General features: G+C 38.9%; 2 protein-coding genes and 2 non-coding genes across 4 annotated transcripts; 3 read left to right on the forward strand and 1 right to left on the reverse strand.

Annotated features, from left to right (window-relative positions):
• Positions 1–37,824: 37,824 nt before the first annotated feature.
• On the forward strand, positions 37,825–39,256 carry LOC18025483. The gene is made up of 7 exons (XM_006408688.2): positions 37,825–38,008; positions 38,127–38,166; positions 38,291–38,361; positions 38,440–38,534; positions 38,620–38,687; positions 38,771–38,881; positions 38,951–39,256. The coding sequence occupies exons 1-7, from the start codon at positions 37,837–37,839 to the stop codon at positions 39,078–39,080; spliced, it is 687 nt and encodes a 228-aa protein (XP_006408751.1). The 5' UTR covers positions 37,825–37,836; the 3' UTR covers positions 39,081–39,256.
• Positions 39,257–40,635: 1,379 nt separating this feature from the next.
• Positions 40,636–43,822, reverse strand: LOC18025510 (peroxisome biogenesis factor 10). Its single transcript, XM_006408689.2, has 11 exons — positions 43,411–43,822; positions 43,275–43,306; positions 43,106–43,195; positions 42,887–42,981; positions 42,594–42,789; positions 42,439–42,508; positions 42,277–42,355; positions 42,056–42,189; positions 41,707–41,804; positions 41,358–41,434; positions 40,636–41,103 (listed from the first exon to the last, which is right to left on the reverse strand). Exons 1-11 carry the CDS (start codon positions 43,583–43,585, stop codon positions 41,001–41,003), a joined length of 1,149 nt encoding a protein of 382 aa, XP_006408752.1. The 5' UTR covers positions 43,586–43,822; the 3' UTR covers positions 40,636–41,000.
• A 12,092-nt stretch (positions 43,823–55,914) lies between these two features.
• On the forward strand, positions 55,915–56,021 carry LOC112089497. The gene has a single exon (XR_002901135.1). It is a non-coding gene; the product is annotated as a small nucleolar RNA R71 (small nucleolar RNA).
• A 14,312-nt stretch (positions 56,022–70,333) lies between these two features.
• On the forward strand, positions 70,334–70,444 carry LOC112089525. Its single transcript, XR_002901163.1, has one exon. It is a non-coding gene; the product is annotated as a small nucleolar RNA R71 (small nucleolar RNA).
• Positions 70,445–72,089: the final 1,645 nt, after the last annotated feature.

Raw genomic sequence — 72,089 nt, forward strand, 5'->3', positions numbered from 1 at the left:
CTTGTGTACAGTGATGCCAAAACAATGTTTATGAGAACCTTTGTAAACTAAATCTATTAGCTCCTGCTTACAGCTAAACTCTGCACCAACTCTCAGTTTCAAACCGTCTGCCCATTCACGTTGAATACGTTGTTCTTTTACACAGTCTGGAGGATCAACAATATCAAGCATTCGATATGTTTGACTTATGTCATCTTGATCTCCACCGTTTTCCTCATTCTCACGAGATAGATTAACACCTTCGTCATATACCAGCTCCTCACTCATCACACACGTAAACCTAACCAAGCAAAGAGACTTCCCGAACACAGGATTCCCCATTACTGGCACATGTTGTTGTTCTGTTGAACCGTTTCCTGTGTACATAAAAATAGCACCATCATTAAACTCAGCATTGCCGACAAAAACGCCATCACTCGCTATATCATTAGCTGCGCTCACCTCCTTGACATTCACAACAACAGGACTTACCCTCTCTACACGTGAAACTTGCTCGGCCACCTCAGACACTCCATCTACATTGATGACCTCTACATACAAGACACTTCTGCGTCCCTCATTATCAAACGACGTCAGATAGATACCGAGATCATCGTCATCCAAAATATACCACTGTTTCTTCGTTTGCACTACTACTGGAATATAACTCAGTTTCAACTTTGTGGATGATTCTCCTATCCCAACCTTCTTGCATATCCTACCCACTAAATCGGAATAGCTTATTTCCTCTAAGCCTGATGTCTTAAACATTAAACCGTACATGGAACCTTCTCTTGAAATCCATTTATCATCGGTACATGAATAATGTCTTCCATAATCAAACAATATGTTTGTTATCATTGTGTAATGGAAAAAAATATATACGTAACTCATTAATACCAATTGTTCCGAGTTATACGAAAACTCCTACTATAACCAAATTGTCCCCCAGTTATCCTGAATCGGTGAATTTGGTGTACAAACTAAATCTCATTACGATTAAACCTCACCAGTCAATTAAAATAGCATATGCGACCCAATGTGAATAAAAAAATTAACTCTCCCCATTCTGAATTGCCCTATTTTGTAACTCGAAATTATATCCAAACCCAATTGTTCCTGGGCTTCCAATCATTTAGCGACTTCACAAGAAAATACAGACGCCGAGGATGAAGAAAAACTTACCTCGTCCTTCGGCGTTGGAATGGAAGAGTAAAAGCCCTGTCGAATTTCCCGAAGAGAGGAGATGTTGCATGCAAACGAAACGATGCAAACCCAGTTTTCAGCAAACCCAGGAAAGTAGAATAAGACCAAGATTGACCTGATTTCTAATTGGCTTAAAATTTGGTCCGAAATGTTTTAATTGGCTGAAACTTCCCTATTTCCTATTGGTCGACATTTCCTTCCTGCACTTTTGATTGGTTGAAATTAACACTTTTGGTTGGTTGAAATTATCATGAATCCCAATTATTCATTTTAGTTATTGCCCGACCAATATGGGGACTGGGCTTCTTGTTGGGCTTTTCCATTAATGGAATTGTCGAGAAAAAAGGGCAATATGGGGATAACAAGTTTCATTGAAATGTTTTTATTGGCTGAAATCTCGTTTTTTCTTATTGGTCGACAATTCCCACCAAGACTTATGATTGGCTGAACATTCTTAATTCTCATTGGTCGATTATTCATTTTCCTAATTCACAGTTAAGGGTAACATGGGGATAACACATTTCATTAAAAGGAAGGGGGACCACCGCTGGTATGAGAGAATAACTTGGGCAGGGTAGAAGAAATGGGTTGACGATCTATTTCCCCATGGTAACTATCATATAGCATCAGATCGACACCGAACTATGACCTCGTTCTATATGTCTATCAAATGAAAGTTTAAGATCTATATTCCCACGAAAGGATAGTTCGAATCCTTATTCCCCATGGGTGTTGGTTTTTAGGGTTTGTGACGGTTTATGATCTAAACCGAAGAATTAAACCAATATTCAGCAAACCTTAATAAAAAAAAACCGTCACGAACAAAAGAAAACCCGACCTCTCCAATATGGTCTGAAAATCCCCAAATCAAAAAATACATTAAGAACCCTAAAATCGATTCTGAAAAATCGATTGTTCTAATCTGTAATTTCTGAAACGAGGGTAAGTATACTGTCATGGGTTCATATTTGAGGGTAAATCATAGTCTATTTCTTCTATTTCGTGGTCCAAAATTTTTCTCGACTTCAGTTGCATCTCGATCGACTTCTTCTTCATCGAAATCGTCTTCGCCAAGCTGAGGATGAAGGACTAACACCAACGAAATCGTCTTCAACCTCTTCCTTCAGCTTTAATTTTCGAATTTAATTTCTAAGGTTCTACGATTTGGGGATTTTTCTAATTTGGGGATTTCAGTGTTAGGGTTGGGAACGGGTTTCGACTGTATTTGGGTTTACTAGGTTTTTTCGGTTTATTATTCCTAATCGGGTCATAATCCGGATCGTTATTGGTTTATCTAGCCTTATACATGGTTTAGGTTTGTTTCAAAAACAGTAAACCACCTAAAACCAAGCGTAATGGGGTTTTAGATTTCGAACTTTTGTAATGTGGGGAATAAGGATTCGAACTATCGTTTCGTGGCGATATAGATCTTAAACTTTCATTTGATGGACATATAGAACGAGGTCATAGTTCGATGTGGATCTGGTGCTATATGATAGTTACCATGGAGAAATAGATCGTCAACCCTAGAATAAATCAACACTACTTACTGGCAGACGAGAATTTCTTCCGACTGAGAGAAGAAGAGAGGTCGAGAATGAAAAAGAGAGAAGGAAAAGCAAGAGGGGGTTTTTTCAGAATATACCCCAATTTTTTTCCTGGGTTTGAGAGATCAATTTTTTCCCATAAAATTAATTAATTTGGTTCAATTTATTTTTTACTTAGGCGGGTAATGAAAAGTTGATTTGCTGTTAACCTTATTATGACGTTTATGTGCTATTATAGATGAATTGAAGAACGAAAAATTAAGTGCAAGCTCATTATTTTTTGCCGTCCAACATATTATAGCGTTTACCTTTTCAAAAATGTTATAAAAAAGTTGGTTATAAGTCAACAATAGCAGATACACATAAACCGCTATTCTGTAGTGCTATTAATACTGTTTTTTCTTGTAGTGAACAGGATGGGGAATCAAAGCAGGCGGTCGCCCTCTCTTTGGTTCATAGATGGTTGATGATGGGAGAGATGACACATAGGCGATCGTCCCCTTGTGTGGGATCAAGAGATGGTGTGTTGGTGGAATGAATACACAACACAGAGGGGAAATTACTCTTTGATACGGTGCAAGATCTCACACTTACTTGAATCACACAAGCAAACAATGAACAAGATAAGAAATCACTGCTCTTAAACATTGACAAAAGTTACGGTTTTATAAACTAGTTCTTTAGCTTGAACCTTCTATGGTCCAACTCAAGAGAAATAAAAGACACAAAAACCACATGACGTGTAAGCTAAAACTACACGAAGTCTAAGAAAAACGTCATCCTAGTCTAAAAACAAAGCTCATCGTTTCATTTAACACAAATAAGGAAAGTTTGATCGCAGCCAACAAAACTAAACTAATAATGTTGTTTTGTCTTGATACTTAGTCATTTGAGAAGATTGATTCACCTGCAATAACAATTATATAATTGGAAAGTTTACACTAGTGAGGAGGGATCCAAGACGATTCATGCATGGCCATTGAAGATGACTTTGATGCAGTTGTATTCTTGACTTGGATCATGTTGGTGAGGTCCTCTAGAAAGCCTTCAAGTCCGGAAGAGTCTTCATCTTCAAGCTCTAGCTCCTCTTTAACCTCCGTCCTTGCTTCTGGCCTCATTTGGTCTTTATCGAGTCCGATTTGAGAGTTGTGAAGCACCTCTATTTCTATATGCTCGAATGGCAAAGTTCCACGCTTGTCAGTGTTAAAATATGGACTTGGTTGAGAGATCTCACCTCTGTTGGTGATTTCGTTGTCGTTTTGCAGCTTGTCCAATGTTGCATGGTGTATCTCGGCCAAAACTTGCATGGCAGCTCCTGTCTCTAAACCTGCTCGGGATAACTCATTTCTGTCTTGACAGTTAGTCTTAAAAATGAAATTCAGGTTGAGAAATACCACTTCCTGGTTGAGAAATTCCATCATCTGGTCGGTCAAACTGTTGAAGTTTGTCTTGCTCGGTATAAACATCGGCCAAATTTTCTCGCGAATCCGTGATTTTTAGGCTATCTTCAATATCGTCCACTTCTATACTTGTAAAATCAATTATGCTCGAACTGATTAGCTTTAAAATCATAAACAGGTCGGTAGATGTCACTTCTTGTTCTCGAGTTTCGGTCATTAGGTTGGTCTTCCTCTGGTGTTAAAGAATTGGCTCCGATTTGGTTTAGGTCTGGTAATAACGGATTGTCTGGTTCCAGTTAGTTGATGAAGTTGTTTAATGTGATAACACCGTATTTGTTCCCAATTTCACCATTGATTTCAAATGCTTTTTCAAAAGTTTTAATCAGTTTCAAGAACTTTTATTATGATTTCTCTATATTTGTAGTTTCAAAGCTCTTTTCAGGAAACTTAGGGAAAAATATGGCAAAATGGAAGAAATCAACATTTTTAGCTAAGAGTCAGACCGTCAGAAGTTCAGCCTCAAATGAAGACTTTCCCACCGTCTGATCCAGCTAAAATTTGGAGACATTCAAGAGGAGACAACCAGCTTTCCATAGCACTTTACATCAGGAAGATCCAACAGTGAAATCAAAAGATACATGAAGACCAATTTGACCGAATTCACCAGTCTCAGAAGACTCTTACCCGCGGCAAACAAGTGTTTTACCTGCCCCGGAAGACTCTCACCCCCGGTGGACCTATGCCGAGCCACAAGGCCCAACATCAAAGCCAATTTTGCTATTCCTCTTCAGAGAAGCCCTAAATGAGACCTGGAAGACCTTAGGACCTATAAATATATTTCTTAGCAGCCCTAAACAAGTGTGTGCTCCTGTAATGAGATTTTGAGCCACCAAACTTTGTTTTTCTAGGGTTAGGCGTTGGAGAAGGGGATTCTTCCCTGGATCCATTGTTCTTTCTCCTTTTTATCTAATTAATTTTTCTGTTTCATCTTATGTATTCTTTCATGTATTTTATCATTCATTGCATCATGTTAGATTAGTCCCAGAGAGTTAAGTTTCTGAAGAGTCATCGATAGGAATACATGTTCGATTAGGATTTCTAAGTTTCTAAACCATATTCTAGATCTCAACTCTTCTAAGTTGTTCATATTATATGAGAGTATATTCATGACATATTCTCTGAGCTTAAGATCAATCAGAGCCACGAAAGTGCTGTATCAGATCATCCATACCTAGCTTCAGAAGAACATAGTCACTACAGGAGTCGAGAGCTACCTGTAGAGAAGATGTGAGCACACGAATTCAATAGTTAATGCATTATCTTATTTCTGGCATGAGAGCGAGAGTTAATTGTCAGATTTGAGTGATTAGTTGATTAAGATGGCGAGAGTTGGTTAATCATACATATGTCTATTCTAGTTCCATGCAGATCCCAGAAGATAGATGACGATAAATCTCTCAGAAGCTAATTGGAAATACTTTGAGATCGATTAGAGTAAACCGGAGAAGTCTAAATCGCCCACTATGAGTCTAGAGTCTATAGTTTGAGTCGAACACCCTTGAGATATTCTTTTAGCAACTCATTCGCATGGCATTTTATTTCCCATAAATATTAGATTAGGTTTAGTTTAGGATCCGTAACCGGAAACCCCAAACCCCCATGAGTTTATGACTTTGCTTACTCTCCCAGTTTGGTATTTCCTTGCAGATTAGACATCTTCCCTGTGGATCGACACCCTAAGTCCTACAACGTACATCTGTGCACTTTCAGACATTAAGGTTTTTATAAATTTAAAAAACTTCGGACCAACGGGCTTGCAAAAGACGAGCAACCCTGAGACCCATCAGAATGCCTTTTAGTATCTGTTTCTCATCTGTTTGATCTTGGATCGAGTCATGAATCCATCTTGGATCGTTGGCATTATCTCCAATAAGTCCTTTGGGTCGATGTTCACATCATTTTCATCCTCTTCAGAAGGTTTTGACCCCTAAACTTTTTCACCTGTGATAACACCGGATTTTTACCATTTTTTTGGATCACTTTTAATGTCTTATGCAGGTGTTTTCACTTATTTTTCAATGTTTAATAAAAAATTTCCATGTTTTAGAGTTCTAAAGAATTTTCAGGAAATTTGGACTTTTGGAGTGCATTTTAGAGAAAAAATACATTTTTGAATAAATACAAGCCATCCGAAGTTTAGCAACCAATGAAGACCTTCTCAACGTCTGATCATCCATAAATTTAGAGACATTATAGAGGAGACAATCATCTTTCCAATGCACTTAGAATAAATGTAATCCAATGGTTAGATCTCCAGATATCATAAATGCACTGAAGGCCGATCAACACAGTGTGGGAAGGTGAAGTAACTCTCACCCGCAGCCAAGGTACTCTACACTGCGGCTCAGCCACTTTCTACCGCGGTGGACCTAATTCCGACCCTCAGAAGCCCATCTAAGGGCCAAGTCACTTCCTGCACTCATTTTACAAATCCTAGACGCCTAGAGAAGGAGAAACACTATAAATACATTGTGTTTAGGTCTTTTGTAACTAAGCCTCTTTCATGTTTTAGAGAGAGTACTTTATTTTAGTTTTTGGTTTTACTTTTATTCATTTTAGAAAGCTTTTCTCGCCATACTTATATTCAATAAGAGAAGCTTGTCTTCATCTTCGTTCTTTTTACTTTACTGTTTTTCTATTTCAAAACCAATGATGATGTCAAGCTCAGCTATGTCAGAGTAGTTATCTTGTTAGGTAAAGGGGCCATCAAAAGGGACCCCATGATCGATGACATCTAGGTTTTTAGGTTATAGGATTTCAACTTTTACATGACTCTTTCATTCATCCCGTTCTTAATGCTATATGCTGGAGTAGCTAACCAGTATCCGATCTAAGGTTGAATCAGAGCCGCAAGAGTGATGTATCAGATTGCCTGAACTGGATCTTATGGACGTGGCCGTCATAGGAGACAAAAATAACCTACAAAGGGGACGTGAGCCGAGACAATTTCAATTATTAATGCATGACCGCTCTCGCGGCAAGAGACGAAAGCTACTTGTCGAGTTGGAGTGATTAGATAATTACGGTCACGAGAGTTGGCTAATCTTATAAGTTTCTATTCTAGTTCCAGAGTCCTATAAAATCCTTATCTAATTGGTCATAGATCATGAATCTTAGAGATAAACCCTAAGCCCAGCGCCGTTTTTTCTATTGTTTTCAAACCGATTTCTTTTCAAGTTTTTATTTTCTGCTTAGTTTATTTAGGATTAGTGACAACCAAAACCCCCTTTAAAATGATTAGGTCTAAAAATTTTCTTAGTATCAGTTAGGAGTCCTCAACACATAAATCTCGGTGCATTCAATGCCTAAGTATTACTACATTTGTTGTGCACTTGGAGCTTTGTTTAGGGTAAAACCTGTAGTTGCCCAATGCACCCACATCAATCTGTGCCAAATAAGATAAATCAGCCATAGATGTGTGAGAAATGTTATACTCACCTGGAAAGTCTAGACGCTAGACATTATCGTTGATCTGATACAGCATTCTCGTGGCTCTGATCGATCCTAGGCTCAGAGAATAGGTCATGAGTCTACTCTCATGCTTTATGAACAACTTAGAAGAGATGAGATCCAAAATATGGCTAAGAACAATAGAAATCCTAATCGATATATACATGCTTGTCGATATCTTCAAACAACTTGACTCTCTGGGACTAATCTACATGATGCAATGAATGATGAAAGACATAGAAGAATGCAAAAGAATGAAACAGAAAAGGTAATAAGATAAAAAGGAGAAAGAACAATTGATCTGGGGAAGAATTCCCATCTCCATCGCCTAACCCTAGAAAAACAGAGTTTGGTCGCTCAAAATCTCATTACAGGAGCACACCCCCGTTTAGGGCAGCAGATTTAACGAAGAATTGCAGGCTTTTCGAGTTGGAGAAACGTTAGTGTCGAGCGACACCACCATTAGTGTCGCGCGACACCTTGCGCAACAGAACACAGAGACTTCTCAAATTCGAAGCAGACTTCCTGAGATCAGTTCAGCTGCTGTATCTGCTACCAACCGTCCATGGTATGCTGATATTGCCAACTATCTTGCTGCAGAGGCCGAGCCTGAGAACTTTAAAGGCTATGCGAAGAAGAAGTTCCTGAGAGAGCTAAGGAGATATCACTGGGACGAGCCATATCTGTACAAGCACTGTTCTGATGGGATTTATAGAAGATGCATTGCAGAGTCAGAAGTTCCAAAGGTGCTGTTTCATTGTCATGGATCTGAATATGCTGGACACTTCACAACCTTTAAAACAGTATTTAAGGTTCTTTAAGCAGGCTTTTTGTGGCTTACAATATTTCGCGACGCGCATGCCTTTATCTCGCAGTGTGATGCTTGTCAGAGGAGAGGGAAGATCAGCAAGCGATATGAGATGCCGCAGAATTTCATCCTTGAGGTTGAAGTGTTCGATTGCTGGGGTATTGATTTCATGGGTCCTTTTCCCTCTTCCTATGGGAATAAGTACATCATGTTGCTGTTGATTATGTTTCTAAGTGGGTTGAAGCCATAGCCAGCCCCACCAATGATTCTTCTGTGGTTCTTAAGATGTTCATAACCAGCTTTATAATGCACTTGGTTTGGAGACAATCCAACGGTTAGATCTTCAGATACACCCGATGCAATAAAGACAGAAAATGTAGTTTCGGAAGATGACATTAGCCGGGACCACGACCAAAGCTCATTTCCCCGCGGGTAGAAGCACCGTGACTGCGGCCATTAGTCGTTCACTTCCCAGACGACCTAATTAAAGCCCAAGTCGATTCATTTCGTTATTTTTGAAGCCCTAAGTGTCCAGGACAACTCAAGAAGCTATAAATACCCTCTTTAGGTCATTCTAAAGGGGGGGGGGATCGATGGAAACACATACTTAGAGAGAGAGAGAGATTTTCGTGCTTCACAAACCCTAGGAGGCCGCCGCCTTTGAAGGAGGAGCCGTCGAGGAGAGCATCATCGCACCTCCATCTGCGATTCCGTTCTTCATTCTTCTTCCCTGTTTTCTTTAGTTTCCTGCAACTTTCAATACTCTATGATGCTTTGTTACAATATGTTTGAGTAGTTTCCCAGTTGGGTTTAAAGGGATTTTTCAAAGGGAATTTCGTGTGTCTTTGCTTATAAATCGATAGATTTATGATTTATAATCTTCTAGATGTTCTTCGTTTGCCTTTGATTTTACTGTGTGATTCTTTGCTGGCCACTTAGAAGCCAATCTGATATGATATGTTGCGAAAGTTTTCATTGATTGTCTGAACTAGGGTGAAACGAGCAATGATTCTATAGGAGTGGAAACCTACCTGTAGTTGAGTTGTGAATGTTGATGAGTCTTGTTCTGCTACTACATCTACTCCCTTCCAAGATCAGAGTGGAAACCTACTAATCAGGGTTGCGAGAGATAGTTGTTTAGTGCTGCGAAAGTAGGCTATTCATACTTCCGTGTCTCGAGTTCTAGAACATACGTAGTTGATTGCCTTTATCATTTGTTTAAAATCAACATAGCCTAGTCCATGAATCCCTGCGAAACCCCTTGAGCCCAATGTTTGTTTTTAATTGTTTACAACCTTTGCTTTTCATTCGATTTTTACTTGCTTCCATTCGCCTTTGATCTATTCAATTTTTACTTGCTTTTATTTGCTTTCATTTTCAATTGCTTTTATTTGCTTTGCTTTCTAGTTTAGATTTCGTGACTACCAAAACCCAAAACCAAAACCCAAACCTGTTTAGTTCTAGTCTGGTTTAAGCATTGCCGTGAATTCGTACTGAAACAACTAAGTCTTTGTGGATCGATACTCTAAGTACTACAGCGCACAACTGTGCACTTGCAGACATTTAGGGGTTATAAATTTAAAACCTGAAACTTAGTAAAACGACAACAACAAACCCCGTTTACAATCGCATCAGTAGAGAATGGATAAATCCACTCACAAAATCTTGTCTCCACATTCAAAGTGGTGTCACGTCTGCAGAAAACAACACCGAGAAATGCGGTCTTTGATGTGCGGTGTTGTCGTATTTCGTCGTTGTGGATTGTATCAAAATATTCGTCTTTATGAACTTTTCGTAACAATGATTTTGTCGAGATTTGTACTTTGGTGGCGAGAAATCATACTCCATTGTTTCCAAAAATTTCTTCCTCGACATCCGGGATATTATATTCTGATCCGCTTCCCGAGGTTTGTGAAATAAATTTTGAGATTGAAGGCATGAATTGTAAGGAGATTGCCTTAAATTCTTCTTCAGATTTAGCTGCTGCTAGCATTGATAACATTTTGGATTTTTGAGCCAAGAAAAAGGTTGTTTCCGGTGTTTGGTTTTTATTGGTATTTGGATAAGGGGGACGGAGGAGTTGGAATTTTGGATTTTTATCCATTCTAGAATGTTGGACGGATAAATGTTTGAGGGAATTTTAAATTTATCCCACCATTTTAGAATGATGGAATGAAGTTTGTTTTGAAGATTTGAAAAGACTTTTGAATGTTAAGCTTGAAAATTTCGGTAACATAACCAAAGTAGTTCCACCACGGAATAAACCAATAAGGAGATTTGGATAAATAAAAAGTGGTATAAAAAAAGATTAACCATGTGTGTTTACGTTTTGGAGATTGGATTAAAAAAGAATTGTACCAAGCCTGACAATAGTCCCAGTAGTTGAAAGAGACATTGAAACAAGAGAGATCTTTTAGAATTTCTGGAAAATTTAGATTTTCATTAAGATCGTATTCCCAATCGCTTGGAGCAATGACCTTATGAATTTTAAAAGTGGAATAAGCAGGATCAGTGTGGTTTTCATTGAGATAAAAATGTTTAAAGGACACTGATACTGTTATTTCCAAAATCGTTTGAAAGAATAACACACTTTTATCTGTATTATGAGGTTTGAAAAATCTGTTTTTCCCAAAATATTTTTTGATTGTTAAAAATGGGTCGTTGCTGACCAAAAATCATTTTTCAATATTTATAATGTTTTGGTAAATAGTTTTTTCAAAATTTTCAGAGGTTGAGTTTTGTGGAAAGTCCTTCAAAATAATTTATGAATTATTCAAAGGTTTTGAAATCATTTTAGAGGTCTGGTTTTCCTGTAAAATCATTTTTGAAGAGACCTCAGAGGATTTTAAAACATTTTTCGAAGAGAGTTTTTAGAAGAATCACTCTTCTCCTGTTTTGAAAAACTTAGCTCGAAAGCTTTTTGTAGCTGTAGAATTTGATCCATGATTTTCTCTAGAGTTTGAAGAGAGTCAGAATGTACTTCTTTTTTCACATTCTTTTTACAACGGAGATCCAAGGTTCTGTTTTTATCTGTGGAGATATGTTTGGGGGTAAGGTTTTTTCTGGGATTGGTTCCAGGGATATGCCTTTTCCTTTATCAATCTTCCTTGGAGGCATCGTACCTGTTTTGAAGAAATTCCCTTTTCAAGAAATTTGGAACAGAGTTTGAATCTCCTTTAATAGATTCTATATCAAAATCTTATCATCATCTTGGGGACGTTTAAAAGGAATCGCTTCAATTGGTTTTCCCAATAATTCAAGCTTGATTCCCTGTTGATTGGAACAGATAATTTTTCCATTGGCAAGGGTTTCCCATTCAGGGGTTTTATTGCGAGTGGTGATAGGATTCACAGTTTTAGAAAAAGGAAAATTGATACTATTTTTGAATGCATAGTATTCAAACCAACTGAAAAAATAAAATTTGTACTTTATGTTCATAGAGATATTTGTAGAACTCTTCTTGGGTTATTTTTCTATTCTTTAAAAAGTTTTTGAAAACCCAATGTCTTTTTGGGTGTTATTTTTAGAGTAAAATTCATCACGTAAAAACTTTTTATCGATTTAAAAATCTTTTTCTAAAACATTTAACTCATTTATCATATTATCTGTAACAGCTGAGAAAGTAGGACTTGTTGGCTCCGATTTTGGAGAAAAGTCATTATGTTGAAAACTACTTTCTGCTTTGTAAACAGGTTTTGAGATTCGTGTTCAAAAATCAACATTTCTTAAAACAGAATTTGGAATATCAGAAGTTGAAAACCGTGGTTGGAATTTTGGACAATTTTCCATTCGGGAAAAATCTTGTGCTAATTGGGAAACTCTTCCTAGATCTATAGTTTCTGGAAGAGAAGAAAATTCACATGTGTAATCATCTATGTTTTCATAATGATTTCTTATGAAATAAAGTTTTACCTTTCCATCATGAAATTGTTCAATATGTTTTAAACGTGTACTTAGCTCTAAAGGTTCATTAGGTTTTGTAGGTTTTGGTTGGACAACTCCTTCAAGGATCCATTCATCAGGAATATTTATTTCTTTCCATTGAATAGATCTTGGAGTTATGGATTTGGATCTCGAAAGATCTGTTTGTAGTAAGAGGGTTTCACCCTTTTTACTCGAAAATTTTACGTTTGAAGAGAAAGCACTCATCATGGCTTTATAATGAACACTAAAAATTATAGCAATTAGAATAAATCCTTCGATCATTTCATAATTGTGAGTTTTAACTTGTAAAACTAGAGATTTTGAGATATTTTTATCTTTTAAAGATACTGTAAAATTTGGATAACAATCAAATGAAATTGGACCAGTACACAAACTTGATTCAATAGAGCTTAATAATGGATCTTCAAATATTTTAAATATTTTATCTCGTAAAATAGCTAAAATAGAAGTGTTTAATCATTCTTTTGAAAGTGGTTTAACTCCAACTTGAACTAAACCAATATGTATATATTTGAAACCGTTTTCTCTATGTCTTTTTATAGCTTTTTTAGAAAACAAATGGATTGTTTTAAAAGGTTTTGTAAGTTGTATATCTCGTTCTTCAGTTTTAATTGAGTTTAATTTTGAGATTTAATTTTGAGATTTGATAAATTTGTTATTTATGAACTTTTGAAATTTCCCAATTATCAATTGAACCTTGAAATCATCTATAGTTGTTTCATGACTAGTGATGATGCCTTTTGAGTTTCTAAGAGACTTACTATCAGACCTAGAATAAGAGGTGGACTCGGACCTGTTTGATGTTGATCTTTTAAATAAACTCATTTTTAGTATATTAAGAAAAATGTTTTATGACTCCCTACAATCCTGTCTAGTAACAAATGAGACTTATAACCTTTTCTTAGACTGGCTAAAACACTCAGGAGACTAAAGTTTTTCCCAAAAACTAACAATGATATTTAATAAAAGATCATCAGAAAACGTAAACCTAAGGCTCTGATACCATAAGAAACGTAATATATATATATATATATATCAATAGTTTTCTGATGAAACGTAAAATTATAAATATAAAATAGAAACAAAATAAAAATGATAGAAACAAAATAAATAGAAATGATAAATATATATTTATTATATAGTAAATTGGGCGGTTAAACCAGCCACTTAAACATAAATCTAAATAGAATCATAAATATAAAAATAAACATAAACATAAATTATAATATAAACAAGAAAATTTAAAACTTTTTGAGGACCAGCAGGCTTGGTAAAAACCAACCCTAGGCCCGCAAGCCATCAAGTTTTTGGCGCCGTTGCCGGGAAGGATTTTAGTCTCTGGAGGTCTAAACCTAGGAGGTTGAAGCCGCAGAAGACGATAAATATGTCGAGTTTCTGCGAAAGCAACATAAGAAGTAAACCAAATTCATAAACACCCTAACTTTTTATTTTTCTGCTCATTATTTCTTCTATTTGCCCTAGTTTCAGAAACCTTTGAAGCATGGATCATTCAAGGAGAAAACCTAACCCCGAGCAAAGGTCTTGCGACCTGTGTGAAGCTCCCTGCACATGTGAATCACCCCCCAGGCGTGATTTTGATCATCATCTTCGGAACCCTAATCCGAACAACCACCATGGAGACTCGCGACCTCCACGCCACCGAGATGAGTCTTATTCACCACACCTGGTGAACAGTCGACCATCTCATCCTCTTCCTCATCAGATTCTGTACCAGAACTATGAGAACAATCAACTTAACATCCTGATTAATCGATTGGAAGCCAAGCTGAATCAGTTCCTTGCCTCCCAAGCCCTCATCGATGCTGCCCTGCGAACAAAGATAGATGATGTGACCATCGGACTCAACAAAAGGTTTGATGAACTCTCTGAGCATGTGAAGACACTGGAGTATCAGAAAACCAAAGCTAATGACGTGTTAGATCAGAGAATAGAGTTTGTCAGGGAAGAACAAGACAAAAACAAGTTCAGCATTCGGCAAAACGAAAGGGAGCTGCAAACCCTAACCTTCAAGATCGACGACTTGGATAAGGAGCTGAGTGAGAGCAAAAACCAGACCTACGACTACACATTGGAGCTGTGGCAAGGCATAGCAAAGGTTGAAAACAAGACAGAACAGCTTGATGCTACTTTAGACAAAGTTGTCTATGCTTTGGATGAAGTAGAAGAGAAGGTTGAAAAACTTTCTAAAGATCATAAGGCATATGATCTGAACTCTGGAATCAATGATTTGGATACCCAAGATGTGCCTGACAACCACTGGAAGCAAGAGAGCAACAATGGAAAAGAAGAGATTGAAGAAGCAAGCATATATGGAGAGCCGGAGGAAGCTTACCGCGGCTGTGAGCTCCTCACCCGCGGCCAGACTCACTTCCACCGTGGCTCCGAGCTCCTCACCCGCGGTGGAGCACGACTTCTCAGACTGGGAGAGCTTTCAACCTCTTTCTGAAGCCTGTTCATCAGAAAACCGACCTCATGTGACAAGACCTAGGTTGTTTGACCAAGCTGTCTTCTCAATCACTGCACAAGCAAAGGAAAAGGAAGAATCCAACACTTATGCATCTTGCAAAATGGTTTACACTTGTGACATTGAGCTTCAAGAGCAATTCTCAGAAGATGAAGAGTATGGTTTGTTTGTAAAAGATTCAAACCCTAGGGACGATTCATCTGATGACAACACCGAACCAATAACCAAGAGCATATCTAGAGAGAGACTGATCAAATTCACCAAGTTTATGAAGTCCATTCCTCTCTATCTCGGGTGACGTCTGGAAGCAAGGCTGCCTTCAATTCTTCTTCAGACACAGCAAGGAGACTAAGGAGAACATCTCTACATATTTCAGAAGATCCAGGTATCTATCTTTTCCCAGATCATCACCTGATGCAACTGTTTACAGGATCCATTTCAAAGGTCCCCAAGAAGCCAGTGATTACATAAACAAGATCAGCAAAGAAGCACTTGAAGAGTTCAACCAAGTAGTTTAGACCCTGCCAGAAGGAATTTCGTTTGCCAAAGCATGTAGAGACTACATGATAGGCCACTTCTTTTGTGACAGCAAAGAGTCAATCCAAGAGATGAAAGACTTGTTCACACACGCCCAAGAAGGTAGACCAGTTCGAACTCTGCACAAAGTTCAAGACAAAGGTCAATTTCTTATCTCTTGTGATATTAGAGGTGAAAGATTCCTCAATATTCTTTGTGATTCTTGAGCTTGCATTAACATGATGTCCAGACTTGGCATTAAGCACATCTCAAGTACCAGGACAAAGAGTAGCTTAGCAGATGATTCAAGTGCAACACAAAGAGGGATAGCCCGAGACATTCCTCTAAGGATTGGAGATTGCATTGCACCTGTCAATCTATACATAGTGAATACCAAAGATGACTCTTATCCAGTCATTCTTGGATGGCCTTTCTTAGCAACTGCTGGAGCCATCATGGATTGGCCCAACAGGAGAGTTTCTTTTGCCAATATCGACAAGGACATCTTCTATGAACCTACACCACTTAAGAGCAAAAGAAGAGAGCATAAAGCCCAGGCATTTGAACCAGAAGAACCCTGGAGTGATGAAGAACATGCAAGACAAAACATGAGGATTTCGAAGAGGATTTGTCTTAGGACAAGATCCTATTTGAACTAAGTTTTTTTCTTTGCAAAGTCTAGCTAAGGACTATAAACAAAAGCGCTTGATGGGAGGCAACCCATTTAGGTACTTATTTGTTTTTATTTAGCTTTCTTTTTTCTATTCTCTACACCTCCAGGGCATCGATCCACTTTGAGCAAGCTTCAGGGGATGTGCTGACCGGTGCATTTTGCTGCGCAGAAACTCTGAGCTACACATGGAGCAAATCTAGCTCGGAGTGAGCTCCATCTTCACAGGACCTCTCCACACCGAGCTGCACACCTAGAGGATCTAGCTCGGTGTAAACACTTCAAGACCCATCAAAGCCGAGTCAGCAACCAGTTTTTCCTGGTCTGACCCGGTCCAGACCTCCTTCTATAAATACTTTTTTGGCAGTAAACCCTAAACATCTTTTGATCATCTTTTCATTCTCTTTGTTTCTTTTCCGGACCGATTTGTATAAAACTGCTCAGGCCTGTTGTAATCTCCAAGTGTTATTCCACGAGCAGCTGCAGGTGCAGGTTCCCTCACATTCTGTTCTTCTGGAACATTCCTCTGATTTGGAACGATCACAGCATTACCACGCGGTGCAGGTGGCGGATTCTGGTCAACAACATTCACCGGTAAAGGTGCTTGTGGAATGATGTTACCATCTCCATCAAGTCTTTGGACTCTCTCATTGCACACATGACCATCTTGGTCTCTCCAGATACCAGCATCATCACGAACAAGTCCGTTTGCATTCTCCATCTCTACCAGTTTCTTTGCTTTATGATCGTTCTCTCTAACTCTGCTAGCTCCTCGTTGCTCAAATTCACTAGCGGGATGTCTTTGTTGCTTCTGGTTTCATGAGTATGCATAAACCTGAAGCAAAAAAGACAAAGAGAGAAAATGAAATAAGTAAATTAGGTTATAAAAACGAAAGGTGTCGCGCGACACTACTAGTGGTGTCGCTCGACACTATGAAAAACTTAGTCGAAACTCAAAAACTAAGGTTTACTGGCGAAATCAAGTCCCCGGCAACGGCACCAAAACTTGACCTGCTCAAAGTTTTAATCCCTAAGCTACTCTGCAAGAGCACAGACATACATTTGTAGTATTGCAGGGGTCGAACCACAGAGACAAGAGATCACTCAATAAACCTAATAGAATTCGAATTACACTAAGCAGAATTATAAGAAATAAATAGCGATGCAACAGAAAAAAACTAAGCAGCAGTAAAAAAGTTTGTAAGATTCAGATGGATGGATATTAGGCTTAGGGCGTTTCTCAGGAAATCAATGAATGCAGATCAATCGATTAGTTAGGGTTCAGGTTTAAGCACGGTTCTTGAACTTGAAACACAGAATTATAATTAACCAACTTCCGTTGTGAGAATTATCTAAGTTAAAATCCTAGAATTCTAAATTCCTTTGCAAATCCTACAGATCTAAACCAGTTTTAATGCACAAGTTCAATATGTTCACAAAGCATCTAAACCAAATTCCTTTGTGAATAGTTACTTTGCTCACCCTACGTTCTTTCCAGTTATTCAATTACACTTCCGTATCAATTAAGCAACCTAAGATCTAAGTTCTAGGTGACCAGTCCAGAATTAGCTTTAAGGACAACCTATGGTGAAGAACTAACAGATATGAACCCTAACTCAATCGATTAATCAGACATCCAAAGAAAACCTTAATGAGAACCCTAAACCTAACAAGCTAACTACTCAGACATGGATACTGAAACAATGAACTTGATTGAATAGATTGCAATAAGAAGATGAAATAAATAAATAAAGGGGTTTGAAATCTTCTCTCTAAACAAACAGAGTTCAGACTTGTCTCCCCAAGCTCTCAAAATCGCAAAAAGCCTAAAGCACAAAGATATCTTCTCTCGAAAATCTCAGGTAAGGTTCAAAAGAGACTAAAAACCCTATCTATATCTCTAAAACACGTATTGGGCTTCCTTGGAAACTTCTGGGCCCAACTCCTTCTTCAAACAGGAAACAAAATCGCGTTTTCCTTATTTCTTTGACAAGTGTCGAGCGTCACTCTCCATGGTGTCGAGCGACACCAATGCACATGATTTGTCCTTCGCGAATTTGATCCTGATTTAGCTCCAAAGTGCTCCAAAATCACCAGTTAAGCTCCAAACGTACCTATGACCTGTAAAGACTCCAAAAGATTCGAAAACACTAAAATGACTCTATAAATAAGACCTATACCATGGACAAAAGCCATAAAAACCATGATATATCACTCACTCCTCACATGCTCGTTATAATAGACCAACATTACACAAGTTCAACATTAAGTACATGAAACCATAAGTACACAATCCGCAGCACAAGCAACCATACGTACACAATCCAACTCCACCAACATTACACAAGTTCGACATTTAAAATAAAACCTAAGCTACTACACCAAACAACTGAAACAAAAAGTAGACATTAAAGAAATACAGAGTAGACATTAAAGAAACACAAAGTAGACATCAACTAAACACAAAGTATACATTAACTAAACACAAACTAGACATAAAACTAAAGCTTCTACTTCGACTGAAACACAAAATAGGCCTATTTTGACACATAGGTCTACACCAAGAACACATCTTCAAATTTTTACTAATTCATCAACAAGTCTGATATGCGCAACTTCTTTAGAGCTTCTTCGCACTCAGATAGTGGTTCCTTCTTCACAATGAGACTGTCCAGTAAAATCATCTTGGACAGTCTTTCTTTGATCGCTAAATCCTTTTTTTTACGGACCACATTTCCTGAAAATGCGAAAGAAAATTGGCCTCACCGGTAGACCTCTTTCTTTTGGATTATGCAGCCTTAATTCCAGGAGGACGTGAAGTGGTTTGAACTTCATCAGCAGTCTTTCCTTCCTCGGCTTGAGAGGCTGATGACTGGGTACCATCTTCACACCTACTCCTTTTGCAGCTTCCATCTGTTTTGGCAGCAGTTAGTTCACACCATTTCTGATCTTACCGCAGCTTCTTCCAGGCATGGTCCAGTGTAAACTTCTTCTTATGGTCATTATCGAAAATCTCATAAGCCATTTTTAGAAAATCATTGTCGTTCTGACCACTTGATTTCTCCCTCATTGCAGTCTCGTATGCACCACAGAACTTACATACGAGGTAATAGATCTTCTGCCACCACTACTTACACTGCGTCTCAACTGATAACATCATATTTTGACCACTTTTGTAGATCGATTTTCAATGCTTTTCAAATGTTTTTTATTTCTTTTAAGTGTTTTTACCATTATTTTCTAGTATTTGTAGTTCTAAGACTCTTTTCAAGTAATGAAGGCAAAATGTGTGCATTTTGGAGCAAAAGATCATTTTGGATAAATTCGGGCCGTCAGAAGTTTCACATCCAATGAAGACCTTTTCACTGTCAGATCATCCCCAAAATTGAAGATATTATAAAAGAGACAACTAGCTTTCAAAATCAATTTTTTTGGAGACAATCCAATGGTTAGATATCCGGATATCCTTGATGCACTGAAGACATGTTCTGCAGTCTCGTGAAGGAAGCAAGCGCAGAATGAAGATTCAACCTCACAAGCCAATCTCCGCGGGTCCAAGCTCCACGACTGCGGAAAACACACTCTCGGCCACGGTTGCGAGCCTCTGGCCGTGGGAAAACCCTAATTCACCACCGGTGGAAGCCTCGCGACCAGGGCCGACTAAAAGACAGGCCTATGACCCCGTTTCAAGCCCAATTCGTCTTCTCCTTATAGAAAACCCTAAGGACGACTGGAGAGAGTGGAAGACCTATAAATATGTATCTAAGCAGCCCTATTTTCGTGTGCCTCAGAATAATCCCTTTTGGGAGCCACCAAATTTTGTTTTCTAGGGTTTTTATGCTTTTGTGTTCTTAGTTCTTAGTTTAGGAAGATAGAGATTTCTCTTGAACCCTCTTCATATTCTACATTTACTTTAATTCGGTTTTTACTTTTATGCCTCTTTCAATTTCGTTTTTATCTTCTTCATATTAGATTAATTGTTTTAAAGGATTTGAAGAGAAGTTTTCTCCGAGCCCAGCTCTTAAAATCGAGATGCTTCCTTTTCTTCTCCTTGTCTGTTTTTCTCTACTTCTTTCTTCTTATTAATCTTTGCACGTCTCTTCTATTTACTTTATTCACGTTTTGGAATGATGAGGTATGAGTTTAAAGGCTCGATCGAAGGGAATTGACTATGTTCGGTAGGGATCTTCGCGAGATAAACCAAAGCCGAGTTCTAGAAATCTTTCTTCTGAATTTATACTTAAAGCATGGATCTAGCGTCGCGAACTAGAGACTGATCCAGGTCCTTGGTGATACGAAAGTATTCATCTGGGGCCAGATCTAGTTTAAGAGAGCAAAACAAACATAGGAGTGGAAACCTACCTATGGGCGATTTGTGAATGCTAACGAGTCTTAAGCATATTGCATATTTTCTCTTCCAGGGCCAGAGTGGAAACCTGCTGGTCAGGATTGAGAGAGATAGTTGTCTATGATCATGACAGTGGCGTATTCATACGTCCGTGACTCGAGTTCTAAGAATTTACTAGGATCGATATTAAGAGCTTTGTTCATCCTTTAGATTTATTATCGATTTATTCAATTCTAGTTTTTAAAACCCTTTTAAAAAACCCTTTTAAAAAACCCTTTTTTAAAAAAAACCCTTTTCAATCCCTTTTCAAATCTGTTTTTAAAATACTTTTTAGAAATCGTGACAACCTATCCCAAACCCCGTTTTTCGTCATAGACTTCGTTTACTAATTCTGGTTCTAAGGTTCTGAAGGTAAATCGTGGATTCTCTGTGGATCGACATCCTAAGTACTACAATGCACTGCTGTGCACTTGCTGATATCTAGGGTTATAAATTTAAAACATGAAGCCGCGAAGTCAACCCTAGTAGCATCAAGTTTTTGACGCCTTTGCCGGGGAATCCAATCGTCTTCACCTGCACAATCTCAGAGGTAAGTAAATCGACTATAAGACAACTTTTTCTTACTAATTTTCGGTCTTGTTTTTCTTAGTTTCAGATCTTTGAAAAAAAAAAAAGATGTACTGCCGCGGTAATGCCTGGTCGACCCGCGGTCGTGCCTGGTCAACCCGCGGTCATGCCTGGTCGACCCGCGGTCGTGCCTGGGCGACCCGCGGTCGTGCCTGGGCGACCCGCGGTCGTGTTTGGTTGACCCACGGTCGTACATGCGCGACCCGCGGCCATACCTGCGCGACCCATTGTCGTACCAGCTCGACCCAAAACGAATTTGTTTTGTCACAGATCAATGGTATGACGACTTCAATCCATTTTCTTTCCCACCTTCGACCTTCCACCACCCGTTTACCATCACCACACCACCATGCCATTCCAGAGACGTTCAGGTAAGTTTTCTCTTTCTTTATCTTTTCAATTCATTACATATTCTATTTCTCATCCTTACTCTGATTTATTTCACATCCTGGAGTGTGATTTAAGTCTGGGGGGGATTTCATCCCTTTCTAACCTTTCTTTTATGAGTATTTGCATTCTACATTTTTCTTTCAAAAAAAAAAGAGTTTTTTCAAAGTATAAATACGTTTTGAGGGAATTATGATAAAAATCTATTATGATTACCAACTTGTATGCTTCTACACTATGCATGACAGCTCTTTTTGTGGTTAGTACTAGACTAGGCGATAGCTAGAGTACTTGCAATACAAAATCCCACCAGAGGACTTCTATTCATGGAGATTCTCTCTGACAGGATATACTAGCTCATTTTATTTGGACTTAATATTAATATCTAATTTTCTCATCATTAAATTTTAGGCAGGTATCGTGTTATACATCTAGGACATATTTTTCTTTATTTTTACCACTTTTTGTTGTCCTAGATGGCCAGTTCATCTTCCGCTGGTACCATACCCTTAACCCAAACTTTTATTTTCGAACCTCATGCATCCTCTCTTTAGTTTATATCAGCAGATATGTGCAAAAACGCCAGAGAGGGAGGAACGACACAGTTTTCAATCACTCAAGAGAATGACTTAATGGAGTTAAGAAGGACGAGTATTACCAATCTTTAGCAGCCTCAGAAAGTTCATTCTTATGGTAATTTTCGTGCATCTCTAGGACACTATCTAAAGTTGTTTCATTTTCTTTAAAAAAAACAAAAAAAGTCGAAAAAAAGAGAGAAAAGAAGAGAAAGAAAAAGAATGAAAAGGAAAGGAAACAAAAGCCTAAAGAGCCTTAGATTGTCAAAAGTATTTGGAGCAAAAACAACTAGTATTCATCTATGGGAGATATAATAACCTAGAAAAAAATCTAAGTCTGGGAGAATTATAAGGAGAACGTGAAGACGAAAATCAGAGATCTTATGGCAAGAAGAACATGACTAAAAACTGTGGATATCAACTGCCTCATCATCTCTTGCTGTTTTGCATAATTTCATGCTTCTTTAGAAATTAAGGTAACCGAAAACACTTTACACCTCACCCCTAAAAAGCCCTTTGAATACCTAGACTTGATTGTCTTGTTTATTTTTCTTTTGATGAGAACCACTGAAACTTTTAATGAATGTTAAGGGCTAGTTGACTGGAAGTTAGATCTAAGTGTATAGATTTTTCGCATTACGGATCAACGGACTAGTTATGCTTGTATTTTGGTGAGTATTTTTTAGGCTACACCCGATTGATGCACTAGGATTGATTATGGTCTAGGAGTATGGTTCCTGAGATTTTTTTGTTCCGTATGATTTTTGTTAAAGGCTCTTTCTAAGCTTGGATCTTGCTTTGTTTGAGGACAAACAAAGATTTAAGTCTGGGGGAGTTGATAACACCATATTTTGACAACTTTTCTCGATCGATTTTCAATGCTTTTCAAATTTTTTTTTATTTTTTTTAAATGTTTTTACCATTATTTTCTAGTATTTGTAACTCCAAGACTCTTTTCAGGTAATTAAGGCAAAATGTGTGCATTTTGGAGCAGAAGATCATTTTGAATAAATTCGGGTCATCAGAAGTTTCACATCCGATGAAGACCTTCTCACCGTCAGATCATCCCCAAAATCGGACATATTATAAAAGAGACAACTAGATTTCAAAGCAATTGTTCTGGAGACAATCCAATGGTTAGATCTCTGGATATCCTTGATACACTGAAGACATGTTCTGCAGTCTCGCGAAGAAAGCAAGCACAGAATGAAGATTAAACCTCACAAGCCAATCTCTGCGGTTCCAGGCTCCACGACCGCGGAAAACACACTCTCGGCCACGGTTGCGAGTTTCTGGCCGTGTCAAAACCCTAATTCACCACCGGTGGAAGCCTTGCGACCAGGGCCGACTAAAAGACAGGCCTATGACCCCGTTTCAAGCCCAATTCGTCTTCTCCTTATAAAAAACCCTAAGGACGACTGGAGAGAGTTGAAGACCTATAAATATGTATCTAAGCATCCCTGTTTTCGTGTGCCTCAGAAGAATCCCTTTTGGGAGCCACCAAATTTTGTTTTCTAGGGTTTTTATGCTTTTATGTTCTTAGTTCTTAGTTTAGGGAGATAGAGATTTCTCTTGAACCCTCTTCATGTTCTACATTTACTTTAATTCGGTTTTTACTCTTATGCATCATTCAATTTCGTTTTTATCTTCCTCATATTAGATTAGTTGTTTTAAAGGATATGAAGAGAAGTTTTCTCCGAGCCCAGCTCTTAAAATCGAGATGCTTCTTTTTCTTCTCCTTGTCTGTTTTTCTCTACTTCTTTCTTCTTATTAATCTATGCACGTCTCTTCTATTTACTTTATGCACGTTTTGGAATGATGAGGTATGAGTTTAAAGGCTCGATCGAAGGGAATTGACTATGTTCGGTAGGGATCTTCGCGAGATAAACCAAAGCCGAGTTTTAGAAATCTTTCTTCTGAATTTATACTTAAAGCATGGATCTAGCGTCGCGAACTAGAGACTGATCCAGGTCCTTGGTGATACGAAAGTATTCATCCGGGGCCAGATCTAGTTTAAGAGAGCAAAACAAACATAGGAGTGGAAACCTACCTATGGGCGATTTGTGAATGCTAACGAGTCTTAAGCATATTGCATATTTTCTCTTCCAGGGCCAGAGTGGAAACCTACTGGTCAGGATTGAGAGAGATAGTTGTATATGATCATGACAGTGGCGTATTCATACGTCCGTGACTCGAGTTCTAAGAATTTACTAGGATCGATATTAAGAGCTTTGTTCATCCTTTAGATTTATTATCGATTTATTCACTTCTAGTTTTTAAAACCTTTTTTTAAAATTCTTTTTAAGAACAACCCTTTTTTTAAACTCTTTTTTTAAAACCTTTTTTTTAAACCCTTTTCAATCCCTTTTTATAATACATTTTAGAAATCGTGACAACCTATCCAAAACCCCGTTTTTCGTCCTAGACTTCGTTTACTAATTCTGGTTCTAAGGTTCTGCAGGTAAAGCGTGAATTCTCTGTGGATCGACATCCTAAATACTACAACGCACTGCTGTGCACTTATAGATATCTAGGGTTATAAATTTAAAACATGAAGCCACGAAGTCAACCCTAGTAGCATCATCTACGCACAAGTTAAAATCCGCAATAAAAGCTTGAGTACTGAAGATGGGGGTTTGTGATGAGCCAAGTGCAACATAAGAAAATGTCGAGACACTATCTTGTTGACTTGCCAGCAGGTCAACAAAATTAGATGTCTAACTACAGGGATACGTAGAAGAAATATCCAAAAATGGGTTTAAGAAGGAAAAAAACAAAGAGAAGATGGAGACGAGCAAGAGAGAAAGATAAGAAGAAAAGTGTTTAAGATAAAAAAAAAAGAGAAGATGGAGGTACTCGAAGATGAATAGAAAGTAAAGCCAAGCAAAAGCGTTTAATAGAATACCAAAAAAGCAAGAGAAGAAGCAAAGAAAGAGAAGCCATTCATCACAATCTCACAACTACACAGACTTGACAAACATTCATCACAACCCAGATTTCTATCTAACCACACACCATTAATTACCTTACACTACTCAAGTGTAACACTAATGCATTTATTACCACCTAATAGCTGTACCTAAGGTACTATGCAATATGGTTCCATGTTTAATTTCTTTTATTACAATCTATCACTAACCTGAACAGCTTCCTCTTCTCTGAGGTTTTCTACATCACAATCCGTTGGAAGAGGAAAGCATCACAACCTGCAACCATATCATAAAACAAAAACATCATAGCAGAAAACCAACAAACACATCATACGAATAAGAGACACATGATCATAATCCCCTATGAAAATTATAACATAACAATAAGTCTTACATACGAATACAAGACATAAGAACTACTACTACACTTCAAACCCCTTTAAAACAAATTGAAAATCAAAAGGGTATTAGCCGTTTGTTTAACATACAACTATGCTACTACCTTACTTCGCCAAGCTTACAAAAACACCAACGGAAATGATGACAACAACCAAGGCCACAGCCATCTTCAGCTCCTTTGCTTCCTTTTTCTTCGAACCACTCAACTCCTTCAACATCTTCACTTGATCTTCTCCTAGATGAACACATTAGGACTGGTAATGCTGATGCGAGCTAGGGTTGCTGTCGCAAAATAGTTTTAAATTTATAAACCCTAGTGTCTGCAAGTGCACAGTCGTGCGTTGTAATACTTAGGGTGTCGATCCACAGGGAGAGTTGTCTTTTCTACAGAAACTTCAAACTGGATTAGTACTCGAACTCAAAGACCAATAAAGTTTTTTTTTGTGGAGTTTTGGTGTCACGATTTCTACTAAGCTACACAGGAAATAAGAATAGATTAAAACAATGATGAAAAACGTGCTGGGCATTAGGGTTCATCTCTATGGTTCATGATCTATGACACAAGGAATCTAGGTAAGGATTTTCTATGATTCTGAAACTAATATAGACACTGGTAAGATTAGCCAACTCTCGTCACCCTAATCATCTAATCACAATGGCAATTAACTCTCGCTCTCATGCCAGAGCAAGATCATGCATTTCAGCTCGGAATCCATCTTGGCTTACGTATCCACCATAGGTAGCTTTCGTCTCCTACGATGGTGACGTCCATAAGATCCAGTTCAGGCAACACAGATACAACGCTCTCGTGGCTCGGATTTAACCTAGGATCAGACATTGGTTAGCTACTCCAGCGTTACCGCATTGAGATTTGGATGAATGGGAGAATCATTTAAAATCGAAATCCTTTAACCTAAAAAAACCTAGATGTCATCGGTCATGGGGTCCCTTTCGAGGGCCCTCTTCACCCAGCAAGGTGACTACTCAGATATGGCTGAGCTTGACAACATCATCATTGGTTTTGAAATAGAAAAGCAGTAAAGTAAAAGAGATTGCATAAACTGAATAGATAGATGAAAAGAAATAGCAAAGGTTCAAGAGAAGAATCTCTATCTCCCTAATCTAAACCTAAGAAACAAAAGTTGGGTGCCTCCCTATCAAGGGGAAAGGAGCACACACGAAATAGGGTTTCTAAAGTACATATTTATAGGTATCCAAGTGGTTCTGGTCGTCCTTAGGGCTTCTTTTGCAGAGAGAATGAGTTGGGCTTGAAAACTGGCTATTGGGCCGTTTATGGGCTTGTCGCAGAATTGGACTTCTCCATGTCTGGTAAATGATGTTCCACCGTGGGTGAAGGCTCTGAGGCGTGGCCAAGATGGTGTCCACCGCGGTCACGAGCTCCTGGGCCGCGGTGATTGGTCAATGATCTCCAAACTGCATTCCTTCTCTAGCTTCTTTTGCGTGACTACAAAACATATCTTCAGTAAATTGGAAATAACGTATGATCCAACCGTTAGATTGCTTTGATTCCCCTTGTATTAAAAATCTGGTTGTGTCCTCTATCTTGTGTCCAAATTTGAGCTTGATCAGAAGGTGAGAAGGTCTTCATCAGATGTGAAACTTCTGACGGTCCGAAATTGGCCAAAAGTGGTTTTTTTCCAATTTGCATTGTTTTTGCCTAAGTAACCTGAAAAGTCTTTCAAAACTCCAAAACATGGAAAACACTTATAAAACATTCAAAACTGATTGAATACACCTGCATAAGATACTGAAAGTGATCCATAAAAATGGTCAAATTCAGGTGTTATTAACTCCCCCAGACTTAAATCTTTGTTTGTCCTCAAACAAAACTAAAGATCTGAATCTAGAAAAGAGGTTTGAAAATCGCAAGAACTAACAAAATCTCAGAGACCATGCTTCTAAACCAAAGTTAGTCATTATGCTCAGATCAGGTTTAGTCTAGAAAATTCTCACCAAAATACAGGCATAACTAATCCGTTGATCCGTCATGCGAAAGTCTAGACACTTAAACCTATCTTTCAGTCAACTAGCTCTTAACATTCATTTAAAAGTTCAAGTGGATCTCATCAAAAGGACTTTAGTAAGGCAATCAAGGCTAGGTATTAGAAATGGCTGTTTAAGGGGTGAGGTTCGTAGTGTTTAGGGTTACCTTTTTCTGGAGAGACAACACATTACACAAAACAGCAAGAGAGGATGGAACTATTGATGCCCCCACAGTTTCCAGTCACATTCTTCTTGCCTTAAGATTCTTGATCTCCTTTCTTCAGGTTCTCCTCATGACTCCCTAAGACTTAGATTTAGACTCTTTAGGCTTTTGGTTTCCTTTCCTTTCATTATTTTTCGATTTTTTTCGATTTTTTTTTTCTTGGAAAGGGGAAACCGCCTTTTGACATAGAGTCTTAGGGAGCACGAAATTCACCTTTATGATTTGAGCTTTTTGAGGCACCATTGAGCTCCACTTTCCCAAATTTCTTCAGTCCTTCTCTTGAGTGACTGAAAACCATGTTGTTCCTCACTCTCCGGCGTTTTTGCACATATCTGCCAAAAGAACTAAAGAGAGAATGCATGAAGTTTGAAATGATGGTTTTGGCTAAAGGGTTTGGTACCAGCTAAAGATGAACTGGCCATCTAGAACAACAAAGAGTGGTAACAATGATGTAAAGATGTCCTAGATGTATATCATGATGCCTGCCTAAAACCAATGATGAGAAAATTAGATGTCAAGATTATGTTCAAGTAGAATGAGCTAGTATATTCTGTCAGAAAATATCTCCATGAATAGAACTACTCTGGTGGGAGTTCGTAGTGCAAGTACTCTAGCTACCGCCTAGTCTAGTACTAACCACAAAATAAACTAGCATGTAAAGTCTAGAAGCACATGTGTCTAATTCATCATAGTTTTGTTTTTGGTGTTCCTGTTTTTGAAATCAGTGTTCCTGTTTTTGAAAACCTTTTATGAAAAACAAACTCGAAACAAACCAAATTTTATTAGTAAAGGATGAACATCCTCCCCCAGACTTAAATCACACTGTCCCCAGTGTGAAAAAGTTTTTGAGAAGATGGTAAATAAAAACAAAAGAGTTTAAAATAAAAGAAAAGAAAATGATGTAGAACCGTGGGTATGATGGATGGGTGCCTGGTCTCATGGCTGCTGTCTATCTCTGTGGCAGAGGAATCATCATCATACTTGCGGTTCTTCACATGAGCTTCTTCAGCATAGTGCTCATGTGAAGTTCTCGAGAAAGTTCCATGACCTGCAAAACAGAATTCTCGAGACCAAGAATGAATGAGGCTGCATTTTGAATTGATTTTTATGAGCAAAGATGTTCATACAGCTATCTCAAACAAATTCAAATGACAAACAAACTGTTATTGTATCAAACATTGCAAAATCTGAGAGTTTCTGGTCAAGTTCGATATATTGATGTGGACACATGAGATTTCTGAATCAAGATGATGTTAATGCTCACTCATATATAATCTAATATGGTTTTCTATCAACAACGACCAAACAATCCTGACTTGCTAAGCTGAATCAAACAGTTCTTCAAATTTTGATTTTCTCAAGTGTTCAAATCTCAAATTTTGAAAATCACAAATCTATGGGGTCTAGGTGTTAAATCATGCAATTTAACTACCTGAAAGTTTAGTCTTGAGCTCAAAGACAATTTCCAATCATCCTAAGGTGAATTTCTACTCATTCTAAGAAAACCATAAATTTGAGTTTTTGAGGAAAAGTGAGAAATTTGGTACCATACCTTTGATGAAAGTGTTATGTGATGATAAATTTGGAATCTCCTTTGAAAAAGAGTAAGACAGGTTCGAAAATTGAAAGGAATTTGTCAAGTTTGAAATCTGGTCTTTTCTCAAAATCTCCAAGCTTGTTGGAGAAGATGAAGAGAAAGACCCTTTTGATCTTTTAAATCCTCTTTTTCTTTTAAAAAGTTGTTTTTCCTAAGAAAAATGTATTTTAAAAGTTTTTAAGGACTTACCTGGATGCAGATGAATTGTAGAATGGTTATGGAGTTGTTATGATGGAAATAAATTCTTGACAGAAGAGATGCATGATGGTTTGTGGATCTCCTTGAAGAGATCCAGTTCCAAACCACTTGCACCAAAACTTGCATAACTTCTTGCTCAGTGGTCTAGTACCTGATTTTCCAACTCCATGAGACTGGTGACTCAAGCAGATTTAACTTTGATGAAGAGTCCGACTGCATCTGCATCTGGGAAGATAAAGGCTTCCGTCTTGCCGGTTTTTTTATGCGCATCTGCTTGGTCCAACTGTGAGACAAGTTCATCTTCAAAAGGCCATAACTTTCAATTCACTGCTCCAAATCTCCTGATTCTAATTTTTCTGGAAATTTTACTTTCTCCTCTACAAACTTGATGAAGACACAAAAGTCTGTTTCTAAGTGTAAGGCCTCCGTCTCAGGCAATCTTTCAAACACGTCGCCAGGTGAAGGTGAGGCTGGCCGCGGATGGGAAGATGGGTTGGCCGCGGGTCAAGAGGTCGTGGCCGCGGGTCAAAAGGTCGTGGCCGTGGTACAGGTGAGGCTGGCCGCGGGTCAAATTCTCCGGGCCGCGGTAAAACACATTTTTTTTTCATTTTTTTGTGTTTTTGTGTTTTTTTTTTTTTGAAAACCTGAAACTGAGAAAAGGAAAACATTATTGGAAAAAGAAAGAAAAACTAAAAGAAAACATACGCTACAAAAGAGTTGTCTCCTCCAGGATCAAAGATTAGTCTTGGAACTTCTCTGGGATATGAGTCTTCAATGCGTTCTCCTTATGACAAGTCTTGAGGAAAGCGTTTTGAGGGCCATCTATGCTTCACTTTGGCTCCATTTGAGTCTTGATAACGTCCCATATGAGCAAAGATCAAGTGTGCATTAAAAGAAACTTTGTTGCACATTGAACTTCTTTGGTTGATGTTTTGATGAAGTGTGAAGGGCAGACCTTCTTCTAGGACGTTTTCAGGGACCTTTGTAGCTCCTCCAGGATCAAAGACTGGTTCTTCTCCACTGCTTATGGTCAGGCAAAGAGAGTTCTTTGCATCCTTTCTCATCTCCATAACATGGAAATCATTAAGAAGAAGACAATCTTCAACTTGAAGAGGCAAACTCCGTGTGAAACCTAATAGAGCTGCAGTAGAAAGATCTTTAACATGAATATAAACCATAGATGAATGAAATTTCGAAATACCTGTTCCCTTAGAGAGTTTTGGTATTTGAATCACATCGGATTTGATATCACAAAGAGAATCATGAACTTCTATTCCTTGCTCTTCTTCAGGAGCTTCAATCAGCGACTTCACCATTAGTGTATCATCTTTCATGAGATTTTTCTCACACTCAAAGTTGTGAGGAGTTGATGCCGAGGAAGGCTTTAGCTAATCAAGAACAGGAGGATTGTGATCCCCTTTATCTACTTCGAGGCACTCGAATGGTTTGGTAGTGATGAGGTCATTGCTGGGAACAAAAACAGGTTCTTCTCTTCCTTGGTAAAGGGATTCGATGATGGGAGAATTAGGATCCAAGAGATTTTCATTGGACATGGTATTCTTAACAAATTTGAAGGAGGTTTATCCATCTAATTCATAAGCTACCCAACATCCATCATCTCTAGACTCGAATTCATTGAGCTCTTGAAGCATATTTTCTATCTCTTCAGCATCTTGTTGATTCATCTCAGCAACAAGTCGACTAAGCTTGGGACTTAGCCAATTTTGTTGTGAACTAAATCGATGGGGATGAGATGGTTGATGACTTTCCATGGGAGAATACACTTCATCTCGGTAGTGATGGTTCTGATGAGAGTTCCAATCCATGTCGTACGATTCATTGTAGGCATATGAATGAGAATACTGAGAAACACACAGGTAGAAACACCCTCACCCAATGATCTCATATTGCTCCCAAGGTGAATACATGTTCCAGAAACCTGAAACAAAGAAAAACAAAAGAAATTTTAAAAGAAAAAGGTGTCTAAGATTCGGGTTTACTAACCTATGAAGTTTGGCAGAAGCAAGAGCGAATCTATCCCCGAAAACGGCGCCAAAAACTTGATGCGAGCTAGGGTTGCTGTCGCAAAATACTTTTAAATTTATAAACTCTAGTGTCTGCAAGTTCACAGCCGTGCATTATAGTACTTAGGGTGTCGATCCACAGGGAGAGTTGTCTTTTCTACAGAAACTTCAAACTGGATTAGTACTCAAACTCAAAGACCAATGGGGTTTTTTTTTGTGGAGTTTTGGTGTCACGATTTCTACTAAGCTAAACAGGAAATAAGAATAGATCAAAACAATGATGAAAAACGTGCTGGGCATTAGGGTTCATCTATATGGTTCATGATCTATGACACAAGGAATCTAGGTAAGGATTTTCTATGATTCTGAAACTAGGATAGACACTGGTAAGATTAGTCAACTCTCATCACCCTAATCATCTAATCACTTATTCATGGCAATTAACTCTCGCTCTCATTCCAGAACAAGATCATGCATTTCAGCTTGGAATCCATCTCGGCTTACGTATCCTCCGTAGGTAGCTTTCGTCTCCTACGACGGTGACGTCCATAAGATCCAGTTCAGGCAACCCAGATACAACACTCTCGTGGCTCGGATTCAACCTAGCATCGGACACTGGTTAGCAACTCCAGCGTTACCGCATTGAGATTTAGATGAATGGGAGAATCATTTAAAATTGAAATCCTTTAACCTAAAAAAATCTAGATGTCATCGATCATGGAGTCCCTTTCGATGGCCCTCTTCACCCAGCAAGGTGACAACTCAGACATGGCTGAGCTTGACAACATCATCATTGGTTTTGAAATAGAAAAGCAGTAAAGTAAAAGAGATTGCATAAACTGAATAGATAGATGAAAAGAAATAGCAAAGGTTCAAGAGAAAAATCTCTATCTCCCTAATCTAAACCTAAGAAACAAAAGTTGGGTGCCTCCCTATCAAGGGGAAAGGAGCACACACGAAATAGGGTTTCTAAAGTACATATTTATAGGTCTCCAAGTGGTTCTGGTCGTCCTTTGGGCTTCTTTTGCAGAGAGAATGAGTTGGGCTTGAAAACTGGCTATTGGGCCGTTTATGGGCTTGTCGCAGAATTTGGCTTCTCCAAATCTGGTAAATGATGTTCCACCGTGGGTGAAAGGCTCTGAGGCGTGGCCAGGATGGTGTTCACAGCGGTCACGAGCTCCTGGGCCGCGGTGATTGGTCTATGATCTCCAAACTTCATTCCTTCTCTAGCTTCTTTCGCGAGACTACAAAACATGTCTTCAGTACATTGGAAATAACTTATGATCCAACCGTTAGATTGCTTTGATTCCACTTGTATTGAAAATCTGGTTGTGTAATCTATCGTTTGTCCAAATTTGAGCTTGATCAGAAGTTAAGAGGTCTTCATCAGATGTGAAACTTCTGACGGTCCAAAATTGGCCAAAAGTGGATTTTTTTTCCAATTTGCATTGTTTTGCCTAAGTAACCTGAAAAAGTCTTTCAAAACTCCAAAACATGGAAAACACTTATAAAAAATTCAAAACTGATTGAATACACCTGCATAAGATACTGAAAGTGATCCATAAAAATGGTCAAAATCAGGTGTTATCAAATGCCCATCATGAAGCCTAGCCCCAAGAGACTTCAAATCACCCTTCAATTCCATCCGATCCTCAGTAATTGCTTCGTCCCACCAGATATGTCTATATTTTGCATCATTTAAGCTGCATTTTAGAGTCCAAATCATGTGTTTTCTCATTCATTTTAGGTCTTTAGGCATCAAATAGGCTTTAGGGTTTGCATTAGGTCCCAAAGAGTTTTGCATGGTTTGGAGTCTTTATCAGGTGCATTGGAGGCTATTTGAAGCTCAAGAGGTGCGATCAGGAGTTTAAATGGGGAAGAAGAAGTTTAAAAATGGTGAAAACCGCTTCGAGGAATTTCTCGGCGAAAACTCGTACCGGCTGAATCAGAATATCGGCTAAAAATGCTTTCGGGAAGTCTTTATCGGATAAAAATCATTACCGAGTGAAAATCCCATCGGGTGAAGTTTTATGCCGAGACGGGAAGTTTTTATCGGCTAAAAAGCTTACCGCGGTACACGTTTCTCAGACATGTTCCTTACCGCGGGAAGCATTTCTCGGCTAAAATCTATTTTCACCCATGTGCATCAAAGATTGCAAATCCGGGGAATCTTCTGGTCCGAATCAGTCAACGGGGTCTGCATCAAAGTTGGAGATAATCAATCCAAGATCCCAGAGCAGTTAGAATCACATAATTCGGAGCAGTGAGTAGAAAGATATCACCACCGGAAGACACGCCTGTATCGCATGCATTCAAGAGCCGATCCGACGGGTTTCAAAGATTACGTGTGACGATGATTTTCCAGCTCTAATCAGTCTACAACGACTTTATCAATATTTTAGGTCTCTGAGTGCTCTTTCCGTAACATCTGGGATCACCCAATTTGGAGCTGTGGTTTGGAAGATATCGTCTCCGGAATAGACGTCAGTCTAAAAGCTGTTTTTCCGGTCATTCCGATGCATCGCAAAGATGAGCAATCCGGGGAGCCTTCCACTTCCCAAGCTCCGATTGTTTCTTCACAAAATTTTGAGCTGAATGAGTTATCTTGATCGTGGGACTGGTTTCATGACATTTGGAGTCGTATGCTGAAAATTACTGCAACCAGAAGACGAGTTGGTCGATACAAGCCTAGAGAGTTGCGATACGTGCTAAGTGTTTATTCAAGCCTCGGCTTAATTACCTCAGCATTGCTTAGAACGAGGCTCGTCCCCTGAACCTCTTTGGAATAGACCTCGTGCTAACTCCTCGGTGTATCAAGATCGAGGCATGCATGCTGGAGAAGCAAAGCTGAAAACGACTAAGTGTTGGACGTGAACCTCAGTTTCAAGACCTCGGTATTGCATGTCGGACTTCTCTGCCTAAATCCCTCGACTACCAAGCCCCTCGGCATTGCATGCCGAGATCCCTTGTCACAAACCCAGATTCAAGAACAGGTTGACTCGGAGAATGCACGTGAAGATGGATTGAAGACTAGGGTTCATGCATGTTCTTGACGTGTACTTCATGAGATCTTCATTTTGATCTTTGCTCACGTGCACCCCTCGGCATCAAGACCTCGGCTTCACTCTCTCACACACCGAGGTGCTCACCTGACGACCCAAGAAGAACGTTCAGTACCCGGTTTGTTCCGGGCTGACCCGCAGCACTTACCCCTCACTATAAATAGATTTTAGGACCAAAAACCTAATCACCTTTTATCTTATCTTATTTCCTGCCTGTTTTAGCTGTAAGAACTTGCCTCTTTTGTGAAACTTGATTAATCTAACCCGATATCTCGTTTTCACGTGAAGATCTTGTTCTCTTTCATTTCTTTTATTCACCAGCATCAAAGCTTCTAATCATGACCAGCTACACGTCTTGCAAAGGATTTAGTGAGCTCGTTATGATTAGTGAGTAGTCCATTTAAGAGGTTTTAGATAGGTAGATTAGGGTGTTTCCATGATAGATTAACGAGTTCAGGGGTTTAGTTTGCATGTTTCATTTCTTAGCCGATCAGCTCTCTAAGCTGGATCCAAGCACATCACTTGCGGTCCAGATCTAAGACTTTCCTCGCATCAAAAGTGTTTGAGGAAATGTCTGAACCAATCGGTTAAGGGTTTAAGAGTCTTACATCGCGAGAGTGATAGTTTGTTCTTCTTAAACGACTTATTAATTGAACTGGATTTTAAAGCTGACTGATTCATGCTTCTCAAAAGGGAATTTGGTATGAAAGAGGATCAGTTTAGATATTTTGAGTTCATGTTAAATGAAAGTGCTTGATAATATTGATTCATTAACTCACTAGTTTAGCTTGGAAACACCGAGTCCTTTATCTTGTCTAAAGCCTCTGCCTTTATCATTTATTATCATCATCCGATCATTTGCTTGTTTGCTTGTTATCATTTGCATCTTCATCTAGTCTAAATATCATCGCTTGCTTTATTTTTGTCCTTTCTTGCATTTCAAGTAGATTAGTTATCAAACCTTGCTTGATCATCTTGACTTAAGATTACAAGTAACATAGATTAGTGCTTCTCCACAAGTTTGGTTTGATAACCCCTTGTACTACAAGACATGGGATTGATACCTCTATAAAGAGCCTCAAAAACTCTTAGTTATCACCACCATTTCCAAACATGGACTCCATCCTACAAACAAAATGTCTATTATCTCAACATCCTAATCTGAAACTACCACAAGCTTTAACAATCATTTTTGCCAACTCACTGAACTGTTCGAGCATGTGTAGAAGCGCCTTCCAGGATTAGTGGTTGTGTGAGAAGTAACAAGCACCACCGTAGCAGCTCCGCAAAAGCACCTCGATGGAATACCGTGAAAACCATGATGCCGAACCCTTGAGCTGATGCTTGAACTCGATGAATCATTATTCTGACTGAGTGTCATCTTCCCTGTTACAAAATCAGAACTTCATCAACCCAGATTATCAACCCACTATGATATGATATTGAAAAAGCTCATGAAGACATATCTGCCTTGTTCTACACTGATTGGGTCCAAGATCAACTCACACAGCTCAAAGACCACTTGGAATACATTCTCACCTCATCTGGAGCCCGTCTCGAAAAAGAATCAGTCCAATCCGAGTTCAGATGAAGAAGTTATTGAGTTTTCCAATCAGGTAAACTCGAGGTTATTCAATTTGGACCTACGCGCGTTCAATGGAGGATTCCGACCAATCCAAAATGAAATATTTTATGATCCGACTTGTTCTGGAATCTTGATTCATCACAGAAGCATGGAGAATTGGAATCACTTCCAAAAGACTTCAGACTTGGAAGATATGGATTTTACAACTCAGTGATCTGCTTCAGACCCAGTTCCGCGTCCGATCCAAAGTTTGAGGTCCAGAGCCCAACTCAGAAACGATCTCGACATGAAACCAATTGGAGAATCTTAACGGATCTGTTCTGGTTCCAACAAGCCCAAGATTAGAAGAAATTGCCATCGGATCTCAGAGATACACCTCATTTGCCTAAATGGGTCAACATGGTTCTATACTTGATGATTTCTAGGCCTGATTGGTTTGAGAGCTTGCAGGCTTACGTTTGGCATCCAGGAGGCTTTTATACTAAGCCCAATATGAAGAAATGACTCAGTCCATCTTGTTTCTGATCATCAAAATTCGTTCAAAGGAGTTAAAGATACAAGAAGCTCAAGGGTTATTCAAAGAACATCAAGAGTCATTCAACTATTAGTTAATGTTTGTCTTTAATTTTAGTCTAAGTAATAATTCTGAGATTGCCTTGTTTTCTTCACATTTCTACTCTACATAATCATGTAATCTCTAAGAGATATAATCAGACTATCTTTTTATCAAACTTCTTCTTTGAGAATGATTCTCACATTTTTGTTCCTTATGAACATTTTCTGATTATTTGGAGGTTATCCTTTGATCATCTCACGGTGAGTCATATCCGTGGTTCGATTGTTGGTGAGTCATATCCATCAATCATAACTCGATCTGTTAGGTGAGTCATATCCAGACGATCACAAACTTGGCTTGTTTTGGTGTGTCATATCCAAGGAGCCATTTCGGTAAATCAGAAGCCTTTCCGCAGCTACCTGTGTGACCATTCAGTCCACATCCTTTGTTCTTTGAAGCCTTTTGGTTCCTTAGAAGCAAAGCTTATCCATTGCGAACTTCAGAGTGCCGATTCCTTGGGAGGATCGTATCACACTACGAATCTCAAATAATGACTACTAACATTACCAATTCGAGGCATAACCTTAGCTAACTTTTCTCTGATTGAATTTTAACTAAACCAAAATAAGAGAACGGAGAAAATTAATTCGAGAAGGAGAGAATGAGACTAAATACCTGTTATAGAGAAAGACTTACGCGAGAGACGAGAAAGAGGAAGGCGAAAGCTTCAAAAGGAGATTGGAAGATGAAAGGAGAAGTGTTTGGCCGGAGAAGAGTTTGGTCGGAGAAGAGTTTGATGGGATGAGAGTGTGGTGATGAGTTTGATTGGAGAAGAAGAAGATTGGAGAAGAAGAAGTCGACAGAGAACAAGAACAGTCAGAGAGTTTTGTGAGGGAGAGAACGAGGTTTGGTTGATGAAGAAGAAATTTTTCTGCGCACAACCATCAACCCTATCACAACGTCACATGTCTGCAATAAGAACGGATCCTTAAATTTTTTAATTCAGAATCGGTTCTTATCATTTAATCTATTTTTCATTTATTTTTAACCCAAATAATTATAAGAAACCTAACAAGAACCCTGCAGTAAACGTGGCCTAATAATATTTGTGCCATCGGTCCTTTACAATACCCGAACCGAACCAGAAATTTTTCGTTTGGTTTAACTTCGGTTCCCCTTTTTCTCCATCTACCCGAACAGCTTAACCCAACAAATATATGCGCACCAGCCATAGTAATCTCTTTCCAATGATAAGATGCCTCTGGTGTTATCCCGAATGCTATCACTTAACGCTACTGTGAGCCTCCCACTTTCGAACCACCGCTTAAAGCTAACATGCGCAGCATTATCCCCTCCGGTATGGAAGCAGAGCCGCCGGCGATTGATCACCGTCTCTTTATTCCTCTCCCGCTTCCTCCTCCCTAATGGTGACATCTTTCTCTTCAAATTCACCGATTCGATTCTCAATTTCCTGAAATTCAATCGAAAAGTCAATGATTCGATTTTTGCTCTACTTGTCTTTGGTATTTGTATGTTGAAAATCAGATGCCATAGCAGGTAGTTTAATTGATAAGTACGTCAAAAGGTAAATCGTCTCCAAATATATGTTTTATCTGATAATCTGAAGTTAGATTTTGCAAATGTATTTTTACGAATTTTCAGTCCAATGCTTGGTGAAAATCTCTATAACTTAAACCAGTTTTGAATAGGAAGAAACTTGATCCACTTGAAGCATATGTACCACCAGTTTTTCTAGCTCAGCTACAGATCCAAGATCTTGGTAACTTTCTGTATTTATGCGCTCACATCTTCTTAAAACTGTGTAACTAACACTATATCTAATTTATAATGTTCGGAGAGAAATTTTTGAATGTGGAGAAACCTGAATTCGAGGCTTGTAGATCGTTACTGCGGTCTGGTCCTGCTAGCTCTTTGCGTGTAAACATTCGAGCCGTAAGTTTATATGCTCAAAAAACTTGTAAACATTGTTGTTTTGCTCCTGTTCGATGATAATGTATGGGATTTAACCTCTCTTCAGGTTGCTCAGTACGCTTCAGATGCTGGTTATTCCGAAACCGCGTCTGCTGATGTTGATCGATGTCTAAGGTATTAATAGTTCTCAGGAATGTTGAACTTTACGCAGCGAATGATGATTATTTTGTATATGTATATATGTTGCGTTTACACAGAGCATTGGAAGAAATGGATTCGCTGTTTCTACGTGCGTCGAGGAAGGATCCAAATGCAACTGTTGAATTGATGAAGTCACAGCTTGGAACAGCTTTAACCGCACTGGATAGGTAATCTGTATACACACAGCGCGCACACACAGCAGAAAATATTTGCTAACCGAAGAACACTTGCTACAGTCTTCTACAAACAGTTCCTTCTCCAGTGCTTGATAAAGGGAAAGCTATGGCGGAAGTCTACAGATCACCATCCGAACAAGACGATCTTTCAGAGTCCTCTGAAATACAGCAACTCCAGTCGATACTGTGAGTGAGGTCCCAACATGGACTTTTACTATCCGAAAATAGTTCTTGATCTTACAACATTGGTATCCAAAGCTTCTGATTCTGTGTATGATCATGTATTATTAACCTCAACTGGTGAAGGAAATATAACATTTGCTTATAATAAAACCTCAATAGAGTGACTTCTTACCATATTTGCATGTATTAAATCCAGTACCATTTAAGTTAATGTATAATTTTAACTCTAATACTGAGTCTGAACTGTGTCAAAAATGAGATTTTCTTGTCTTGCAATAGATCTCACATTATTACATGTTATATATAAGGGTAAAATGAAATAGGATGACGATCTATTTCCACACGAGAACTATCATTCAGATTCCCATTAAATTATGATCCCATTTCAAATCTATACAAAATCAAAGTTTAAGATCTAAATTCCACGATTTTAAACTTTGATATTTAATTCCCCACAAATGTCGGTTTTTATGATTTGTGATCTAAAACCAAGAGCTAACCGTTAAATTACAAAACCAAACCAAAAATACCTGACCCAAACAAAAAACGCATACCCTAAACTCGACCCATATATAATTTTTTTTGTCATCCCATATATCATCATTTTAAAATCCCCAATTTGGGATCCCTAATTTAGTCTGAAAATTTCCAAATCTAAAATTTGAATAAGAACCTTAAAATTGATTTTCGATTGAATCTTCATCAATCAACAAAAAACCATATTCTTTTGATAAATAAAAATGAGATCAACTCAAAGAACATTGGTGTACTATGGTAAAGAACAATATTTGGATTGTCGTCTCCAATTTTGATTTCTTATCCCAACAGCAAAAAAAAACCTTTTTCTATTTTATTGAATTAGCTAAGGGAGAAGCTCTCCTTCAGCCTTACAGGTATCCAACGTTTCAATGGCTCCTCGATGAGATTCTCATACACTTGTATTCCTTTGATTGGTGGAGTCTTGAACATGTATCTGCAGATTCTAATCATGTTGCTGCTGCAATCTCGAGATGGAATTTCTGGGTAACCGAAAGAATGAAGCCTAAGCTGTCTCAGTTGAACTTGGCTAATGGTGATTCACATGTTTATTAGACAGTACATAATTCAATTAAGCATCCACTAATTCTTGAAAATTGAGAACAGCATATAGCAAATTAAATTGAAGGAACCAAAGTTTCTTGTTGTCGTTTGCGTAACGTCACCACTCCGATTCGCAAGCCTTATCTTTTTTCAACAGAAAAAATCCAACAAAACCACATCGTAGAAAAGGATGGAGAAATCCTAGTTTGAATATGTGTTAGAGAGAGAGAGATGTGGAAGTAGAAGATGATTGAGAAATCGACGGGAAAAAGAAGAAAAAATTGGTTTAAATTTGGAAATTCTCGGTAATTGGGTTATAAACCGGTTTAGTACATGTTATACATGGTTTAAATTTGGTTAGAAAATAATAAACCAACTAAAACCATTGTTTATGGGATTTGAAGTTTCGAACTTTGATTTCGTGGAGAATTAAGTATCGAAGTTTTAAATCCCTTGATTTAAAATGAGTTCCTACCCTGGTAGAAATCTGATGCTATATGATAGTTCTGTGGAGAAATAGATCGTCAATCCAAATGAAATCTAACATCCAACTTTTTTTAAAGAGAAAAGTAACACTTCCTGTTTGATTTCTGCACAGAATTTAGAAAAGAAAAAAGAAAAAAGCTAATGACGTCCGAAATAGCAATTATTCCGCGTCTTCTCAGATGATCATACTCAAAATGTCCGAAGTCCAAACAGCTTCCGTTATCTTACCAGATGTTACTGTCCGAAGTTGTCACCAAAAAAAGCTTGTGTGGCTCCTTGGGCTTTGCTTCTTTCCTTTGCCTTTCATCGTCTTAGCTGCTTCGCCTTTCTGCAGTGCGATGTCCTTGCGATCGATTTGAGCTTAAAAATCAGAATGGTACAAACAAACCAAACTTGAATGTGTATTGGGCGTCCGACAAAGTGGGCATTCTTGCTTCTCATTGCACCATTCCATAATGCAGCTCCTGTACATGAAATATGACTATCAACACAAGCACAATGTTCAGTGTCCATTTTGGATCTTTGGTTCTGTCGTTCGAGTGAATGTTAGTTGTTAATACAAGGTTCACATCTTATCAAAGCAGTTTGAACAGATTAACATCTGGACACATTGATATTGCTCGGACTTTATTCAATAGGGTTTTGGAGGTAACAGATCGTTAAACCATTCGATACCAGCCCCAGGACAGAGATGCAATTTCAAAAGAAGATTTATTACCAACAAAATACATGACCGCAAGGAGTGGCAGTCGGGTGCTGACGGTTGCTTAAGCAGAGAGTGCATTTCCCTACTGCCTGTAACAGCAAGTACATAACAAGGTAAAGATCTAACATAGCAAGTGGTAGCTAACTGATTTCATAATATGAGAGATGCATAAACCCCCCTTCTACTGTATCAGATACTGTGGGACCAAACCACTATTTGCTTTTTTCTTAAATAACATTTAAACAAAATTAGAGTCGGGTGCCTCTCTCCCAAGTATTTCCTTTCTCCACAATGATCAGTATCTAATATATTAGCCATTTGAACGTAACAGAGGTTTCTAAGTTGTTTATAAATATTGTACCTCCAGAGTTGAAGTTGAATCGGACGTGGACCAGTTTCCCTTTTCAACTTCTTGAGTAATTAAATTCCCCTCTTCGTTTAAAACCGGTAACCCTCTCCCTGCAATAATAATACAAAAATTATTTTATTGGAAGGTGAAATTAATAATGCATATAACAAGCTGAATATTTTCAGCATAGGTTACCATTTTCTCTCACATTCCTTTGTAGATAACTTTTACTCTAGTACCATAATAAACCATAAATTATTGACGACATTCAAATGTCAAAATCCTCAACGAATATCCTTTACGTTGGGAAATTTGTTAAAGAATGTATTAACATTCATTATGAAGGACATGAAAGCCAGACCTCCTGGCGCTTGATAAGATCCTATAGACGCCTGCTGAATTGAATTTGTGATAGATGACAAATTACTCCGACGCAAGCCCTCAGCAGCAAGGATGCACAATTGGATTAACAGGAAAACCCCGAGAATTTGGTATCTGCTCATTAAGACTTATGAGAATTCAATTACTCCGTGACAATAAAAGCCAACAGTTTCAGGTGGGAGAAGACAGAAAAATCATTACCTGGGCCTATGATTCAGTTGCTTTCCTATGAAAACATAACGAACCCCCGATGCACGTTTGGATATATGATAATACAGACCTGAACGAAACGAAGACCACTAATAAACAACATAACAAAAGCCGTATGCACTAAATAGGTTATATATTTTTAAAACTACTCACCTTCGAAGTAGAAGAGCATCAAATTGGCACGGAGAATAAGTTGTAAGACTTCACGGGCAACAGGGAGAACCTGAAAGAAGACACCACTGAATAAACCATACCCTACGCCGAAAACAATAGAACCATGAGAACTAAACTCGAGTAGTATACATTACCATAGGCCATCTCCGAATAGCTTTGTGCCACAATCTCTTAACTCTATCTTTAAACCTAGATACAGCAGAACCTGAAGTTCCCAGGTGAGATGCAGACGGAAGATCAATCATCCTTGGTGACTGGATATGATTATCACCAAAAAAATCATCAGACTGAGACTCATCAAAGGCAACCGCTTGCGTAGCAGCTCTTGAGCTGTAAACAAAGTATATTACACCATTCAATTAGAGACATTTCACAGCAGATTTTAATTTTTCCATTGTAAAACAACAATAAGAAATGCGATGAGAACCTAATTCTCTCGGCGATATACGGAACCGCAGTCTGATATAATATGAACAAAGCCCGCCTAGCTGGTGTAGGAGAGAGTCCATAAGGTCCTGCAACCTAACATTAGATCGTTCTTCATCAGAAAAGGACCAATTTTTCAACTGAAAACGCACAATACCGAAAATATAGCCTCAGAAACGCAAAATGTGTATGTGTAAGAACATTGACTTAAGCATAAAACCTGTATAATATCACAATATTCCTCTCCTAAAGTTTGTTGCCCTGAACCTGTCGTCAGAACAAAGTAAAGCATTTGCCCAAGAAGCTTCATCTGCCCAAAAAACGAAAACATCAGAAAACTGTATAATCACAAACTCTCATGGAAGCTATACACACACAAACACTCGTACCTCTTTCTGGTAAGCTAGAGCGACTCTTGTACCTAACAGGAGAAGAGCCGAGAGTTGATCAAAATTAGAGCATAATTTTGGAGAAATTAATGAAATCTCGCGATAATGATGAAACAATTTTCGGAGATTTGTATACCGAAAAGGTGTCGGAAGGCATCGCGGCAGGCTTCGTGGATGAAAGAGGCGTACTGATCGTCTTTCTCGGCTGCTCTCATTATCTCCGGCTGAGCTGCGAGCGGGAATTGCCGGATTCCATCGTGAAATCCGATCGAACCAGGTTCATCCGAATTCACATCGCTCCCAAACCTCATCTTTGCCTGACCTTGGTGGGGGTTTAGTAGATTGAGGGAGTGCCGATGATGTTTATCGATGAGGTGATGTCAGCGAGTTGGAAGAACCAGTAAAACCCGTCGATAGTCCCAACTATATTAAATACCCGCATGCAGTATATTAAATATTAAATAATTAAAAAAAACTAAAATTCACCACCTGTTTTTTCGCTGATGATTCCCTATTAATGCGTCGAGCAACGGAAGGCAGAGTGTCACACTCTGAGTGTGTAGCAATGGTCAATATCTTGAAACGCTATGAAGCTACGTCGGATCAAATGAATCAATTTTGATAAATCATCAGTAACATTTGGTGAAAAAATTCAAGATGCAGTGAACTTACGGTGAAAGAGCGGCTGAGAATTGTCAATGAAAGAGGGGTGGGGAAGTATTTGGGTCTCTCTCAGTACTTTAGTGGCTCGAAAACAGAGATGTTGACATATGTTTAATAGTAAAAACTTGTAGGTTCAAACCCAATAATCTAAACTACTCATATCATTATAGTATTTGGGTATCAATCTAAATGAAGGTTTCTAGACATTAGAACTATGATGAATCAATTCTTAATCCAAATCTAATAAAGCAAGTTGTGATCAAACAAGAACAAACTATCAAAAATAAACAAGCAATGATGATAAACTAGATAAACAAGTAGACAAAGCAAACAAGTGAAGCAAACAAAGATTCAAATTCAAAATAAGAGTAAGCTAAGCCTCTAGATATGATCATGAATCAGGGTGCTTTCAATGCTAATCTATAATGCTAAGCAAATAATGCAACACTTTTAAAATTCTAAATCAGATTAATTCATTCTCATTACAAAAATTCTTTTGTTAATTACCTAATCAAGACTAATTCTCATTAGTGAATAGACAATTAGCAAGCATGATAACCAATGTCTAAAATGACCAAACAGCCTCTTTATGCATCTAATCTAGAGCTAAGTTAAACTGAATCCTACACAGAAAGACATAGCAAGCATCACATGATCTCTAAATCCAATTAACTTAGAACTCTAAACAAGACTAATACTCTCTCAAGGCATTAATCACAATCTTAATCAATATTCAAATCTAATTCTCACTAGTGTAATGATGATCAAGATGCATCAGATATCAGTTCTAACATGTCATTTATGCTCAAACAAACATTCTCATGGCATTCAAAACATAAACTCTTAAGTTAGTTCTTTCATGCATTTCATCGAACACCTTGTGGGTGGAGAAATGCCTAAGGTCTAGATCTGAGTGATTATCAAAGATCTAGCATTAAGAGCACCTAATTAAGGAAATGAAATGAGAATCAAAAGTCTAAACATCATAAATCAAACATCTAAGCACCCTAATTTACACACCTAGAAGCTTAAAAGAAGACTACTCACTAATCATGCTTAACACACCATTTCCTTTGCAAGAGGTGATGTTAATCATGATTAAGAAACTAAAAAAAATATAAGATGATAAGAAACAGTCTTGAATGATTAAAAACGAGGTATCTCTTAACACAAAGAACAAACTTTCACAAAAGAGGTAAAGAAACAAAGAGAAACAAAAGGCGATCAAAAGATAGTTTAGGGTTTTCTCCCCAAAAAGTATTTATACTAAGGGGTCTGAACCGGGTCAGCCAAAGACAAACTAGGTACTGATCCAGTTTGGTTGGGTAAAAGATTTCTTGCTCCGCCTTGTCTTGTCTTCTCTTCACTCGGAGCACAACTTGGAGCAAAGAAATTAGGGCTTGTGTTGCACATTGTTTCAGGTCCTTCTTACTCAGAGTAGCTGATGCAGACATCAGTACCTGGAGTCATGGAGAGGACAAGTGCAACGGACATGCGAGTCTAGCCAAAGGTAAAGGAGAGACGATCTCCCTTGTTGGGAAAGTCAATGACGAAGGGGAGACGACTGTCATTGATTTGCCTTCTCTAGACTCCTATCCCATCACTAAGAAGCCATCAAACCTTTCAGCTCACGTCCCAGCCGAACCAGACCAGAAAACATCAACCGACTTGACCCGACGCCGAGAAAACCTCTCAAAGTCAACCGACGTCAATTCTGATGAGTTAAACTACTCCAGCTTCAAGATTCATCAACCAAACACCTACAAGAAGACATTTTGTCGTGGAAGAATTCCCCTGGAGCGAGTTCATTTAGAAGTTGCCCGAGACCCTCCATTTAGAGCCTACCGAGAGCCGAGTCATGAGTTCAAGCTTTGTTTCTCTTTTTCAAGTGTTGCTGCGAATTCTCAAGTCACTGGAGATCATATTAGACGTACATGGAAGAGAAAAGAAAGCTCAGAATCTATTTGGAGCGTTCACACTAAAGAAAAGCCACCTAGACCAAGACTTGCCTTAAACGGAACCGTTCACACTTGTGTTCACACCAGGCGACTTCTACACTTAAAAACTCGTGGTCCCACTTTCAAGAGACGTCCTCCAAGGCTTCTAGAAGACATATTTTGGCCAGAACAAGTTTTCCTTTTGTGCCTTAGACATTAAAATGTCAAACGGCTCTTTTCCTCATTATTAGCAAATCTTTGTTTCCTTTTTTTTTTGTTTTGTGAACGTTGAGCAGACTCTTTGTAAGCTCTTCGTCTCTTTCTTTGTTGGACACACATCTCTATTCTAATAAACTTCAGTTTTTGTTTCAAAGCTTTGTGCCTTTGATTCTGTTCTTGTTTTATCGATTTCTCTTAAGTATTGTGTGTGGAATTCCCCTTGCTTAAGAATCGATTGATCCTGTTCTTTCTAGTGTGTGATTATCCCCAGGAAAGTCAGTATCAACCCTTGTTTGTCTCAGCAAAACCGCACCTGAGCCAAGCTTCCATCATTCACCATCGATCCACCCTTCCGCATAAGCCTTTTAGAGCCATGAGGCCTTTGGTTTAAAGACTTGATTTCGAGTCTTACATCATTGGTATCAGAGCTTCAAAAGCTCCTATCTATCAGGTTATTTCGTTCCTTTCATTAGTTTTTCATTAGTTTTCATATTTCTCATAAAAATCCTAAAAGGTATTGTTTATCGTTAGATCTGTTGTTTCAATTTTATAAAAATCATAAAAAAACCTAGAAAAATTTTCTTTTGCTATTTTAGTTTCTTAACCCCTTAAAAAAGCCAAAAAAAATTGTTACTAGAAATTTAGAAATCAATTTATTAGTTTTAATCCAAGCAAACTCAAACTAGAAATTTTCTGCAATTTTTCTGTTTTGTGATTTTGTTTTGATTTGAATAAAACATTGATTTCTTTTGAATCTTCTTGTGAGAGGTACCATGGGACATGTTGTTGAAGACCCTGTTGCTACCATGGCCCGAGCCTTCACAGCCTTTCAAGATGAAGTGAGAAACATGGGCTTAAGGCTAGAACAAAACATCGCCAACATAGGCGAGAGACTTGGCTGTGTTGAAGCACCACCCAACGGTGCAAACAGAGGCGCCCCACCACCCCAAGCTGACCAGCACGAAGATAACATGCCAGATCTTGAAGATGATTTGCCCCCTGATCGAAACAGAGCCCCGGATCCACAACTACGACAACCTCGCCGGAGAGATCCAATGAACCGAAACCGGATCCGTGAAGAGGTTCAAGGGCCGAACAATGACTTGAAGATGACTCCTCCAACCTTTGCTGGGAAGGTGGATCCAGATGCCTACCTTGATTGGGAGAGACGTATGGAGTATATCTATGAGTGCTACAACTACCCGGAGCCAAAGAAAGTCACCTTTGCGGCTGCTCAACTAACTGATCATGCCCTTGCCTGGTGGGATCGAGAGATGGCTGAGAGAAGACGCTACAGAGAAGGACCACTCAATTCTTGGGTGGAGATGAAAACCTTACTCAAGGAGATATGTCCCACCTCACTACCACCGCGATCTTCAAAGAAAATTCAGAAAACTGTACCAGGGTGAAAGGACAGTAGAAGAGTACTATGATGAGTTTGAGATCTTGAGGAACAGGCTGGAGCTAGAGGAATCAGAAGAGACACTCATGTCCCATTTCATTGAAGGTCTCAATGACCGGATCGCTAGAAAAGTGGAGAGACAACCATACCATCAACTTCACGAGCTGTTGCACCTAGCCATCCAAGTGGAGCAACAGATAAAGAAGAAGACATCTACTGATCAGAAAGCTAAGTCTAATCCACCAACATGGAGTGCACCAACACCTCAGCTCATTGACAAAGGAAAGTCCCTTGAAATTGAATCTCAATTCAAAAGTAAGGTGCATGAATCCTTAAGAGATGTGCGCCAAGAGCAAGGTAAGTCTTCTACTCCTTACCACACACGTGAAGTGACTTGTTACAGATGCAAAGGAAGAGGTCACATATCACGTGACTGCCCAAACCCAAGAGTGATGATCGTTTTACCATCCGGTGACTATGAATCGCAAGATGAAGAAGAACCTGAGAATGATAAGGAGACTGTCGAATATGCTGATGAAGGAGAATCTCTGGTTATACTAAGAGCTTTAAACGCTCAGGTTTTTGAAGAAGACAAAGCCCAAAGAGAGAATCTCTTTCACACTCATTGTACCGTGAAAGACAAGGTATGTCATCTCATTATAGATAGCGGTTCTTGTACTAACATTGCAAGTTGTTTGATGATTGAGAAGCTAGGTTTTACTACTACAAGTCACCCTAGACCTTACAAGCTTAAGTGGCTGAATGACAAAGAGGAGCTGAGCGTTTCCAAACAAGTGAAAGTTCCCTTTTCAATCGGCGACTACAAAGATGAAGTAGTGTGTGATGTTGCACCAATGGAAGCTGGCCATATCCTATTAGGACGACCATGGCAGTATGACAGAGAGGTATCACACAATGGGAGAACAAACCAATACTCTTTCAGTTTTAACGATCGGAGGATCACACTTGCCCCATTAGATCATTCGGAAGTCTGTGTGATGCAAGCTAGATCAAAAGAGAAAAGGCAACTCAAGGTAAGTCTTTTTCTACAAAAATCTGAACCTTTACCTTCCTTAGAGCCCATAACACACTTGTCTTTGCCAAAAGAGTCAAAAACAGGTTATGAGAAGCTTGCGGCCACAGAGTTCATCAAGAAATCAACAAAGGATGCACTCGATATTCACTCAACGTGGAAGGACAGCAAGGCAAGAATGAAAGAACATGGCTACCTCTACTCAATGCTGATCAGAGAAGCCCCACGAATATCAGACCAACCACCAAAACCGAACCAACACCAAGGTAAGCTTCTAAACCAATACTCGGGATACAAGTCTAACTTACTCTATTTTGGTGCAGGTCATATGGTTTCGAGGTCGAAACCTCTTCCAGAGAGAGGGTATGATGCAGACATCAGTACCTGGAGTCAGGGAGAGGACAAGTGCAACGGACATGCGAGTCTAGCCAAGGGTAAAGGAGAGACGATCTCCCTTGTTGGGCAAGTCAATGACGAAGGGGAGACGACTGTCATTGATTTGCCTTCTCTAGACTCCTATCCCATCACTAAGAATCCATCAAACCTCTCAGCTCACGTCCCAGCTGAACCAGACCAGAAAACATCAACCGACTTGACCCGACGCCGAGAAAACCTCTCAAAGTCAACCGACGTCAATTCTGATGAGTTAAACTACTCCAGCTTCAAGATTCATCAACCAAACACCTTCAAGAAGACATTTTGTCGTGGAAGAATTCCCCTGGAGCGAGTTCATTTAGAAGTTGCCCGAGACCCTCCATTTAGAGCCTACCGAGAGCCGAGTCATGAGTTCAAGCTTTGTTTCTCTTTTTCAAGTGTTGCTGCGAATTCTCAAGTCACTGGAGATCATATTAGACGTACATGGAAGAGAAAAGAAAGCTCAGAATCTATTTGGAGCGTTAACACTAAAGAAAAGCCACCTAGACCAAGACTTACCTTAAACGGAACCGTTCACACTTGTGTTCACACCAGGCGACTTCTACACTTAAAAACTCGTGGTCCCACTCTCAAGAGACGTCCTCCAAGGCTTCTAGAAGACATATTTTGGCCAGAACAAGTTTTCCTTTTGTGCCTTAGACATTAAAATGTCAAACGGCTCTTTTCCTCATTATTAGCAAATCTTTGTTTCCTTTTTTTTTGTTTTGTGAACGTTGAGCAGACTCTTTATAAGCTCTTCGTCTCTTTCTTTGTTGGACGCACATCTCTATTCTAATAAACTTCAGTTTTTGTTTCAAAGCTTTGTGCCTCTGATTCTGTTCTTGTTTTATCGATTTCTCTTAAGTATTGTGTGTGGAATTCCCCTTGCTTAAGAATCGATTGATCCTGTTCTTTCTAGTGCGTGGTTATCCCCAGGAAAGTCAGTATCAACCCTTGTTTGTCTCAGCAAAACCGCACCTGAGCCAAGCTTCCATCATTCACCATCGATCCACCCTTCCGCATAAGCCTTTTAGAGCCATGAGGCCTTTGGTTTAAAGATTTGATTTCGAGTCTTACATCAGCAGCCAACTCGGAGCACTCGCCAAATGATTTGGTCTCCAGAATTCCCTCTTTCTCCGGTTCAGCTCACTCACAGAATCATTTGCAGCATGGCTTCCCAGAATTAGTCACACATTCCTCCGGGTTAGTCCTACGTCGGAGCACAAGTCGGAGCATTTCAATTTTGGTCAGACCTATTCGTATTTTAGGCGCCATAACTCCCGAGATACTGATCTAAACGACTTGATTCAAACTCAAGATGGAAGAAAACTCAATTTCCTAGAACTTTTATGAAGAGTCCGAGTGCAACGGGAGAGAGAAAATGTTCCGGTATAGCGGTTCTTTGCATCGCATTAGGATGATCTGGATTCTTGCTGCGAGACATGTCTGTTTCCCGTTTGCGATATCTCCTTGCTCACAACTCCAAATGATCTGGTTTCAAACTTTCTGGAAAGTTGACTCAACTCTCCAAAATCTTGGTGAAGACACCAGAAACTGAATCGGAAGGGAAGAGCTTCGTCCTGGGTGATCATTGAGTTGTATCTGATCGGTCCGAAATGGCTGCGAGACAGGTTCATTTTCCGTCGGCCATATCCTGTAGCCCATTGCTCCAAATCCGTCGATTCCAAGTTTTCTAAAACGGTGACTCAATCCTCTTGAATTTATATGAAGACTTCGGAAGCTGAATCGGCATGTAAGGATTCTGGTACAGGTGATCTTTGAAGCATACATGATTTGGCCGATAAATGTGACCCACGATACGTGTTTCTCGCTGAGAAACGTGACCTGCGGTACACCAGATGGCCGATACATATTTTTAACCCATTTATTCATCTTTTACTACATTTTCTTCAATGGTCTCCATTCCTTTCCTCCTAAATGCCTCTAAATCACCTGATAAACACTCAAAATATACAAGACTCACTTGGACCTAATGCAAACTCCTAATAAAACCAAAAACAAAGATAGAACACTAAGAAATCTATCTAAAATGCAATTTTGGAATTGAACTAAAATACAAACTAAACATGGTAAATTATGCATATATCAACTCCCCCACATTTATCATTTGCTTGTCCTCAAAACAAACAAGAATAAATGAGAGAGAGAGGTTTAAGCTTAGGAGTTCATATTCCAAAGGGAAAAATGATCACTAAAAGATCTAAAAACTCATTGTCCAAGTTACTAGTTCTAAAATGCAATGCAAGCAATAACTCTGAATGCATCAAGTCTAAACCTTATTCTACACAGACCTTCTTATCCCTCAGCCCTTTAACATTTATTTATCTGATTTCATGTGGATCAAAATGATGCATGCTTAAACAAACAAGCTTGGCTAAGGGTGAGGTTATGAGATAAAAATGATCTCATTCATGCACATATGGGTTCAATTCAGCACAAGGGATCTCTCAATGAAGGAATGAACTTCAACAAAATGCTAAGGGTAAAAAGCAATCTATGCATACAAGAGTAAACTTCCATCTACCCAATGCCCAAATTGATATTACCCTAACTCTAAACCCATGAAGAACCCTCCTAAGCTACCCCTTTTCCAAGGCTCTCATTGCCTTCTTATCCCATTTTCTTTCTTCTCACTAGGGGATTTTCTTAGAACATTGGCTGGCACTCTTTCTTTTCACTTAGATTTTTTTACTTCACATTTCTTAACTAGCCTCTTATTTCATCAACTTTGATGCTTGGGCCTTTTTGGCTTCTTTTCTTTTTCTTTTAACACTTTGAGGCATATCTTTTCAACACTTGGAGCTATTTCATTTTAGACACCAACCACCATTACTTTGCTATCCTAGTTCTCATCCCAAATTTTATCTTTTCCCACCAAGATCTTTTCTTAATCATCTAATTGATCCCCAAGATCCCTTCCTAACTAGCCTAATCCTACTCTAGTCTCATGATGCAGAGCTAGATCTACATGAAAGCCTACTCTTGTCGCTCTTAACCCAACATTTTTTTTCAAGTTCATTCAAAACAAGGCCTCATATCACTCATTAGAGATTTTGGCTTCAAAGATGTCTTAGCTAAGGGCAGGGAGAACTGTCTCAATGATGGAGATCAGCTACTTGGACTAACAAGAGTGGTAAAAAGGGAAAGATAGTCCAAATATGTATGATGGTACCCGCAAGTTCATTTAAGCATGCACCACATGATAATTGCAATTCAAGTAAAGGTTCCACTTGCTAGGGCTGAGTTTAATTCACAATCTGCTTCAACTAGGTTCAAACAATGGTGCACATTTTATTTCTTGCATGCAGTAGAGAACTAATAACTTGGGCAATGAATCACACTCTTAAAGTGATGCTTTCTCTCAGAAATATCTATCATTACTCCCTATGCAAATGCTAATGCAACCTATATGAAATGCAATCTAGACTCAATCCCAAAATGTGAATGCAGCTACATGAACATAAATTTGTGAAAAAGTTCAAAATTTTTCGATTTTTTAGTTTTTCTATGCATTTAGATGCTATGCATGAATGAATGTGACTCAATATGCAAAATTCAAAATAAGAACATAAATAAACATGTTAGATAACACTAAACCCCTCCCCTACACTTGAGTTACACAGTCCTTGTGTAATAAAAGCATGAGAAAGAGGATAAGAAAATACAAAATGCAAAAGACAAAGGAATACTAATGTTAAATGCTATTTACAAGAGATGGAGTGGTACCTCTAAGGACTAAGTGTTGGAGAGGGAAGATTTGGCCCTATTTGGTTGAGGATAAGGCTCCTTTTTGGTCAGTGTGAGACACCTGGATGCAGCTGGACCTTTATTTTCCCTGAACCATCATATGGATCAGTAGACAAAGAGATGCGCCAAGGTCATATCGAGATGATTTTGGTCGGTATTCCTGGTCGATATATGCTCGGCGAGAATCGATTTATCTTCCGACCCACTTGTCAGAATGATTCGAAATCACCTTCATTGGATCACTGATTAAATTTTCTACAACCCCTATGAAGAGATTCGAGCTTTGTTATGAGTGTAAAGCCTCTTTACGACTGGTTCTTTGAGTCGCAATGTTTTGGTCTGAATTCCGGCTGAGAGGCAGGCTCGCGTTCAAATGAGTGTAACTTTCTGACCACTGATCCGACTTTCCTGCTTCAAAGTCCATTCTAAAGTTAACTCAATTCCCATCCAACATTTCTTAAGACGTCAAAAGTGAAATTGGTGTTTAAACCATCTTTTCCGATTAATCTTTGAGGCGCTGCTGAATGTGCTTAAAGTGAGGGTGATCAAGGAATGATTTGTGCAGCTCCACCTTTGCTCCGGCTGGTCTTCAGCAGCAGCATGACCCGGAGAAATCATTTCTGGGTTCATGTTCTTGGACAAAAATGCTTTGTTCTGGCTCCTCTCAGCAGCAGCATAACCCAGAGCAAGCAATTCTGGGTTCATGTTCTTGGAGAAACTGCTTTGCTCCGGCTGGTCTTCACCAGGAGCATCCTATCCGGAGCATTCACCGATAGATTTCGTCCTTGCATTTCTATCCTGCTCCTGATCACTCAAGTAGCAGCACTACCCGGAGCAAAGCTCCCAAAATCCTTTGCAGGTTGCTCCAGATCACTTCCAAGCCGGAGCACATTTCAGAGCAATCAGGTTTTGGTCAGACCTGCAAGTGCATCACCAGGTAAAGATACTTGTCTGTAACATGCACCAAGGCAAGGAATTTCTACTTGTGGTCAGCTCTATTTTGGTTTGAGGGCATTCTCTTTTGCTCCGGCTCCTTTCACCAGTAGCATGACCCGGCGCATCAACTTCTGGGCAGAGAGTCACTATGTTTTCTCTAACACTTAGCCCTCTTCTTGACCTTTTGGCACCTCTTAACCATATCTTCTTGTAAAAGTTGATCCCTGAACCAATTTGAACCTGAGAACATTCAACAAACACATCAAAAACATCCTAAAAAAACAAGAAAAGCATTAAAGAATATATACAAAGGATAACATGAGATTGTCTCTCAAGTGCACTTTGTTTTAAGTCACTAAGTTTGACTTTTCATACTCTTGTCTTATCCATAAACTCAAGCTTAATGACCTTGTTCATCAGCTCATGAATACCATCTGATCCTTTGTCCTTGAACTCTGGTGTGAGGATTGCTCTGACTTTGGCAAATGGTCTCGATCCTTCATTGCTTTGAACCTTGTAGTCCACAGCTCCACCATCAAACTTCCATGGAGTGAGAGTTAAGACTTAAGAAGAGGATCCAAGAGTGAATGGTTTGGTGCTTGTTGAGTTCTTGTCTTGGGATCCTGAACCATTGCCTTTGTTTCTTCCAATCTCTTTCTTACTAGGTGTAGGAGATATAGATTCCAAATAAGCTTCATCACTGAATAAATCCCCTTCAAACTCAAGATCAGGTCTTATTAGGGATTCTTTCTTCTTGTCAACAGCTGCAAGGGGTTGAGCTTCTTCTACAATTCCAATATTCCCCACATAATTCATCTCATAGTCCTTGAACTCATCAACATCTTCAGGTACAACTCCACAAAACCGAGCAAGAAGAGGATTAAAAGGATAAGAGACTTCATCATCTACCTTAGTGAGCACCACTCCTTGAGTATAAAAGTAAATTCTTGCTCCTGTGGTGTTTAGAAAAGAAGTTCCAAGCAAGAGAGAAAGCTCTTTGGTCTTCTTCATCTTCATTACCACAAAATCAGTTGGAAATATGCATTCCCAATCATCAGTGGGTAATCTTCAAGGATTCCATATGGCTTCCTTGAGGATGAATCTCCAAAGGTAATTGAGATGGGGTGATGCTTTAGAGTCTTGATCCCTATTCTCTCCACCATTTTTAAAAAGACATTACACTGATGCTTGATCCAGAATCACATAAAGCATTATCCACTTTCAAACTTCCAAGAGAGCATGAGATGGAGAACTTTCCTGGATTACCTAGAGACTCCATCAGCTGTCCTTGCTTGAACCCTTTTCTCCTTGATTTCAGAAATCTCAAGAGCATTTTTCTTCATAGCAGAACTACCTGCCTCCCCACCTTCCTTGTCAATGTCCTCATTGAGATCATAGAACAGGCTTTCAAACTCTTCTATTATGGCGTCCTCATCCTCATCAGTGAGGGTTTTCTCAGTTGAGACCTTGCCATGAAGAAGATTCTCAATTTCTTGGACAGCAGCATGATTCTCATCATTTGAGAGAATTGCATTGTAGTATTCTCTTGGATTTGCAACTGATGTGCCTGGTAAAGATCCTTGAGCTTGAGAAGTGGAGTGGCCCTTGTTGTTCTCTAGAGTCTTGAATGTGGAAGCCAAGGTTGCAGGCTGAGTAATAAGATCAGAATAAGAGCAATCCACCTTGTTGTGGGTCTGCCATTTTCTTGTTAAATTCCATGACACCACCTGCTTGACCTTGGAGGATTTGCTGGAGCAGGTTCTTCATTTCTTGATCATTTTTTCCTGAGTGTTGTTGGAGACTTTGCTGTTGGGGAGGGACAAAACCTTTTTGGTTAGTGTTTTGAGGGTAAAAGTTCTGAGTGAGGTGATTCTTGTAGTAGTTAAAACCTTTTTGGTAACCTTGTTGGCCACCTACAATGTTCATTTCAGCTGTGATGTCTTCCCCTTGAACATTGTCCTGAAACACATGATTCACATCTCCAATAAAGATGACTGACTGATGAGAAGCTAAGAGAAGTTTTTCTAGCTTCTCATTGAGAGACTTGATGTTATTCCTTGTCCTTTCCTCTTCAGCACTCACATATCTTCTTGGATTTCTGTCAAAATCTGACCCATAAAGCTCATCATCCTGAGCTAGATTCTCCACAAGGGTCATTGCTTGTGTTACTTTTCTGGCCATGAAATTACCATTTGATGCTGTGTCCAATAAGGTCTGACCTTTGGTAAAGCACTTCTGTATAAGGTACTTAACAGCTGTGAATCTGAGAATCCATGGCGAGGGCATTCCATGGTATATCCTCTAAATCTTTCCCAAACCTCACGAAAGGATTCATGGTTCTTCTAGATGAAACTTGAGATTTCATTTCTCAACCTTGTTATTCTTGATGAAGAGAAGAACTTGGTTAGAAAGGCTCTTTTGCATTGCTGCCATGTTGTGACAGATCCTTGATGTGAGACTTTTCCCACATATGAGCTTTATCTCCTAGAGAAAAAGGAAATAGTGTCAACTTGAAGCTATCCTCACTCACTCCATTCATTTTGTTAAGTCACAAACTCTATCAAATTTGTCAATATGATCCAATGAGTCTTCTAATGCTAGGCCATGAAATCTGTTTAACTGCACCATGTTGATTAAGCCAGACTTGATCTCAAAATCGTTTTCAGGTATTAGAGCTTGAATCCCATGTCTCTGAGCCTGAGCGTTGGCCTCATCACCAGCTCTTACAACTTTTATTGGACGTGGTGGTGGAGGCTCTTACTGATCCTGGTGGTTTCCATTACCACCATGAGCATGTTGCCCTTGATCCAGACCCAATCTCTCAATGTGCACAGCCCTTTCTCTTTCTCTTCTTGCTTGACTTCTGGTTTTCATGCACCAGAAGTCAAGCAAGAAGAGAAAGAGAAAGGGCTGTGCACATTGAGACAGAACTTGCAAGGACATCAGTAAAACAAATTAAAATTGACTTGATCTCAAGAAAATCCGAATATCTAATGCTATATTAAACTCTCCAATTGGAAACGGCGCCAAATTGATAGTAAAAACTTTTAGGTTCAAACTCGTCGTATTGGATAATAAATTTAAAATGACGTCGTTTTCGCCATTTTTTCCAGATTTTTAACCTTAAACGGCGTCGTATTGGTTTCATTCGAATAGAGCATCCATGGTGGTATCCAAGTTGGATTCCGTTTGCAAGTTAACATGTTTGACTAACAGACAGAAAGTCAATGTACTTATTGGCCACAAAAATATTGTTGAGGTATGTATTTACCGATTTTAATAAGTTCATGTACTGATTAACCTATCAAAATTGTTTGGGTATTTATTGGTACCAGATGATGGTGTTGAGGTACTAATCGGCCTTTTTCCCGTTCAAACTCAGTTACTCAAACTACTCATATAGTTGTAGTATTTTTGGTATCAATCCAAATTGAGGTTTCTAGACACTAGAACTATGATGAATCGATTCTTAATTCAAGTCTAATAGAGCAAGTTGTGATCAAACAAGAACAAACTATCAAAAATAAACAAGCAATGATGATAAACTAGATAAACAACTGATGTGCTCAGGTTTTAACCCTAGTTTTTTGCAAGCGCACAAATGTACGTTGTAGTACTTAGGGGTCGATCCACTGAAGACCAAGTAACTGCAATACGAGTTTACTTGAGATGAGAACTGAGCTAAGATGAAAATATGGGTGTTTGTTTGGGGGTTGTGAACAGTGACAAAAATAGCAAATAATAAACTTAAAAAAAAGTAAACAATAAGATCAAATCAATACGAGAGGGTGTTGGGCGTTAGGGAATTCGCCGGGAATCATAGACTAGCTAACAAGAGAATTAAACATAGAGTTTTCTATAGATATGTTCCTGAAATCAAACCCCGACAAACCTACTCATGTAGTATTAATCACAAGTCAATTCACTCAGATTTACTAAACTCCCATTCAGTTCTCTAAGTTTCTAGACAAATTAGTTTGATCATTTCACAAAACGCTTTAGATCGACTCACGCCGTCTAAGAGAAATTTGCTCATCTAAATAGGGTTAATCGATTTGACAACACTTTCGGTGAGTAAATCAACCTAATCCCAGTAGCTAGATGGTCGATCCAAGCCACATAAACGAAACGCAAATTTAGACAAAAAAACTCTAAAGATAAACCCTAATCTAACAAACCAGAAATCAATTCATGAATTCCCTTTGAAAAATCCCTTAAAACCCAACAAGGGAATTACTTAATCATAGTGTATAAGAACATCACAAAAGTATTATAGTTTGCTGGAAATTAAATAAGAGAAAGGTAAAGAATGAAGAACGAGGATGAAGATGGAGATCGATGATGGCTCCTTCGGCGACTCCTTCTTCTCCCGAAGACGGCAACTCCAAAGGTATGCAGCTCTTCTCTGCTTTCTCTCCACAACTTGGTCATTAGAATGACCTAAAACGAGTATATATAGCCTTCTAATTTCGTTGGAAACGTCTAGGGTTTGAAGAATAAGTAGTGGGTTGAACTTGGGCTTGAATTAGGTCATTTTCGAAGGACGTCAATGATGTCTGGCCGCGGTCGTGGCCTATGCTCTCCTTCAAGACTATATTTTCTATCTTTAGTGCATCGGGATATCTGATCTAACCGTTGGATTGTCTCCAAACCAATTGCATTAGAAACTGGTTGTCTCCTCTATGTCGTCTCAAATTTAAGGGATGATCAGACTGTGAGAAGGTCTTCATCGAGTGTCATACTTCTGACGGTCTGCATTTATCCAAAATTGCTCATTTGTTCCAAATTGCACATCTTTAGTCCAAATTTCCTGAAAAGTCTTTTAAAACTCTAAAACATAGAAATCACTTAAAAACCATTGAAAAAAGAGTTAAAACACATGCATAAGATATCAAAACGATTCATAAAAATGGTCAAAATCCAGTGTTATCAACTCCCCCAGACTTAAACCTTTGTTTGTACTTAAACAAAACATAGTTCAAGCCAGGAAAGAATTTTTAAAAATCCGCAGGAACTAAAAAATATCTCAGTGACCGTCCTTCTAAACCATAACCTATTGAAAAACATCTATCTGGATCTGGTCTAGAAAATTCTCACCAAAATATAAACATAATTAGTCCGTTGATCCGTCATGCGAAAATCTACACACTTAGATTTAACTTCCAGTAAACTAGCTCTTTACATTCATTAAGTGCATAGTGAATTCTCATTAAAGACATCATTCAGGGTAGGCGGCGTTTGGTAATTAAGGGATATTTAAGTGGTGGAGTTAAAGTGTTTCGGGTTACCTGAAGATCTAGAGGATGCAAGATATTATGCAAAACCGCAAGAGAGAGTGGACCTGTTGATGTCTGCAATTTTCAGTCACTTCTCCTTGCGAAATGTTGTTGCATAGTCTTTCCTCCTTTGTTGTAAACAGTTTTTCCCCCAGACTTAGATCTTTTCCGAGAATCAGAAAAATGATCTCCAAAACTCCATATAATCGAACTTTAGCTTGCCTCAAGGATAAAATCGATCCTCCTAGACTCTCATAAGGTTTTTATTTTATTTCCTTTCTTATTTTTTTTTTCTTTTCTTTAATTCTATTTTCGATTTTTTTTTTTTGAAAGGGGAAACAACCTGTTATAGAGAGAGAGTCTAAGGGACGAAAATATACCAATGTTTTCAGTTTTTCTGAGGCAAACCAAGTGTTCTTCTCTGTTGAATTGTTCGGTAAAATCGCAGGTCTCCGTCTTCAGTGATTGAAAACCGCGTTGATCCTCTTTCTCTCCGATGATTTTGCACATATCTGTGTATAGGACAATGAAAAAGAAGAGTGCATGTGGTTTGAAAGTGGCTGGGTTACGGTGGGGAACTAGCTAAAGGTGAACTAACCATTCAGGATCAACAAAGAGTGGTAAAAGGGTAAAGGAGTCCTGAATATATGATTTGTTTCTCTGATCTAATGCTTTAATGAGAAAGTTAAGTCAAGATTAAGTCCAAATAAAATGAGCTAGTATATCCTGTCAGAAAAAATCTCCATGAATAGAAGTCCTCTGGTGGGAGTTCGTAGTGTAAGTACTCTAACTACCGCCTAATCTAGGCCTAAATCACAAAAGAGCAAAAAACGAGGAAATAGCGTAGAAGCACACTGGTCTAAATCATCATAGTATTGTTTATTTATGTTCCTGGTTTGAAAACGTTTTGAAAAAAAATTTTGAAAAAAATTTCGAAAAACTTTTTGAATAATTTTTTATGTCCAAAAAAAATCAAATTTCGTTAGTAACGGATGAACATCCTCCCCCATACTTATTTCACACTGTCCTCAGTGTGATAATATCTAAGAAAGGATGGATAAGGAAATAGAAATTTGAATTGTTTAGATGTACTTATCTTGCCGGAAGAATGAGTCGCGGTTGGAATGATGGCACCGTTGGTCGAAGTTTCAACGGGGCCGGAGTGATGGCCGTTTTCTGGTTTATGATTTCTTCTCGTCTTTTATTCGTTCTTCTTTGCAAAAACCTGAAATTAAATGAAACAAAAACAAAGCAACAAAATAGAAAATGAAGATCAAAGGAAAATAAGTAAAATACCGAGTGGGTAGCCTCCCACTAAGCGCTTGTTTTAAGTCGTTAGCTTGACTTGGTCGTCTTTTAGGCATCAGGCGCATCCGTTAATGAGATCGGATCTTCCTTTTCTTCTTGAACGTCTGCAATATATGGTTTAAGACGTTGTCCATTGACAGTGAAATCACCTCATTGACGGTTCCATAGAACCACAGCACCATATGGTAAAACTTCTTTGATCTTGAAAGGCCCATACCATCGTGATTTAAGCTTTCCAGGAAACAATTTTAGACGTGAGTTATAAAGTAGAACATGGTCATTAGGTGAGAACGTCTTAAGAACTATTTTCCTGTCATGAAACGCCTTAGTCTTCTCTTTGTAGATCTTAGAGTTCTCATAGCCATTAAGGCGAATCTCGTCTAACTCACTTAACTGAATCAAACGTTTTGCACATGCCATCTGGATATCGTAATTCAGCTTTCTTATTGCCCATTATGCCCTGAGCTCTAACTCCCATGGAAGATGACAAGCCTTACCATAAACAAGATGAAAAGGTGTAGTGCCCAATGGGGTTTTGAACGCAGTTCTATATGCCCAAAGAGCATCATCAAGCTTTGTTGACCAATCTTTTCTTGTTGGTACTATTGTCTTTTCCAGAATTCTTTTGAGTTCTCTGTTTGATACCTCCACTTGGCCACTCGTCTGTGGGTGATAAGGTGTAGCTACCTTATGTTTCACTCCATTTTTCTTCAAGAGATTCTCAAACACTTTGTTGATGAAGTGAGAACCACCATCACTGATGACAATTCGCGGAACACCAAATCTTGGAAATATGATCGACTTGAACATCTTCATTACTACTTTTGCGTCATTTGTGGGGCTGGATATGGCTTCTACCCACTTAGACACATAGTCAACAGCAACAAGGATGTCCTTGTTTCCAAAAGACGAAGGAAAAAGACCCATAAAGTCGATTCCCCAAACATCAAAAACTTTGACTTCTTGAATGAAGTTTTGTGGCATCTCATGTCGTTTGCTGATGTTCCCTTGTCTTTGGCAAGCATCACACTTAGATATGAATTTATGGGCGTCTTTGAACATGGTAGGCCACCAATAACCAGCTTGTGCTACAGTCTTATCAGTAGCAAAGTGTCCAGCATAGTTAGATCCGTGACAATGAAAAAGGATTTCTGGAACTTCTTCTTTGGAGATGCACCTTCGAAACAAGTTATCTGAACACTGCTTATAAATATATGGTTCATCCCAAAAGTACCTTCTAACATCATGCAAGAACTTATTTTTGTTGTAGCCGAAGAATCGTGGCGGTTTGACCTCTGCTGGTAGGGAATTCACGATATGCATAAACCAAGGAAGTTCAGAAGGTTTTGCTTTTGGAGGTGGGATTGGACGTGTCTCTGGGGTGACTACTTTAGCATTACCATCTTTCTCCATGTTTCTAATAAGGTTTTGAGAAGTCAATGTCGAGCTTGCATCAGGTGAGATATTTTTTCCCTTAGATTTCTTTGATTTGCCCTTAGATTTTCTCGCCTTGTGCTTTGATTTTCTCGATTCGACAACTCCCTTAGGCTCGACTGAAAGGGCTTGTATAGAAACGTGTTGGTACCTTTCCTTGTTATTTCCAGGGTCTAAAATAAACTTCTCTTCCTTGTAGATTGTTATACAGTAAGAGCTTCCACCATTACAGACTGCAGGATAGAAGATTCTCTTTTTGACTTTATAAAAACAAACTCTTCGGTTGGGATAATCAACAACTGCCCCCATTGTTGCAAGGAATGAACTTCCAAATATTAACATCTGGGGAGAGTTATTTTCTATCTCAAGAATGTGAAAATCAACAGGAACAAGACACCCTCCTACTTGCACTATCAAATCTGTTACGAAACCGTATGGAATCGTGCTTGAATTGTCTCCAAACTTAACAGAACCGTGAGGAGGTTTGATATCACACATCCCCAGCTCGGTTGCAATTTCTTTAGACATCACATTCACATTTGCTCCTGTGTCACATAGAGAGTCAGAAAATTCCACACCTTTAATTATGCAGGGGAAGACAAACTTCACCGAATCATTTATCTTATGAAGCTTCCTTTGGTGTGGAACTTTGCATATTGCATCATAATCCTCTGGAAATTCAACTTCAGTGTCCTGATTTCTAGGAATAGGCGTGACTTCTCTCTCACCATCAGTGTCTATGACATTGCAACGCCACATTGGATTGTCTACAGTTTTTCCTGGAAGATGACCATCTTGTCTCTTCACACTTTCTCCAATTTGTCCGATTTGTTTCTCGAGCATCTCGACATGAGTAGAGAGGTTAGTGAACTTCTCAAATGACTCCTCATTGTTCTTGTTGAGTGATAATACCGTATTTTGACCACTTTTATGGATCGTTTTGAAATACTTTTTCTATGTTTTTAATTGCTTTTAAGTACTTTTATTATGTTTTTCTAGTATTTGTAGTTCCAAGACTCTTTTCAGGTAACTTAGGGAAAAGCTTAACAAAATGGATAGAAAACCAGATTTCAGCTCAGAGTCAAACCGTCAGAAGTTCACCCATGATTGAAGGCCTTCTCACCGTCTGATCCAGCTCAAATTTGGAGACCTTAAAGATGGAAGTATCAGCTTTCCAGTGCACTTTACAGCTTGGCAATCCAACGGTTCAATCAAAAGATACGCGAAGAGCAAGATGTCCCGTAAACCAGCCGGCAAGCACTTCCACCAGCGGCCAATAAGCATTTTCCCGCGGTCAGGAGCATCCCGACCGCGGCAAACCACTCATCCACCGCGGTCACACTTGTCCCGACCGCGGCCATTAACCTCCAAGCCGAAAAGCCCATTTCTGAAGCCCACAATGATTCCCTCATTTGGAGAAACCCTAAGTGACGTCCAGAGAGGTCTTGAGCACTATAAATACATGTCTTAGGAACCCTAATCGATCATCTTCTATCTTTCTTATTGTTTTAGAATACTTTTTTGCTTTAGCTTTTAGGGAGAGAGAGATTTGTTCTCTTGAACCCTTGTTCTTTCTTTTTCAATTTTGGTTTCTATTCTACTTCTTAATACTATGTCTTTGATTTCGTTCATTATATCTGAGTAGTTTTATTGTTGGGATTAAGGGATTTTCGATGGGGATTTATATGTTCGATGAGGATTCCATGAGCTTTTGAGCCGAATCTTAGAACTTTTTCTTCTGAATTCGTTTTTACTTCATGAGAGTAGCGTCATGAACTACAATCTGATCCAGATGCTTGGTGACACGAAAGTGTTCATCAGGTATCAGATCTAGTTTGGGAGAGCAAAACAAACATAGGAGTGGAAACCTACCTATGGGCGATTTGTGAATTAGGACGAGTCTTAAACATAATGCATCTCTTCTCTTACAGGGCCAGAGTGGAAACCTACTGGTCAGGGTTGAGAGAGATAGTTGTCTATGATCACGACAGTGGCGTATTCATACATCCGTGACTCCAGTTCGAAAAGTTTAAGCTAAGATCTTACCAAATTTCCTCTCTAGCAATGTTTTGAATCGTTCGTACCCCTGAGAAAACTTCCCTAAACCCCAACGCTTTCTTTTCCATTGTTTTACACCGATTTTCTTTAAGCTATAGTTCAATATTGTCTTTCCTTTTTAGTAGATTTTCATTTAAGCATTAGAATATCCGTTTTTCGCATTTTTAGTCATTTTCATTAAGTTTAGTTATTACGTCATTTAATTTCCGTATTCTCTTTTAATATTTCGCTTTTAGATTTTAAACACACTACCAAACCCCCACTAAACCGTTTTTGTTCTAGACTTCCTTACTTTAACTTATTTCAAAGGCTTTTTGCAGCAAAAGATCCTCCTTCCCTGTGGATTCGATCCCTAAGTACTACAATTGATCAGCTGTGCACTTACGGCTATTGATTTCAATTAGGGTAAAACTTGACAACCCTCGACACATCAAGTCATACACCATCAAGTTTTTGGCGCCGTTGCCGGGGAAAGCACGCGTTTTCTTTTCTGCAAAACCCCGAGAAAGGTTAGTAAATCGACTCTAGAACCCCCTTTTCTGCAACTTTCCATTTTTCGGTTATTTTGTTTCCATTTCAGAAGATATGGATCCTATAAATCGAAATATACACTATGAGGAAGGTTTCTATAACACTCCTCAAGCCACAAGACGCAGAGAAGAATACCAAGGCCGAAATCTTAGCTACATGGATCGATACAGCCACCCAAACCACCCTTACCACCGGCGCAGAGAGACTGTTCGACGCCGGGAAGATCCTTATGGCCCTCCTCCGACCTACTTCGAGCCACACGCCTATAATCCTCCACTTCAGAACCCTAGTCAGCAAGAGGACAACTTGAGGATCAGCAGACGTTTGGGACGCCTCGAAGGAATGATAAACCAGTTCCTTGATCAGCATATTCTCACCGAAAACACCCTGCTCAAGAAAATTGATTCAATCTCTGAAGAGTTCAACAAAAAATTCGATGATATGGCCAATCATGTTCGAGTTTTGGAAGAGCAAACCCACAAGGACTCACAAACACTAGCTGGGATGATCCGCCAAGTCGCAACAGAGCAGACAAGACAAGGGTATGACATCATACAAAACTCAAGTGATATTGTCGAATCAAAACAGGAGATTAAAGAAGTCAGAGAATCCGCCTCCTGGTATAGAGAGAAGACAGATGAAGAGTTGCAAGAGATCGAGCACAGGCTGAACAAACTCGAGCTCAAAGCACGGGAGATTGATGCAAGAATGGAGCAGATGCTTAACATTGAGCAATTTGAGAGGTTTTCTAAGAAATCTCCCAAAGATCCTGATGAAGATGCACATCAACGCCCTGGTATGAGTTCATATGATGCTAGTCTACCTAATAAAGATGCAGGAGAGGTTCGTATCAAATACAAGAAGGAAGAGACGGACTACGAGCAGTTTACATCCGGGGCCGCGGGTCCAAGCGTTCCGACCACGGCCAATGCCTTGTTTCCCGCGGTCGCGACTCCTCTGACCGCGGGAGTTGGTCGTTCAGATGTTCCTCCGGGTTTTGAGAGGAAAATAATACACCTTCTGTCACAACTTCAGCCTCCAGCACCTAAAAAAGCAACTCAGGAAGAAGAAAACCAAGTTTCAGATGAAGAACCAGATTAGCATGAATCATTACCTTGTATGATGGCAAAGGAATGTGTTGAAGATTCAGCTGACTCTTCAATCCAAGAAGACCAGACGTGCAGCGAGATAAAGATCCCATACATCGATTCAATCATTGAATATGACGCTGCAGCTTTCTTTTGTGAATCCTATTCTGCGTTTGAGACACCAGCCAACACCTAAAGAGAAAGGCAAGTTCGAATTCTCCATAAGGTCAAGACTACAGGTCAGTTTCTTATCTCTTGTTCTATTAGAGGAGAAATGTTTAAAAACGTGCTATGTGATTCTGGAGCTTGTCTTAACATGATGTCCAAGGCAATTGCTTTGAGACTTGGTATTAGACACCTGCGCAGGACTAGAGCAAAGATTAGCTTAGCTGATGATTCTAATGCAACACCTCAAGGAATAGCTCATGAAATTCCTTTGAGAATAGGAGATTGCATAGTGCCTGTCGACTTCAACATTGTCGAGACGAGAGATGCAACATATCCAGTGATTCTGGGATGGTCTTTTCTAGCAACTTCCGGAGCTATAATGGACTGGCCAAACCGGAGGATTTCATTTGCTAATATCGACAAAGATGTCTTCACAGAAGTTGTTCCATACAACAGCAAAGCAGGAAATTGTTCTGCAGCAGAAGAGTTTGAAGAAGAACTTTGGAGTGACGAAGAACCTGCTAAGCAAAGCAAGGAGATGTCGAAAAAGACTTGTCTTAGGACAAGGTCTTCTTCATTGGAATAAGTCACGTCCAACACTAAAAGTCGAGCTAAAAGACTTAAAACAAAAGCGCTTAATGGGAGGCAATCCATTTAGGTATTGTTTTCTTTAGGATTTTTCTTTCTTTTTCTTTTGATCTTTTTCTTTCTCTTAGTTTCAGGTGTTTCTTATAAAACAAAAAAGCAAAAAAAATCAAAAAACCCGAAAAGACCAAAAAGAAGGATGGTACCTGACTGCTCGGCCCAGGAGGAACCAAGGAGAAGCAAGAAGAGGCCGCGATATAAGCCCCCGCGGTCGCAAGTGTTCGGACCGCGGGAAACCTACCGTCGGCCGCGGTCGCGTGATCCTGACCGCGGCCAAGTGCTTGTTTGCCGCAGTCGTGCAGCCCCTGACCGCGGCATCTGGTCGTTGACATCAAACCCGACCCCAAACCACCCTTTCACCTCATTTCACCTCACCAATCACCCTCCACCTCATTCATCACCCTCCACCACCTTCATCACCACCTAATCACCTTCCCAAACCCCTTCGAATGAATCCGGTTCATCTCCACCAGCATCCCGGATCCAGGTAAGTTCTCTTTGTCGTTACCAATTCGATTATTTATGCATTTTTCTCATCCAATCTCGACCTGTTTCACACTGAGGAAAGTGTGATTTAAGTCTGGGGGAGAATTTCATCCCTTTCTAACCACCTTTCTTTCATGAGTCTTGCATTATCTACATTTTTTTTCAAAGTTTTTCAAAATCGGTTTTCAAAACAAAATACGTTTTAAAGGGAATGGTGAACATGAATCAATGATAGTTGACTGTGCTTTAGACTGTTCCTAGTGACATGCTCATTCATGATTTAGGACTAGACTAGGCGGTAGCTAAGCACATTTGAAACGAAGTACCTCAGAGGAATTTGAATGATTTCGATTTAGATGAAGGGATACACTATCTCTGTTTTATTTGGACTTAATTTTCTCATTGAAGCATTAGACCAGGGAAACGAATCATACATTCAGGAATCCTTTATCCTTTTACCACTCTCTGTTGATCCTGAATGGCTAGTTCATCTTTAGCTAGTTCCCCACCTTAACCAATCCTCTTTCAAACCACATGCACTCTTGTTTTCTATTGTTTTATATGCAGATAAGTGCAAAAACGTTGGAGAGAAAGAGGAACGACGCAGTTTTCAGTCACCAAGGACAGAGACCTGCGATTTGCCGGAAAAGTTCCCGGAAGGATTCAACACAAGAGGAAGCTCAGTTTGCCTTAGAAAAATCTCAAATTTTGGTACAATCTCATCCTCTAGTCTCTCTCTCTTTAAAAGGCATTTCGTTTCAAAAAAAAAAAAAAAAAATCCGAAAATAAGAAAAGAAAGGAAATAAAAGCCTTAGAGAGTCTAGAGATGTCGAATTTTAAGTCCCAAGGCAACTGAAGTTTGATTTTATGGAGTTTTTGGAGATTGTTTTCTGATTCCCGGAAAGAATCTAAGTCTGGGGGAACAGCTGTTTACAACAAAAGAGGAAGGATTATGCAACAACATTTGGCAAGAAGAAGTGACTGAAAACTGTGGTTATCAACAGGTCCTTATCTCTCTTGCTGTTTTGCATATTATCTTGCATCCTCCAGATCTTCAGGTAACCCGAAACATTTTAACTCCACCACTTAAATAGCCCTTTAATGCCAAACGCCGTCTACCCTGTATGATGTCTTTAATGAGAACTCACTATTGAACTTAATGAATGTAGAGAGCTAGTTGACTGAAATCAAGATTTAAATTGTTTAAGTTTTGCATCACGGAAAAAGTGGACTAGTATCTCTTGTGCTTTGGTGAGAATTTTCTAGACTAAGTTGAGGATTGATGCACTATCTTTGGTCCTAGTTTAGAGTTCATGTCTATGAGATTTGTGCATTCCCTATTTTTGTTTTCACTTAACCAGTTTAGGCTTTTGCTTTGTTTGAGGACAAACAAAGGTTTAAGTCTGGGGGAGTTGATAACACCGTATTTTGACCACTTTTATGGATCTTTTTGAAATACTTTTTCTATGTTTTTAATTGCTTTTAAGTACTTTTATTATGTTTTTCTAGTATTTGTAGTTCCAAGACTCTTTTCAGGTAACTTAGGGAAAAGCTTAACAAAATGGATAGAAAACCAGATTTCAGCTCAGAGTCAAACCGTCAGAAGTTCACCCCTGATTGAAGGCCTTCTCACCGTCTGATCCAGCTCAAATTTGGAGACCTTAAAGATGGAAGTATCAGCTTTCCAGTGCACTTTACAGCTTGCCAATCCAACGGTTCAATCAAAAGATACGCGAAGAGCAAGATGTCCCGTAAACCAGCCGACAAGCACTTCCACCCGCGGCCAATAAGCATTTTCCCGCGGTCAGGAGCATCCCGACCGCGGCAAACCACTCATCCACCGCGGTCACACTTGTCCCGACCGCGGCCATCAACCTCCGAGCCCAAAAGCCCATTTCTGAAGCCCACAATGATTCCCTCATTTCGAGAAACCCTAAGTGACGTCCAGAGAGGTCTTGAGCACTATAAATACATGTCTTAGGAACCCTAATCGATCATCTTCTATCTTTCTTATTGTTTTAGAATACTTTTTTGCTTTAGCTTTTAGGGAGAGAGAGATTTGTTCTCTTGAACCCTTGTTCTTTCTTTTTCAATTTTGGTTTCTATTCTACTTCTTAATACTATGTCTTTGATTTCGTTCATTATGTCTGAGTAGTTTTATTGTTGGGATTAAGGGATTTTCGATGCGGATTTATATGTTCGATGAGGATTCCATGAGCTTTTGAGCCGAATCTTAGAAATTTTTCTTCTGAATTCGTTTTTACTGCATGAGAGTAGCGTCATGAACTACAATCTGATCCAGATGCTTGGTGACACAAAAGTGTTCATCAGGTATCAGATCTAGTTTGGGAGAGCAAAACAAACATAGGAGTGGAAACCTACCTATGGGTGATTTGTGAATTAGGACGAGTCTTAAACATAATGCATCTCTTCTCTTCCAGGGCCAGAGTGGAAACCTACTGGTCAGGGTTGAGAGAGATAATTGTCTATGATCACGACAGTGGCGTATTCATACGTCCGTGACTCCAGTTCGAAAAGTTTAAGCTAAGATCTTACCAAATTTCCTCTCTAGCAATGTTTTGAATCGTTCGTACCCCTGAGAAAACTTCCCTGAACCCCAACGCTTTTTTTCCATTGTTTTACACCGATTTTCTTTAAGCTCTAGTTCAATATTGTCTTTCCTTTTTAGTAGATTTTCATTTAAGCATTAGAATATCCGTTTTTCGCATTTTTATTGTTTTCGTTAAGTTTAGTTATTACGTCATTTAATTTCCGTATTCTCTTTTAATATTTCGCTTTTAGATTTTAAACACACTACCAAACCCCCACTAAACCGTTTTTGTTCTAGACTTCCTTACTCTAACTTATTTAAAAGGCTTTTTGCAGCAAAAGATCCTCCTTCCCTGTGGATTCGATCCCTAAGTACTACAATTGATCAGCTGTGCACTTGCGGCTATTGATTTCAATTAGGGTAAAACTTGACAACCCTCGACACATCAAGTCACACACCATCATTGAGGTTATCATACATGATGTCTAACTTGTACTCAAGTCGTTCATGTTGTCTAACTTAAGGTCAAGGTTACGGGTGTCTTGGGCAATTTTTTCATGTACCTCAGCGATTCGTCTCTTGATGACTTCTGTGATTTTTGAACTATCTATGGTTTGTGATAGCTGCACGTCCATGCTATCAACATGAGTGGAAAGAGCTTCAAATTTACCATTAAGGTCATTGTACAAGCAGCCTACTCTTATATCCACATCGTCTGCTAATCTTTGCAGCTTCATAAGAAGTGGTTGCACCATAAGCTCGAGTTTGTTGTCTTGAGAGGTTGGAGATGATTTTGGAGCAGATTGGAGATTTATATGGGCGTGATCTTGTGCTCCAAGTTGATGATTAATCTCAGCTGCATTAACTGATTTGCAGACATTAACAGAATGCTTCTGATTTTTGAGAAACAATTTCACCATGGCTTAAGTTCTTAATTTTCCTTATGATCATGTAAAGTATAACATGATGTTCTTCCTTGATCAGGACAATTGTTTCTGCTGCTTGCAGCAAGATTATCAATCAAGATGTAAGCTTCTTCCACAATCCTTGTCATGAAGTTTCCAACGCTTGCTACATTTAGATGTGCCTTAGATGTCCATTCAAGACCTTCATAGAAGGTGTTCAAGATGCATATCTCTGTAAAACCGTGGTGAAGACATTCCCTAATGTAGCCTTTATAACGATCCCAAGCTTCATGAAAAGGTTCGCCTCCTTTTTGTTAGAAACTATAAATCTTGTCTCTAAAGAAGTTTGATCTAGAGGTGGTGTAGAAATGGTTAAGGAAGGTAGCCTTGCATTCGTCCCATGATTCGAGTGAACCAGGAGACAAAGACTTAAACCATGCACGTGCCTTATCACATAGAGAAAATGGAAACAACTTGTACTTTATGTAATCTGCAGGAACTCCGATCGATTACTTGGTGCTGCATATTTCTTCAAAATCTTCAAGAGGGTCCATGGGACTCTCCGATGCATCGCCATGGAACCGGTTCTGCTTAACCAATTTTATGAGCTTCGGGCTGATCTCATAGTCTACGTTGATGGGTTGTACACTAATGGGAGAACGGTTCTCATAGAAAGCATACAGAGTGTTATAATCTTTTAGAGTTAAGCGAGGAGCGTTTTGGAACCTAACGTGCTCATCAACGTTTTGCTGGACGTGGTGGTTATCTCTAACCCTATCTAAACTTTGTAAGTGTCTATTGTTCTCGCCATCTCAGTGGTGTATACATATATATATATGTATATAATTTTTTGGTATTTTTTTATATAGATTTGTATATATATATATATATATTTTTTTGGTTTTTTTATATAGATTTATATATATATATATATTTTCGTTTTATGGTTTATATATATATATATATTATATAAAATAATGAATTTTTTTTAGTTATATATATATATAGATTTATAGATAATTTTTTTTTATTTTTTTCTTTAATACTAATTTATATATTTTTTTTTTATATATAAAAATAATAAACAAATTTTTTTATATAAAATAATAAACAAATTTTTTTTTTCTAAAATGAACAAGAGAACGTACTTTAGACTCGATTCTGACCTGAAACTCTAGGCAACGTTAAAGGTCCCCGACAACAGCGCCAAAAACTTGATGTGCTCAGGTTTTAACCTAGTTTTCTGCAAGCGCACAGATGTACGTTGTAGTATTTAGGGGTCGATCCACTGAAGACCAAGTAACTGCAATACGAGTTTACTTGAGATGAGAACTGAGCTAAGATGAAAATATGGGTGTTTGTTTGGGGGTTGTGAATAGTAACGAAAATAACAAATAATAAACTTAAAAATAAGTAAACAAAGATCAAATCAATACGAGAGGGTGTTGGGCGTTAGGGAATTCGCCGGGAATCATAGACTAGCTAACAAGAGAATTAAACATAAAGTTTTCTATAGATATGTTCCTGAAATCAAAACCATACTAACCTAGTAGTATTAATCACAAATCAATTCACTTAGATTTACTAAACTCCCATTCAGTTCTCTAAGTTTCTAGACAAATTAATTTGATAATTTCACAAAACGCTTTAGATCGACTCACGCCGTCTAAGAGAATTTGCTCATCTAAATAGGGTTAATCGATTTGACAACACTTACGGTGAGGAAATCAACCTAATCGCAGTAGTTAGATGGTCGATCCAAGCCACATAAACGAAACACAAATTTAGGCGAAAAACGCTAAAGATAAACCCTAATCTAACAAACCAGAAATCAATTCATGAATTCCCTTTCAAAATCCCTTAAAACCCAACAAGGGAATTACTCAATCATAGTGTATAAGAACATCACAAAAGTATTGTAGTTTTCTGGAAATTAAATAAGAGAAAGGTAAAGAATGAACAACGAGGATGAAGATGGAGATCGATGATGGCT

The sequence above is a fragment of the Eutrema salsugineum genome, unplaced genomic scaffold (genome assembly GCF_000478725.1).
Source record: "Eutrema salsugineum unplaced genomic scaffold, Eutsalg1_0 scaffold_12, whole genome shotgun sequence".
NCBI classification, from domain to species: Eukaryota; Viridiplantae; Streptophyta; class Magnoliopsida; order Brassicales; family Brassicaceae; genus Eutrema; species Eutrema salsugineum.

Bases quoted from the DNA above. Each gene is read 5' to 3' on its own strand.
- LOC18025510 (XM_006408689.2), bottom strand. From the start codon at position 43,585: ATGAGGTTTGGGAGCGATGTGAATTCGGATGAACCTGGTTCGATCGGA. The intron at 42,982-43,105 runs GTTTTATGCTTA...ATCTAATGTTAG, and splicing joins AATATTGTGATATTATACAG to GTTGCAGGACCTTATGGACT. The intron at 42,790-42,886 runs GTTCTCATCGCA...CTTTGTTTACAG, and splicing joins TATATCGCCGAGAGAATTAG to CTCAAGAGCTGCTACGCAAG.
- LOC18025483 (XM_006408688.2), top strand. From the start codon at position 37,837: ATGCCTCTGGTGTTATCCCGAATGCTATCACTTAACGCTACTGTGAGC. The intron at 38,167-38,290 runs GTAAATCGTCTC...AGTTTTGAATAG, and splicing joins ATTGATAAGTACGTCAAAAG to GAAGAAACTTGATCCACTTG. The intron at 38,535-38,619 runs GTAAGTTTATAT...ACCTCTCTTCAG, and splicing joins TGCGTGTAAACATTCGAGCC to GTTGCTCAGTACGCTTCAGA.